Source organism: Zingiber officinale, chromosome 9B, assembly GCF_018446385.1.
Source record: "Zingiber officinale cultivar Zhangliang chromosome 9B, Zo_v1.1, whole genome shotgun sequence".
Taxonomy (NCBI): Eukaryota; Viridiplantae; Streptophyta; class Magnoliopsida; order Zingiberales; family Zingiberaceae; genus Zingiber; species Zingiber officinale.
The window spans coordinates 54,748,347-54,820,435 of record NC_056003.1 but is presented as its reverse complement, the minus strand read 5'-3'; the positions used below and the strand labels follow the sequence as shown (position 1 = coordinate 54,820,435).

At 36.7% G+C, this 72,089-nt stretch overlaps 2 protein-coding genes across 4 annotated transcripts; one reads left to right on the top strand and one right to left on the bottom strand.

Annotated features, from left to right (window-relative positions):
* Positions 1–15,594: 15,594 nt before the first annotated feature.
* Positions 15,595–17,527, top strand: LOC122025666 (ammonium transporter 1 member 1-like). 2 transcript variants are annotated; one of them, XM_042584505.1, is made up of 3 exons: positions 15,595–16,130; positions 16,351–17,286; positions 17,328–17,527. In XM_042584505.1, the coding sequence occupies exons 1-3, from the start codon at positions 15,628–15,630 to the stop codon at positions 17,476–17,478; spliced, it is 1,590 nt and encodes a 529-aa protein (XP_042440439.1). In that variant the 5' UTR covers positions 15,595–15,627; the 3' UTR covers positions 17,479–17,527. The 2 variants fall into 2 exon arrangements, with proteins under 2 accessions (XP_042440439.1, XP_042440438.1); XM_042584504.1 differs by having other exon boundaries at positions 16,351–17,527.
* A 292-nt stretch (positions 17,528–17,819) lies between these two features.
* Positions 17,820–32,875, bottom strand: LOC122025338. Of its 2 annotated transcripts, XR_006123670.1 has the most exons (4): positions 32,359–32,638; positions 24,894–25,243; positions 19,154–19,240; positions 17,844–19,046 (listed from the first exon to the last, which is right to left on the bottom strand). XR_006123670.1 is itself a non-coding variant. In XM_042584135.1 (3 exons), the coding sequence occupies exons 1-3, from the start codon at positions 32,716–32,718 to the stop codon at positions 18,294–18,296; spliced, it is 1,200 nt and encodes a 399-aa protein (XP_042440069.1). In that variant the 5' UTR covers positions 32,719–32,875; the 3' UTR covers positions 17,820–18,293. The 2 variants fall into 2 exon arrangements, 1 of the variants encoding a protein (XP_042440069.1); XM_042584135.1 differs by lacking the exon at positions 24,894–25,243 and having other exon boundaries at positions 17,820–19,046; positions 32,359–32,875.
* Positions 32,876–72,089: the final 39,214 nt, after the last annotated feature.

Sequence of the window (72,089 nt, the reverse complement as noted above, 5' to 3'; positions counted from 1 at the left end):
GGTCAAAAATATTGAAAACCCTGAAATCACGCTTAAAGGACTTAGAAAAAATAATATCTACACCATTGACCTACCCACACCCTCGATAAAGTGTCTCTTGGCACAACAAGAGGAAACCAAATTGTGGCACAGAAGACTGGGTCACACTCATGTTAGACTCATCTCTAAAATGAGTCAAAATGGCTTAGTTAGAGGATTGCCCAAATTAAGAAACCTAGAAAATACAATTTGCCATCCTTGTCAACATGGAAAACAAACCAAGACAACCCACAAGTCAACCAATCTAGATAGAACCAACTCTTTACTTGAGCTCCTTCACCTAGACCTATTTGATTCACATGGAGCCAAGTCACTAAGCAAGAACCAGTATTGCTTAGTTATAATTGATGACTACTCCATGTTCACTTGGGTAAAATTTCTAAAAACAAAAGATGAAACCTTTGAAGTCTTTTGTAATTTTTGTAAATTAACAGAAAATGAAAAAGATACTAAAATTAAAAAGATAAGAAGTGATCATGGATTTGAAAATCATAGGTTTATCCAATTTTGTGAAATCAACGGATACAAACACGAATTTTCATGCCCTAGAACCCCTCAACAGAATGGTCTAGTGGAACGGAAAAATAGAACCTTACAAGAAGCCACTAGAACCATGCTAAACAAATATAATCTAAATCATCGATTTTGGGTTGAAGCAATAAATACGACAAACTATATTCAAAATCAAATTCTAATTAACAAACTTCATAATAAAACCCCATATTAAATATATTATAATAAAATTCCCAACTTAAACTATTTAAAAGTATTTGGATGTAAAGTTCACATTTTAAACACGAAAGACTACTTAGGAAAATTTATACCCAAATCAAACCAAGGAATCTTTTTAAGGTACTCTACAACCAGTAAGGCCTATAGAGTCTATAATCAAAATACCCTAAAAGTTGAAGAAACAACTAATGTAATATTTGATGAAGAAAATAATCTACCAAATATAGATCAAAATGTTGGCATTAACCCAAGAAACAGAGAAGATGACGAAATTGAACCTGAACCTATCGAATCTCAAGAACAAATCACTAACTCAAATGGTATACGACCAACAAGAACAAGCACAAATCACCCATCTGACCAAATTTTGGGTGACCCAACTTTAGGAGTTAGAACTAGGACATCTTATAGAAACCAGAGCCAAATAGCCCTGATTTCAAAAATTGAACCCAGAACCATAGAAGAAGCCCTACCAGACCCAGATTGGACTCTAGCAATGCAAGAAGAATTGGCCCAATTTGAAAGAAATTGGGTCTGGGAATTAGTGCCTAAACCAGTTAATAAGTCCATAATTGACACTAAATGGATTTTTAGAAACAAATTAAATGATCAAGGTGAAATAGTTAGAAACAAAGCTAGGTTAGTAGCTAAAGGGTTCAGTCAAGTAGAAGGATTAGACTATGATGAGACCTATGCCCCTGTAGCAAGACTTGAATCCATTAAGATGTTGTTGGCCTATGCAGCACACAAGGGATTCAAGCTATTTCAAATGGACGTAAAATCCGCATTTTTAAACGGATTTATTAAAGAAGAAATATATGTAGGTCAACCCCCAGGATTTGAGGACATAGAACAACCAAATTATGTTTTCAGACTAAAAAAAGCCCTATATGGACTAAAACAAGCACCTAGGGCTTGGTATGAACGTCTGTCCAATTATCTAACATCAAAAGGGTTTAACCAAGGTCAAATAGATCCAACCCTTTTCGTAAAAACCTTAGAAAATGACATTTTCATAGCCCAAATTTACGTCGACGATATTATTTTCGGTTCAACAAACTCTAAATTTCTAAAAGAATTCACCAAACTAATGGAAAATGAATTTGAAATGAGTCTGGTAGGTGAACTTAATTTCTTCTTAGGTTTACAAATTAAGCAAACTAAAGATGGAATTTATATTTATCAAACTAAATATGCTAAGGAATTAATTAGAAAATTTGGCATGGAGAACTCAAAAATAATTAATACACCAATGGCTACAAATGCTAAAATTAACTCAGACTTAGAAGGTAAACCAGTAGATTTGAAATACTATCGAAGTGCGATAGGAAGTCTACTGTACCTAACTGCAAGTCGACCAGACATTATTTTCGCAGTAGGTATGTGTGCACGATACCAATCTTGTGCAAAAGAGTCTCACTTAACCCTTGTCAAAAGAATCCTTAGGTATGTTAAGGGAACCCTAAATATAGGACTATGGTGTTGGGATCTCTTCGTACTCGGCTAGAGAGGGGGGGTGTGAATAGCCGCCCCAAATCGCTCGTTTCTTCCTACAATTCGTTAGCGCAGCGGAAAAATAAACTAGAAACGAAAGGAAGAATACAAACCTCAAACAAACCGATGTAACGAGGTTCGGAGATTAGGGCTCCTACTCCTCGGCGTGTCCGTAAGGTGGACGAGTCCAGTCAATCCGTCGGTGGATGAGTCCCCGGAGAACCGGCTAATACAAACTCCTTATGGGTGGAGAAACCTCGCCACAATATTCTTGCAACAGCAAGAAAGGAATACAACAAGAGATACAAGAAGACAAGAACAATGAATGTAAAAACACAGGTTTTCTTGCCTCCTTGCCGACTGGATTCGTTGAAGCAGCAGCTCCTCAGAACACCTACAACAGCAGGATATCCCAGTCGAGAAGCTCACGCGAAGCTTGCGAAGAAGAGCTCAACAAAGCTCAAGCACCAGAACAGCCGCGCAAGAAGAGAAGGAGTGGGACGCCCGGTGGCCCCCTCCAGCGCCCGCAGCAGCCCGACATCGCCCACCGGCAGGGCGTCCGGCAGCTTGAGCGCCCGCATGGCGATGTACTGCGCCGTCCAGGGACCGATCCCGCGGATCGCCGTGAAGCGCAGCACCGCGGCCTCGAGCGACTCCGCCGGGGCGAACAGGTCCGGATCGGCCAGCGCCGCCGCGGCCAGCGCCCGGATCGCCGCGCCGCGGGCCCGCGGCATGTTGAGCGCCAGGGCGACGTCCGCCTCGACCAGATCGGTCGAGAGTTTCTGTTCGGTATCTGATCGGTCACCAGACCGATCAGAGCAAACAAGGTATCACTGGATCGGTCTGGTGACCGATCCAGAGCTTGGTTTTTGCCCAAACCAAGTTCCAAGACTTCCAAACCAATATCCGGTCAACCTTGACCTATTGGTACTTCATCCCAAGCATCTGGTCACTCCCTTGACCTGCTAGAACTCCCTGCCAAGTGTCCGGTCAATCCCTTTGACCTACTTGGACTTTCCAACACCAGAAGTCCGATCATCCCTGATCCATCTGGATTTTCCCTTGCCTGGCTTCACTCACCAGGACTTTCACCTGGCTTCACTCACCAGGATTTCCACACTGCCTATCATCCCAGTTAGGACTTTCTCACTGCCTAACATCCCAGTTAGGACTTTTCCACTGCCTGGCTTCACTCACCAGGACTTTCCAACTGCCTAACATCCCAGTTAGGACTTTCCCACTGCCTGGCTTTACTCACCAGGACTTTCCAACTGCCTAACATCCCAGTTAGGACTTTCTCACTGCCCGGCTTCACTCATCAGGACTTTTCCCGTGCCAAGTCTCCATACTTGGACTTTTCGCGTGCCAAGCTCCCTGCTTGGACTTTTCCAGTGCCAAGTCTCCATACTTGGACTTTTCCAATGCCAAGCTCCCTGCTTGGACTTTTCGCGTGCCAAGCTCCCTGCTTGGACTTTTCCAGTGCCAAGTCTCCATACTTGGACTTTTCCAATGCCAAGCTTCCTGCTCGGACTTTTCGCGTGCCAAGCTCCCTGCTTGGACTTTTCCCGAATCAGGTCAACCAGGTCAACCTTGACCTAAGGTTGCACCTACAATCTCCCGAACACCTATTCTTGTCAAACATCAAGAATACAACTCTCTTCTCGTCAAACATCGTCAAACATCAAAACACAACTCGAGTCAGGTCAACTCGAGTCAGGTCAACTAAGTCAACCTTGACCTAAGGTTGCACCAACAATCTCCCCCTTTTTGATGTTTGACAAAATCCAAAATCAAGTTAGGTTAAACCGATAACCTTAACTCAGGTTTTCCAATGTTCTTCCTTGAACATTCTTTCCAAACTCCAATATTCTCCCTTGAACGTTTCTCCCCCAAACTTAGGTTAACCCGATAACCTAACTTGAGTTCCCCAATAATTCTCCCCCTTTTTGACACACATCAAAAAGAAAAAGGAGGGTATCAAGGTCAAGAGTCCCATACCTTTCATTTGAAACTCTTAATTTCCCCCTTGATACTAAACTCAACAATCAACTTAGTGATAATCCCATATCACTAATCCTTAAAAGTCTTTTGGAGTAAAAATTCTCCCTAAAAGTCAACTCCCCCTTGACAATTAGGTAAAACTTCCCCTAAAGGTCAACTCCCCCTTGACCATTGCACCAACAATGTCTTGGCGAGTTTCAAACCTTTAGAAATCCACAAAACCCAACTTCCAGCTGAAATTTCAGACCAACAGCTGAAAATCAGAAACTGGCACGCACTGATCGGTCCCCAGACCAATAATCGCACTGGATCGTCACTGATCGGTCACCAAACCGATCAGGCCTTCCCTGGATCGGTCCGGTGACCGATCCACACTCTGAAATCAGAGATTTCTGATTTCCCTTCCCGGAAATTCAGAAACTCCTAATAAATTCCAGAAAATTCCAAAAATCGTAAAATTTTGAGGATACACTCCTCATACCATATACTATCAAGGAAAAATAATTTTCTATGAAAATAGTTTCCATTTTTTAATCTTGATACAAAGTTCAAAAACTTTGAAATAGTTCAAGTTTAAGTCATCTTTGTATCATCTTGCTCAATGAAGAATGCTATCACTAGGAAAGCTTCATCAAGGTTTTTCAAATCAATTTTAAAATGTTTTTAAAACCATTTGAATTTAGGACCATAATCTTAGGGCTAGATGTACATGACTTGTACACAAGCTTTCCCTATGATCCTTAATTTCTTGAATTAGGGTCATCTAGGTACAATGACTATGCACCTTGATCCTAACTCATGATCCTAATATCTCACACACATCTAAGGTGTATCAAACCACATTCAAGTCAATTTGATGTGAGATATGGGTTAAGGTCAACTTAGGCTAAGGTCTCATGCATTTTCTAAACACAAATTTGATCTCAATATCAAGATGTGTTCTTCATCCTTAAATCAATTCAATTGATTATTAATGCAAGAGATGATGACATGGCATAAATGATATCATAAATGGAAAACATGTGCCAATGTCATGATGTCATGGCATAAAGTATGAAAACTTAAATAGAGCATGACATATAAACTAGCCTAAGCACTATCATGACATTTCAAATGATGATAAAACTAAACATGATGTCATGACATGTCATATGGCAAACAACCATGGTAAGTTAACACAAATAAAATACCTAGATTACCTATCTAAGTATCCTTAATCACTTAGTTAACTTAAATTCTAATCCTAGATTGCCCAAAGTGCTCCAAGAAAATGTCAAAACCCAAATTGGCATTTCTTGATCTCTTGTTTGATTTATACCATTTTAAAAATTTTACAAGAGTAGCACTTCTAAATTAAGGCCCGGATTGCCTTGATTACCTAAGAGAATATCAAAATCCCAATTTGATATTTCTCTAGGTTTTTCCACATTGTGTCAATTTAAAGTAAGATTAATATATTCTCACTTTGGCACACTTTACTCTTCCAAGGAGTGAATGATAAAGATTATTCCTTTTCATTTTCAAAGGTTCCCAAAAACCTTGAAAATGCTCCTTGAGTGTCAATTTCCTCAAAGTTGGGTTAACTACCCTTCTTATTGGAGTTGACACTCTCTAACCCATCTATGGGGTAGAGAAAATGCTCCTAGGAACCCAATACCTACTTGAGCTCATTGGGTTCACTAAAAATTCACTAGGGATGACTTCCCTAGCAACCCTCCTAATGACCCTCTTAGGCTTTAAAGCCTTGGTCATTTGGGTCTCATCAAGGTCAACTATAGGGGTGACTCCCCTTGTGACCTTGGTAATGGTCTTCCTAGCCTTAGGTTTTGTTCCATAATCGAATGGAACATTATGATAGGTGGGCTTGACCATTTGGGACTTAGGTTTGTGACCCAAACCCTTTTTGTCCTTGGACATTGGTTTTTGACCCTTAAACCCTAGAGATGACTTCTCCAAGTTTTTAAGAGCCTTTTCCAAAGTATCAAGTCTTGACCTCAAGACTTGATTCTCCTTCTCTAATACCTCAATTTTTGATTTGTCATTCTTCTTTGAGGCATTCCTAGGCATGTGTCTAGTTGATTTGGGGTTTCTACCTAGGTTTTCCTTAACCTTAGAAGTGTTAATCCTAGGGTTAGCATTCCTAGTAGTATCCCTATCTAGGTTGACATGTTTAGCACCTAAGCACATGTATTGATTTCTAGTGTTAACATGCTTATCATTATTGACTAATGCAATAAAATTACTAGCATGTATCCTACTAGACTTGCACGAATGAGCCTTAAAAGATACCTTAGGGTTTGCCTTAGCTCCCCCTATCGATGTGCCCGGTCTCTTGCCCTTGTGAGGTTGCCTCCCCCTCGGACAATGGCTCCTATAGTGTCCCCGTTGCTTGCATTGAAAGCACACCACGTGCTTCTTGCCTTTGCGTGTTGGGACTCCGGCTACCTTGACCTTTGGCGCCGGTGGAGTCTTCCTAACTCTCTTTGGACATTTGCTCTTGTAATGTCCATACTCCCTACACTCAAAGCATAATATATGTAATTTATTTGAAACTAAAATGCTTGAGTTACCTAGGGTTTGGGATGGATGACTCTCTCCTTCATCCCTTCCGGAGGTAGAATCTTCTTCTTGATCCGATCTTGAACAAGAGGAACTCTCCTCCTCTTCTTCCTTGGATGTTGAGTAGCCCTCAACTCCCAATTCGCTCCCTCCATGATGTGAGCTACTTGGCCCACTAGGCTCCTCTTCATGGCTTGAAGTGGAGCTCTCCTCATGGTACTTGGCCAAGTTATCCCATAATTCCTTGGCATTATTGTAACCTATCTTACACAAGATGTTAGTAGGCAATGAAAATTCAATTATTCTCGTTACCTCTTCGTTGATTTCGGATTTGTGAATTTGTTCTCTTGTCCACTCCTCCTTCTCAAGTGGTTTTCCTTCCTTATCCACCGGAGGAGTAAAACCTTCTTGTACACAAAACCAATTCATTATGTTAGTCATAAGAAAGTACTTCATCCTTACCTTCCAATACGCGAAGTCGCCGCATTCGTAGAAGGGTGGAATGGTGATGTCTTCTCCATAGAGATCCATCTCTAGCCCGTGCTCCCCCGGGTGTTGATCCGTCGAAGAGCGGCCTCGCTCTGATACCACTTGTTGGGATCTCTTCGTACTCGGCTAGAGAGGGGGGGTGTGAATAGCCGCCCCAAATCGCTCGTTTCTTCCTACAATTCGTTAGCGCAGCGGAAAAATAAACTAGAAACGAAAGGAAGAATACAAACCTCAAACAAACCGATGTAACGAGGTTCGGAGATTAGGGCTCCTACTCCTCGGCGTGTCCGTAAGGTGGACGAGTCCAGTCAATCCGTCGGTGGATGAGTCCCCGGAGAACCGGCTAATACAAACTCCTTATGGGTGGAGAAACCTCGCCACAATATTCTTGCAACAGCAAGAAAGGAATACAACAAGAGATACAAGAAGACAAGAACAATGAATGTAAAAACACAGGTTTTCTTGCCTCCTTGCCGACTGGATTCGTTGAAGCAGCAGCTCCTCAGAACACCTACAACAGCAGGATATCCCAGTCGAGAAGCTCACGCGAAGCTTGCGAAGAAGAGCTCAACAAAGCTCAAGCACCAGAACAGCAGCTCTTTAGCAGAAGAGAAGAGGAAGAAGTTGTCGCGCAGCAGCAGCCCTCGACCCCTTTATACCTGCGAAGAAGACAGCGAAGAAACTAGCCGTTGCGTCGCAACGGCTAGAACCCTGATCGGTCTACGGACCGATCAGGCCTATCGGTCCCGGACCGATCGGTTAGTGCACGTAACCTTCATGCGTACTCGATCGATCCGTGGATCGATCAGGCTGGATCGGTCCACGCACCGATCCGCTCATCGTCTCTGATCGGTCCCGACCGATCGGGACATGATCGATGCGTGGACCGATCACCGCCTTCTTTCGCCTGTTAACTGCCGATCGGTCACCGATCGATCGATCGAGAGTTTCGATATCGATCGGTCACCGGACCGATCAGAGCAACAGGTATCACTGGATCGGTCTGGTGACCGATCCAGAGCTTGGTTTTTGCCCAAACCAAGTTCCAAGACTTCCAAACCAATATCCGGTCAACCTTGACCTATTGGTACTTCATCCCAAGCATCTGGTCACTCCCTTGACCTGCTAGAACTCCCTGCCAAGTGTCCGGTCAATCCCTTTGACCTACTTGGACTTTCCAACACCAGAAGTCCGATCATCCCTGATCCATCTGGATTTTCCCTTGCCTGGCTTCACTCACCAGGACTTTCACCTGGCTTCACTCACCAGGATTTCCACACTGCCTAACATCCCAGTTAGGACTTTCTCACTGCCTGGCTTCACTCACCAGGACTTTCCAACTGCCTAACATCCCAGTTAGGACTTTCCCACTGCCTGGCTTTACTCACCAGGACTTTCCAACTGCCTAACATCCCAGTTAGGACTTTCTCACTGCCCGGCTTCACTCATCAGGACTTTTCCCGTGCCAAGTCTCCATACTTGGACTTTTCGCGTGCCAAGCTCCCTGCTTGGACTTTTCCAGTGCCAAGTCTCCATACTTGGACTTTTCCAATGCCAAGCTCCCTGCTTGGACTTTTCGCGTGCCAAGCTCCCTGCTTGGACTTTTCCAGTGCCAAGTCTCCATACTTGGACTTTTCCAATGCCAAGCTTCCTGCTCGGACTTTTCGCGTGCCAAGCTCCCTGCTTGGACTGTTCCCGAATCAGGTCAACCAGGTCAACCTTGACCTAAGGTTGCACCTACAATCTCCCGAACACCTATTCTTGTCAAACATCAAGAATACAACTCTCTTCTCGTCAAACATCGTCAAACATCAAAACACAACTCGAGTCAGGTCAACTCGAGTCAGGTCAACCAAGTCAACCTTGACCTAAGGTTGCACCAACATATGGTACCCTAGATCTGGCACCCTTGACCTAACCGGCTACTCTGACTCAAACTATGTTGGATGCAAGCTAGATAGAAAAAGCAGCTGTCAATTTCTAAGACAATGCCTAGTAAGTTGGTCAAGTAGAAAGCAACACTGTGTTGCTTTATCTACCACTGAAGCTGAATATATAGCCTTAGGTGAATGTGCATCTCAGTTGCTATGGATGATGCATACCCTTAAAGACTATCAACTGGAATATCATAAAACAAAAATCTCAATTGATAATATAAGTTCAATAAATCTAACGAAAACCCCAATTCATCACTCAAGGACTAAACATATAGAAGTGAAGCACCATTTTGTAAGGGATCACGTAGCTAAGGGTGATATTGTACTCAACTATGTTGAGTCAAAATCAAACCTAGCTGACATCTTCATAAAGCCCTTACCTGAACTTGAGTTCAGCTCACTTAGAAGACAAATAGGAATGTGCTTAGTAGAATAGGACTTATCTTTTCTTGAAAATTCTGTCTTTAAATTAGTGTGGCTTTAAAATCTTAGGAAAAATGATTTTCAAAGCTCCAAATTTTGTTAGTTTTTTCAAAATATGGTTTAGCATAGGATTCCCCCCTAGAAATCATGCTCCCCTAGAATTCAGCCAGAGGATCTCACAAACACCTAGGCTTACCTTGCTTGTGGTTGAAAAACATAGAACTGCGTGAGATGCATAAGGTACAGCCTGGACTCAAGAATGTTTATATCTGTGCATCAATATGAGTCTGGGCGTTAAACACTTTATTTACAGTAATCAAGTCAAGTCTTCCAGTCTTAGTCAAATCTAACTGGACCAAATGACTTAACTTGACTAACCAAGTGAAAGTTGCTACCCTCCAGGCAATCAACCAGTAGCTAAATGTTAGACAGTTGGTAAACAATGTTAAGATTTTAAGGCTAAGCATGCTTGACCTGTAGAGCTCTGATACCTCTCTAAAGTAAATTGGATAATTTGAAATAGATTTAACATGACTCATGCTTGGACTTAAGGACCAACTGAATTTGAATGAATAACCTTACTTAAATTTTTATAAGTCCAGCTACTCCCTCCTTGCAACTAAAAGATAACTAAGTTTTTGTTAAAACTAAATATCTTTCAAAATTAAAAATGTTGTTATCAAGCTAAGTACTTTTCAACTTTAGATATATTTTTAAATTTGTGCTAAAACATCTTGTCAAATGTATAATATCCTTTTAGGATCATTCAAAATTCAATATTTTCAACTAAAGTATTTGCAAAATGCTTAGCAACGTGATCTCTATAGCGGTCTACAAATATTTTAGCAAATACTTTCAAACTTAGTCAATTTTTGAGAAAATTTTATTTCAAAAATAATAAACTCTATAAAATTTTATCAAATCCATTTGAAAAGTTGGTATTTTCTCAAACATGCTTTTGATAAATAGCAAAGGGGGAGAGTAGGAAAATTCAAGAGAATAGGAAAATTCAAAAGAGAGCCTTCATTAAGGGGGAGTCTCACAAAATTTAAGTTTTAGCTTAATTATGCTTACATTTACAATTTATTTAAAGCGTATTTACTTAAACTTTATGCATCTATATTACTTAACTTTGAATTTCAGTTGCCATAATCAGAAAGGGGGAGATTGTTGGTGCGGAAAGCATCCGACGATCAAACCGTTGTTTTGATAATGGCAAAGGAATTCAGAGTTAAGCTTATTTGTGATCTAACAGTTTGATTGAGTGTTTCAGGAAAGACCTAGCTACGGTCAGGCAAGTTGAAAATCCTAGGGGGTGGAAACCCTAGGTCATAGGGGGCGGTAACCCTATGCGGAAAGTCTTGGCTGGTTGAGTGCTTCAGGCAAAAATCCTAGGGGGTGGTAACCCTAGGTGGAAAGTCCTGGTGTCGCGAACTAGGTGGAAGACTGCACGGGTCGGGAAGCGGGCGTCCAACAGAAAGTCCGGAGGCATCGAGCACCGAGCAAAAGTCCAGTCGATCTGGAGGATCGCACTGGCAACAGGTAAATCTCCTGAGTGGAGTAGGTGAGGGCGCGTTCCCCGTAGAGGGAACAGTAGGCATCGGGTCGACCTAGGGTTTCCGGTCGAAAATCCAAAGTCAGACCCGGACAGCCCGAAGGCTGTCAATTTATTTGTTTATATATTATCTATTGTGTTCTAACTCTGTTTTAAAGGAGACTAACATTTTTGTGCAGAGTTAGAAGAGACCGGGATCGGTCGACCGAACCCTCAAGCTAGCAGATCAGATCTTCAGAGGTTGGACCAGGCTCGACAAGGGGATCAGTCGACCGAACCTTGGGATCGGTCGACCGAACCTATTTATCGGTCGACCGAACCTCGAATGAAGTTTGACCAGAATAAAGCGGAGCGAGAGGATCGGGCGGATCAGATAGGAAGAGATCGCCTGATCGGTCGACCGGACAGGGGATCGGTCGACTGATCCACCTCGGGTCAAACTTGATCCCGAAGCTTGGGGATCTGGATCAGACTTTGCAGAGCTATAAAAGGTGGCCTAGAGGTGCAGCTTCGAAAAACAACAACTTGATCAGAAGAATCTGTGCTTTCAAACGCTGCTCCGAACGCTTTCAACAACACTCTACAACTCCGACAACCAGCGTCTACATCTTCATTTCTGATAGTGTCGGTATAGTTTCATTATTGCTATTGAACTGTAATACATCTTGTAAACTTTGCGATATTATAGTTGTTGCCCACCGAAAGCGGTCAACGACCGCGGGCCTTGAAGTAGGAGTCGTCACAGGCTCAAAACCAAGTAAACGGCTGTGTCCTTCTATGTTTGTTTGTGTTACTTCCTTTCTTTTCCGCTGCGTTTACATGAACGATTTCCGAAAACAAAATAGTGAAAGTCATGAGCGCTATTCACCCCCCCCCCCCCCCTCCTCTAGCGCTTTCGATCCAACAGGATATTGATTAGAAATTGATATGGTTTGAGCTTTCTATTCATTAGAACTTAGAGAACACGTTTAGGTGCTTGGAGGATGTAGGATATTAGATTTGTTTTGGAGAGGAAGATTTGCTTCTTAAAGAATTTACTCTTGGTGTTGGGGATACTTTAAGGTAAAAGGTTAAAGATGAAGGGTTTAATCTAAGGTGTGGACATCAGTATATCTAACATTTATTATATATTTCTTTTGTAATATTAAATTTTGATTCATTTAGTGAAGTAGGATGTAATATTAAATTTTGTATATATTTTATGATAGATGATGTAAAAGTTTTTTTTTTTTTTTTTTTTTTTTTGAAAGAAATGGTACTCGGAAGAAGAAAATGGGATATAATTTATAGTTTCACCTAGGGTCTTTAAACAATAAGGACCGGCTCTGAGTCAAAGGGCACTGAAGATGTTTGACAAAGTCCCTTGGATGCCTAAAGCACTAATTCAAAACACTAAGAGTACTTTTGGAAGAGAATGTTTAAAGAACGATAAAAGAAAATGATCTCAGAAAGGTTCGTGTACCTCCTTATTTAATTACTCAGGGGCGGAGCCACCCTTGGGTTAGGGTGGGCTCCAGCCCCATCTCCTTTCTAAAAAATATCATTAATAATTTTAATTTTCTATGTATCAGTCTCATATAAATTCATTAATTGGTCATTCCATGCGCTACAAATTTTAAAATATCAAATTCAAAAATAATGTTTTAAAATATCAAATTAGAATGATAAATTTTACAATATTCATTATAAATATATTTATAAGTTAATAAACATATTAATTCTAACTTCTTTTTTTTAATGTTTTTATCGTAAACTTACCCGCAGTACGATCTTCTTTAATCTCCGTAGTAAACGAGGAATTCATTATTCAAAGTTAATCTAAATTTTTTATTTCTTATTCAACAAAATAAAATTTCATCAATAAGAGCCAACGAGCATCAGCCACTCGAGTGGTGGTCGACGAGGCAACGAGCGATGATCGCTCGTGAATCGGACGCTACCTCGCCAAGTGACCAGCAACCAATTAGCTTGTGATCACCCGCAAAGCAACCGCACACGAGGCACTGCCTCACTAGGTGATGAGCAACCGCTTCGCTAGCGACTGCACGTGAAGAGGCCACAGCCTTGCCAGACAATGAGCGACATAAGTCTAAGTCAGCAAATAGAGGTTATGTCTTATCGATAGTTAGCCCCACCTAAATTGGAATTCTGGCTATGCCCCTGTATTTACTTATTGGGATCACGTTGTTTATCGCCATGGAATCTAAACCTAATTGTTAGTTATGGATGCCCACGACGGTTTAGCGTCCTTCCATTATGATGTCACTTATTCGATCGTTATATAGGTCATGAATTAACATGTGGATATTTGGGACAGGTTGACGGGGACACTAGGAGCGAGCATATTCATCTTTTGTCATAATAAATTAACATATGGATAGGTCTCACTCTGGAACATGACCACCCCGATATGAGTTGGGGTGGTCACAGCCAGAGTAGACAAACTTTATCTTTACCTTTACTCATTTTTATTTGATCTAGATGAAAATTTTGAGGAAAAAAAAGTATATTACTATAATATATTTATGTAAAAGGTTTACTCTTGAGTATTCTACCTGATTAATTTCATAATCATTTATAAAAAAAAAAATCCGAAAATCGAACGGTCACTGAAACATATTAAGACGTACCTATTCTAAGACGTGCGCTCTCAGTTATGTCTAAGACGTGTATAACTAAAATATAAATCATTCACTCGGACTATTTATTATTCATTAATAAAAAAAAATCTTTGGCATTGAATTATAATATTAATAATGATAATAAACATAGAAATAGTAAAATATTTCCTTTACAAAAATAATGAAAATAATAATAGTTAAGTATTTTATCATGTGCACCTACGAGTCAAAGGCAACCGTGAGTCAAGCCAACTGTCAGTCAAACCTATTTTTTTAAAAAAAAATTCAACTTAAGATATATATATTTATTTTGACGGTGATAGCTATTTCTAAAAAAAATATCGAGAATTTGTTAATAATAATAAAGACCTCAACTACAACAATCTATCGCGAGATAGATCTTTTGTTTCTTTTATTTTATTTTAAATAATATATCAAATGGGTGTCTTCTTCTTATTATTATAAAAATAAATATATTTTAAAATACCATATTTTTATTTAGAAATATCCTTATTCTATACTATATACCATTAAATTATCCACTTAACTAACATTATAATAAAAAGATAATTGTATTCATTCTATACATTTTTTATAATTCATTATTTATGTAAAAAGAGTTAAAGCATAAAATCAGTTTATAGCCAATAACTATATAGCTAGAGGATGAAAAAAGCTTTTTTTCCCGAGACATGTGTTTGTTAAAATTTAATCTCTACCCTTCACTTAGTTAAAATTACTATACATAAAATATTATTATATTAAAATTTACTAAAATCATGATTAAAATTGATCTGTTATAACCGTTTTAAAATTAATAAATAATTTTTAATATAATAATGCTTTATGTGTTGATTAAATTGAATTAATTTATTTTTAACACGTTTTAGGTGTTGTATGTGTATAATAGTATTCTAATAAAATATTTTTAAAATAAAAAATATAATAAAGTAATATTTTAATATCTTATATAAAAAATTACTTTTCATTAAAAATCGATAATAAGGAGAGCCCTAAAACGTTTTATTAAAATTGGAAATATTTTGATATTTCCAACTTTTATATATATATATAGTCATACCATTTCTAAAAATAATATCTAGAATTTGTTATTAATAATAATGACCACACCTACAAATATCTATCGCGAGATAGATCTTTAACAAAAAAAATAATCAAATGGGTATTTATTATTATTATTATTATTATTATTATTTATCAAAAGAATATCTTTTAATATTATATTTTTTTAATTAGAAATATTCTTATTTATAAATTATTTCAATTAGTTAAAATTATTATATCAAAATATTTTTTTATCAACTTAACTAAAATATTATTTTAATTTATTAAAATTGATCTATTATAACAATTTTAAAGTGATTTTCAAATTGAATTTATTTTTAAAAATTTTGATAATTTCACTTAATTTAATAGTGTAGGTAGATAACCTTCTCGAGTAAATTTAAAATACAATTTATACCTACTTTAGAGATCTATTTCTGGAATATTCATCTATCATGCACGTCTATAATAGTTTTCTAATAAAAATATAATTAAGTAATAATTTTTAATATTATTAAAAATAGTTTTTAATAAATAATAATAATAATAATAATAATAGCTGTTAGATATTTTGAGCCGTTAACAAAAAAAAAATAAGGGTAACATAGTAAAATACAAGATTAAAGGGACCAGGCCTAGATTTTTCCTATAAAAGGAACGGCAATGCACAAGAAGCGCGGCCGCCGGCGGGGGAGAGAAAGGGCGGACGGCGATGTCGTGCTCGTCGTTGGATCTGGCGCCGCTCCTTGGAGGCGGCATGAACGGCTCAGCCGCAGCCGACTACATCTGCAACCAGCTCTCCGACGCCGGCCACGCCATCGACACCACCTACCTCCTATTCTCCACCTACCTCGTTTTCGCCATGCAACTCGGCTTCGCCATGCTCTGCGCCGGCTCCGTGCGCGCCAAGAACACCATGAACATCATGCTCACCAACGTGCTCGACGCGGCCGCCGGCGGACTTTTCTACTACCTCTTCGGCTTCGCCTTCGCCTTCGGCAAACCCTCCAACGGTTTCATCGGCACCCGATTTTTCGCCCTTAAGGGCGTGCCTGACCCGAGCTTCGACTACTCCAACTTCCTCTTCCAGTGGTCCTTCGCCATTGCCGTCGCCGGCATCACCTCCGGGTCCATCGCCGAGCGCACACAGTTTGCCGCCTACCTCATCTACTCCTCCTTCCTCACCGGATTCGTCTACCCAATCGTATCTCACTGGTAAGCCATAACTCTGTTCTTTTTTCTTTATTAATCCTGGTATCACTCTACAAACCGATTAATCTGGAAGTCACCAGCACCGGCCGACGGAAGTTGCACCGTAGCCCGTACGTGTAGCCCTGGGCATACTCTGTTCTAATGATTTGGTTGTTGAGTGCTATAATTTTCCGATGATGTCGATTTCGGGGATGATTGTGGTCGTCGATGTGAAATTGATCAGGTTTTGGTCGGCCGACGGGTGGGCGGCGGCTGGGAGGAACGCCGGGGAATCGCTGCTGTTTGATTCCGGAGTGATCGACTTCGCAGGGTCGGGAGTGGTCCACTTGGTGGGGGGCGTCGGAGGGCTGTGGGGGGCCCTCATCGAGGGCCCCCGCATCGGACGCTTCGACCACGCCGGCCGCTCGGTGGCCCTCCGCGGCCACTCCGCCACCCTGGTGGTGCTCGGCACTTTCCTCCTCTGGTTCGGTTGGTACGGTTTCAACCCCGGATCATTCGCCGTCATCTTTAAGACCTACGGCCCCAGTGGCTCCAGTCACGGTCAGTGGTCCGCCGTCGGACGCACCGCCGTCACCACCACCCTCGCTGGCTGCACCGCCGCGCTCACGACCCTCTTCGGTAAGCGCCTGCAGACGGGCCACTGGAAGGTGGCCGACGTCTGCAACGGGCTCCTCGGCGGCTTCGCGGCCATCACCGCCGGATGCTCGGTGGTCGAGCCTTGGGCCGCCATCATCTGCGGCTTCGTCTCCGCCTGGGTGCTCATCGGCCTCAACCACCTCGCGGCGGCGCTCCAGTTCGACGACCCCCTTGAGGCCGCGCAGCTCCACGGCGGCTGCGGCGCTTGGGGAATCATCTTCACGGCGCTGTTCGCGACGGAGAGGTACGTGAACGAGGTGTACCCGGGGCGAGCCGTGCGGCCCTACGGACTCCTCATGGGAGGCGGCGGCCGCCTCCTGGCCGCCAATCTCGTGGAGATCCTCGTCATCGCCGGGTGGGTCAGCGCCACCATGGGGCCTCTCTTCTACGCCATGCACAAGCTCGGCCTCCTCCGCATCTCCGCCGATGAAGAGATGGCCGGCATGGACCTCACTCGCCACGGCGGCTTCGCCTACGTCTACCACGACGAAGAACCAAAGCCTGCCACCGCACTAGCGCTCAAGTACTCGACTACGCGGATTGAACCGCTCCTACAAAAACCAGTGGACGTAGAATTCTCCTGACTAAATCGAACCGAACGAGTCCAAATCCTAATGCCGAACCGAGTTCAAGATTATTCATTTTCTTATCCAGCTATGGAGCTTGTTCAACAGCTTACACGCAAGTATCTCTCACTCATGCCCCTCTGGCATAGTAGGGGTGTGAACGAGCTAAACTAAATTAAGTCAAGCTTAAACTCTAAACTCGAACCAAGTTCAAGATTACTCATTTACTTATCGAGCAATTGTTCAACGGCTTGCACATTTACTCATTCTCTATAGCTGTAAGCACCTACCTAAGCGATGATGCAATATCGTCTCAAAAAAAAGATCCAACACTTCAACTTACCTCATTAAAAATAAGTTGACCTAAAGAGAAGTCTCAATAATCGGAAAGAATATATCAGCAAAGTTTAAAAGATATGATCGATACCATCATGCCGATGATCCCACCACACCAAGTCACCGATGAGATGACGAAAAAGCTTCCTTTCCCTTCTAGAAGACGAGCATCAACAAATTTTTAAAATGATAATATCGTTATCCCATCTATTAAACGAAGTATTTCTGAAGAAGAATCAATTGCTACCGGAAATATACATTAAATACGAAAGCAAACTAGGACAGAACAACCTTACTTTATCGTAGAGATTGGTATTACATTCAAGAGTTGCTGCAGCAACTGACTCATCTAGAGGCTCTTTTATGGCATTCTATGGCATACGGAAGATAAAATTCCATCCATACCTAAACTGAGTTTCTTCGATATGGCCAAATTAGACGTCCTGGAAGTTGAATGTTGAGAGATCTTCCTTGCCATCATGTGATCTGATCATGTGCAGGTATAATCTTATTGATGAAGGTTATTTCCTGAAGGAAAACGGGAACCTCATACCGCCATTTGTTTCAGAAAATGACATAAGGTGCTCATTGAGATGGTATCTGTCGAGGTTGTTGAGCATCTGTCATTCTATATCTGGCTCAAGTGGAATTCTGGAATCCCCGATTCAGATGTTGCATGAGCCACTATGTCTTGCCAAGTTTTCAAGTTAACATCAGCAGCTGTGATCAGGGATGGTACAAATTGCGATGCTACAGCTGCTTGCATTATCGATGTTGAGTCACCTGATGATGTTATCGACGGAGTTTGAGATGCCCACTGTCCCACTTCAGACCACCGAGGGCTCTGTAATGTTATTGGCACAGTGTTGGGATTATGATTATTAGCAGAAGCAGTGATGCTAGCGCTGTATGGACTATCCAAGGTAGTAAAATGAGCTTCCAGTGCCCCGTCCCTTCTAGATCTTTTACGAGCATACGTCAATCCTGTCTCTCTCCGTAAAGGTTGTCCTTTAGGTGTGTAGTGGTTGTATCTCTGGTTATGACAGGACAGAGTTGCGGGAAGATAGCGTCTACAATCAATCAAGTTTGTTTTTGTAATTGGAGTCGTGGAGCATGGTTGCAGCAAATTTGATTGAGAGATGGAAGCCAAAATAGGATTTGAATTGGAGTGGTGTATCGGTGGTGCTCGCCCTCTGAAAGTTGGGAATCCAGAAGAAGAATTATCTTTGTACATCTGTGAATGTGTAGCCACCAGTTTGAAAGACTGCCTCAATGCCCTCCAGCTTGGTTCTTTATCAGTAGAATTGCAATGATCCGTAGTTAAGTCACCATTGGCCCAGTAATTGCAAGGGGCCGGAGAGTCACACACGTAACAATGGCACTGAATTGCAACAGAGGTATTGTCAGCATCGTCTATATAGGAGAAAGCTCAAGTAACAAAAAAGAAAAAGAAACAAAGAACCAAACTTCAGCAGAAAAAGTACTTACCAATTTGCAGTACTTCTCATGTAATGATGAGATAAAAGGAAAATTGGCACAAAGATGGCGCGGATGTGGATAGTCTCGGCAAGCCAACTGCAAATATGTAAACGGACTAAAAAAAAAAACCAAAAAAAAAAAAAAGGATCCACGATAATGAAACATGCGATCATCAAAATGTATGCCACTTTAATGGAAAATTGTGACAATTATAAAATACATGGATTAATGGTAATGAAATATGAAAATTACCAAACTGCATGCCACTTTTTTGAGGTTAACAATTGATAGTGAACGGTGAGAGCTGCACCTTCCAATACAACAACAAGAACCAAGCCTAGCAATATGCATCTTACTACGGCATTGGACTTAATCCTCTATTATATTATCTATATTTAAATAAATTTTATTTTATTTTATCATTACCAATCAAGTCTCATGTAGTCTTCCTCATTTAATATACATATTTATCATAATTTCACATCTCTTAATTAGAGCATTTATATCTAAAACGTATCTCCCAGAATTTTTCCTTAATAAATGCAATCTCAACTTTTCCTCTAATGTTCACATTTCTTATCCTATCCATTCTCGTATATTCGCACATCCATCTTAACATCCTCATCTCTATGACTTTTATTTTATATTCGTGTGTTCGATTCATAGCTCAATCTTCCAATATATAAAAAAATAATGAAAACTTGAACATGTATAACTTCAACCTAGAAAATTTAACCATGAAAAATCAGCTTACATTTATATTATGATCCTGAGATTCACTATGCTAATATCATGATTGACTTAGATTCCAAATGCAATTGATTAAAGATATTTTTAATTGTTAAGACCAAAAGAAATATAGATATCTCTACAATAGTATGATATGGTCCACTTTGAGCCTAAGCCCTCATGGTTTTGCTTTTGACCTCTACCCAAAAAGCCTCATGCCAATGGAGATTTTTTTTCTTATAAACTCATAATCTTTCCCATGTGTTTTCAATGTAGGACTATGTTTGCAACCTTACAACCCCAACAATCCCCCCAAACAAAGGACCACAGAGTCCCCCTCAAGCATCAGGTCACTATTGACTTGCTCAGGGTCTCCCCTCGAACATCCGGTCACTCTTGACCTGCTCAGGGACTCCCCTCAAGCATCGGGGCACTGACCTACAAAGGACCTCACCTAATTCGCTCAAGGTTTCACCCACATGGTTCGATTTTGGATCATAACTCTGGCTCGTGCTTCTTTCGGCGGTTAGCGACCTTGGTCAGATATCAATTGTTAGGACCAAAAGAAATATAGATATCTCCACAATAGTATGATATTGTCCACTTTGGACCTAAACCCTTATGGATTTGCTCTTGGACTCTACCCAAAAAATCTCATACCAATGAAGATATCTTTTTTTATAAACCCATGATCTTTCCCATGTGTTTTCAATGTGGGACTATATTTGTAATCTTGCAACCTAACATTAATGACTGTCTTAAATTATTTTATGAGAATACATTTCAAAACCATCTTTGGTGCACTATAATCTATTTGTTGATTAACCCTTTCGTGGTGATCTTGGTGAGGTTTGCGTGGGGCAACTTCCAGACTTTATTACTCAGAAGTAGAGTAACCAACTGTGCAGGTTCAAATAATCATTATACTCGCTGAAACAATCTTTGAGACATGATTTGAAAAGCTTAGAACTACTCTTCTTCATTATGGTATGATTAAGGAGCATAATAATCTCTCAATATTTGAATGCATTTTTCAGTCAAGACATATCCTTCTTATTGTTTATATGGACCTCACCATCATTAATGATGATCATAGTTTATAGTATCGAACTGTGTCGGGCAACATGGTCGATACTTATTGTTCCGCTCTCACACCGCGACATGGAACGATAACAGCACGAATAGTTTGTCTAGATAATTTGATTAAGAAATCAAGGTGAGGGGAAGCTAAGAGGAAAAAGACAGATGGAGCTATGAACAAGTAAACATTCCTGATCGAGGGAGGTAGAGTCGCAAAGGAAGGTGAGCAAAGATGAGAAGGTGAGTAAAGGACGATAGCAAGGTTCTAAAATTTACTAGGCATTAGTCGGGCGACAGCCGCCTAGGCGGGGACTAGGCGCCGCTAGATGGATTCCTCAGTATCCCTTGATTTATGTGGACATATGCAAATCTGAATGTTGTCAAGGTTATTACCAGCAATATAGATCTAACTATGTCTTAATCTATCTCCTGAGATGAGATTACAAAAGCAAGTGGTAAATTAGTGAATAACATAAATTAAATAAACAGTAAGGGCTAAAACAACTTTTGCCAAGATCAACTAGAATGGAATTTAAATAAATCATTCATTTAAATTTACAAGTAATTCTCAATTCACATTCATTTAAATTCACAAACAGTTCTCAAGCAATTCACATTCATTTAAATTCACAAGCAGTTTACAAACAGCTCATATTCATTTAAATTCCTCGGTATCCCTTGAATGGCAGTGGGTTTATGAATGGCATGAGAATATGAGATTAAATAAACAAATGCAGTTCACAAGCAGAATACATTTCAGTAAGTGCTAAATTCAGTGAAGGGCATGGATCAACTAGAATGCATTTCATTATTGTCATATTAAGTGAAAGAAAAAATAAACCATAAGTGTTAAATTCACAAATGCAGTTCATAAGCAAACATCTTTGTGAAATAGTAAGTGCAAAAATTCATAAATGCATTTCACAAGATTACATCATCGTGAACCACTAAGCAAAATATAATTCTTGAATAACATAAGTCATGTCTTAACAAAATGAGTTCAAAATTACACAACTAATAATATATTAATATCTCATAGACTCATATTTATTCTACTTATTCTCCATACCATAATTTTCAATAACTTGTTCTTCATCGGACACAAACTCAATATCATCATAGTGATCCTCCTCTTCTTTTTCGGATGCAAAATCATCTTCATGAAGTTCTCACTCTATAACTTCTTCAGAGTTGTAGATTTTCATCTGCTCCACTTGCTTCACAACCATTTGCCAAGTGAGCCCGGAACCTAGTTCAATTTTATCATCTTCACCACCATCTACAATCCAACCTTGTGCATTAAAAGCATCTTTTGCAAGAAGGACATCGACATTCCATTCTTTTTCTCTTTTTTTATTTTTTCAACAATCTAGCATTAAATTGGACAAATACTATATTGTTCAACCTGTTGACATCCAACCTATTTCTTTTCTTTGTATGAATCTAAAAAAAAGAGTAAATATTATAGTTAGTAACATGAATATAAACTTTATAAATTAATATTTTACATTTTTACTTTAATTAAAGACTTAAAGTTAAAAGCTTACCCCTTCAAATGCACTCCAATTTCTTTCACACTCAGATGAACTTGTAGTTAATGAAAGTATCCTCAATGCCACTCTTAGCAAGTTAGGAGTGTGAACACCATATGCACTCCACCATACACATGGATCAAATGTATCATCCTTTTTTTTCACATGCTTTTGCTGCCAATGCTTTTCCAAATAACTCAACCTTCTCTCTATATTTTGCAAGCTCCTTGTCAATAATTGTATCTTGTAGATCAAACTCATTTGCATGCAAAACTTTCATGCATTCAAAAATCCTCGTCGCAACCTCCTCATAAAGAGCAATAAAACTATCTTTATAGTAAAAATAGGAATTCAATAAAAAAGCAGTGGTATGCAATGATGTATCAAGTCTATCCTTCATTTTGACTCAATAATCACTATGATAGGCTGATAATTTGATTCCACGTTGTTCAAGGTCACCTTGATATCTTCTTTAGTTTGAAGAAGCTCCCCATGTAGAAACCCCATAGATGGTTTTCTATCTCCATCTACCAATCGAAGAACTCCCACTAAAGGAGCAAATATTTTCAAATAAAGTGTCACACCATTCCAAAAACTCACACTCATCGCAGTAGAGTAAGTCAATGTTCTTTTGTTTGTTTTTGACCATTTACACGTCTCCTACAAATCACTTGTAAACATAGCCCTTAAATTATATTTTTTTTAAATCAAACTTTGCAATGTGAAGAAATTTGATGCAAACTTGGTAACTCCTAGCCGAACTATGTCTCTCTTCTTCGTGAAACTTCTCATCAAGGACAAAGTCTTATGATGAGCATAAATGAAAATGGTAAAATACTTGAGTTGCTCAATAACCGTTTATATCATGGAAGCTTGTCCATACTTTCAAGCATGAAATTAACAGTATGAGTTGAACATAAACTCCAAAAGATCCCAGATCGTTTTTCTCTCATCAATTTAGTTGCAGTCATATTGTTGGTAGCATTGTCTGTTACACGAACAATATTTGGAGTTCCTACTTGTTCAACACACTTTTCAACATACTCAAAAAATATATTCAGTTGTATATGCCTCGTCTAAAGACTCCTTAGACTCTAAAAATGTAGTACCATCTTGCAATTAACACATAAATTTAAAATGCTTCTTCTTTTTCTATTACTCCATACATCGATCATGATTGAGCACCCATTCTTCTTCATGTTTCTTCAACAGTTGCTTTGTTCTTTCAACTTCGGCTTTCAATAGTGGCTCCCTAAGTTGATATTGAGTTGGAGACTTGAATCCTAGTCCAAATTGACCCACTGCCTCCATTAGTTTCTTGAAGCTATTATTATCAACAGCATTGAATGGGATTGCATTTTCATAAACCCATCTCCCAATGTTGTTGAACTTGTTGAGTTCTCTCTTTGAAAAGAGCCTCATTTATATTTTTTTTGCGAAGCACTTTACTCACACTTGAACCTACATTTTCTGGAGTAATTACTGATGCATATCTATCCATGGGGCCAAGTGCATGGAGTTTTTTAATTCCATCTATCCCTTCAATTTCAAAAACTTCTTTGTTTGGAGAAATAGTTACCTCTGCTTTATAATTTTGTTCTTCCATTATTTTATTCTTTTTTCTATTCCTCTCTTCTAAATACCTGTTTGCACTCATTTTTATTTTCTTGAAATGCTTTTTGGTAGCCAGATACATTTCAAGGAATATTTCCTATGTGCTCCTTAATCCTATATGCTCCCTCGACATCATTTTTTCACACAACTTGCATTTAATTTTATCGAGGTTCTTAGAATCAACCAACATCCCAAACTCCCATCCGATATCATTTGACTTTCTCCTAAGACTCCTAGATTCGGGTTGAGTGACGGATGTTGCTAAAGATGGATTGCTTGTCATCCCAAACAGAAATGACTTAGACAAGATAAATTGGACCTGCCATCCCAAATAGAAATGATTTAGACAAGAAAAATCATATCGTAGACTGGTTCAGGGGACTAAAAACAGCATTATGATTGTAAAAGAAAAAACAACATTATGACAGTTCACCCACAATCTGAACTGTTGAGGTTAGCTTATCCTAATGGGATCATGGATTCATGATCCTTTGTTCCAAGCAAATAGAAGATAAATACTAACAGTAAGAATTTTACACGGTTACATGAATACAAACATAGACCCAATAGTTCATTACTCAACTATAAGAAACAAGAAAATTATCACTAACAATAACAGTTTAGTAAGATTTAGACCATCAAACGATTTACTAATTGAAAGATGCTTCACATTGTCCAAAATCATATAAAATACTAAATGGCAGTGAATAAATACTACGAAAGAAAAAGGTGGAGAAAGGGAAACAACGAAAAAGATTTCAAAAAAGAAAAAAAAAACAATGAAATGCACTCACCGACAATCTCTTCGACGAAGGTGGAGAAAGAGATGCAAAAATGGGAGGAACAATCACTGCCGGAGCTCGATCGCTCTTTCCTCTTTGGCTTGCAGCGGAAGTGATGAGAAGGAGACGCTATGAGTGTTGTCGTTGTCATCATTGCTACGGAGAGGAGAAACAGCATCGCTGCGGAGAGGAGAAACAACGTTTCTTTGTCCACGTTTTTTTTTTCACTTAAGCGACATCTAAACCCTAGTAGCGCCTGGGCACCGAACCCTACCAGCGCAGATCAAGCGCCTGGGCGGCTTAGGCGGCCACCTGGGTAGTTTTCGAGACGCAATCACCTAACGCCTAAGCGGCCGCCTAGGCTGAATTTTGGAACACAGGACGATAGTATGGAATCGCAATTACAATGCATTAAGCGTAAAATCATCTAGTTGTATTAATTAACACATATATAGTTAGTTGATAATATATTTATCCACATAAATTTATATTTAGAATTAAGTCTTGAAATCATTCTAACAATAGTAAAATACCAAAACCGGTCATTCCAGTCAAATCATAAAACTATGACATGCTCAAGATTTTAAACATAGGTGATTATTCCATTGGAATAACACAACTAAAGGAGAAACTCCATTAACATTTTCATACTTAAGTGACCTCAAGTACTTAATATAAAGGTTTCTTGCTAAGTAATAGAAGTATGCCTAAGGAGGCTATGTTAAGGACCAAACCGATTAATCCTAATGTCATCAGGAAAATCCAGCATACTAGTGATCACCTAACTTGAATCTGTATCGGCAATGGCCAAAATTAATTTTTTTCCCCTATAAATTGGCATCTTATAAGTGAGGAAAAAAACTAAATAGTCAAAGAAATCAGCAAACAATTAATTTAACTAAATTGAAATTTGAAAAAACAGAAATTTGGTGAAAATAATTGAAATCAAGTTAAAATTTGGTCTAAGTGAAATGACTTTAAAAAACTTGTTTTTTATTTACTTTTAATTTGATTCTTAGAATACTTACACAGAAAGAGATAAAGTCTTCATCACCTCTTAAATAGCTTAGCATTATGACAGCTCAAGATTCATCATGGGATCAAGGATCTTATTTAACCTTGCTATCAGTCATTCCACTCGATGACTCACTATATTTCTCTTGCTCACGATAGCTGGAGCATGGTTATTGTGGATCAAGAGTAAAGGCAATAATCTCTCTCAATCAACCACTATCGTAAAATTGTCTTGCTTCATCTAAACACCAATGCAAATGTAATTCAGGATAAACTAAACCCTAAACCATCAAAATGTTAAATAATAATAATAATAATTTTATTTAAAAACTATATTAACAATCTAGTATTACTAAGTAATGGCATATATTAATAGGCATTTTTATTAAAATTTTAGAACATCTATTGTATTCTCAAATTTAAACTAATTTTATTATATCTTTCTCACTTTTTAATTTTTCCTATCAATTCTGATTTCAACAACTCTGTAGATCTGATGAAAATGGTACTTAAATTCTTTAACTATCTAATCTTAGTCCAACTATTGATTTTGTTAACTATAATGCTAAATTAGTCCCAAGACAAAGGAGGCAACTATGTGTTCTCAGTAGTATAAAAGATTGATAATGAAACTAAAGCACCTTACGATTACAAGACCTAATGTCTCCTTTGCAATTAAACGTGATTAGTTAAGGGGTTTTCTTATACATGATAAGTTAGTTTTTCTATATCATCGTTAGAAATGAATTATTCTATAGTATATCAAGAATGTTCCGAGCAATAATTAATTGTTTTACGAGTGAGGTCATCTTTAGATGATGAGGTACAATGATGCTAATTAGGTAGGCTCCTACAGATAAATGATCCACATAAGACTGCAGACTTCTTTAGAAAGTAACATGATTTCCCAAAAGCACAAAAAGCAGACTATTAAAGCTAAATCAAGTACGAAGGCAAAGTATAGGGTCAACCCAAGCAAAATGTGAGCTTATGTTTATAAAATCGATAATGGCCAAAGTTGGGGCATGCTTCCATAAAGTATGAAGCTTTATTGTGACTAATTAAGTTATATGCACATGTCTCTAATCGAGGTTTTATAAGAAAACATAGGAAATAAAAGTCTGTTTTTCAGAAAGTGCAATCAATAAAATTTCACCTTGTTTGTCAGCTCCAATGAACAACGAGCTAACTTGTCAACCTCAAGGGGGTCATAGAATTGAATATGTTTGAAATAAGTTGGATTTCCATGATATATTTAAATCAGCTTAAAGAGAAGTGTCATGGGATCTAAGTATAAATATTGTTAATGACATGACATAATTCTAGCATTTATATTGATTAATAATATAGTAGAGGAGATTAGCTAGGCTAATTAATAAGATTTTTTCCCTAGACAATAGCAACTGATAAAGTGTCAAAAAGCATACAAAAAGCAAGATAGTAATTTTCATTGTTGAAAACTTCACTTCAAGAGGAATAAAGTGCTTCTAAATCAAATGTGAGGATGTTAGAAAAAATTAACACCATAGAAGTTTCTATGTTATCAAATCATGAGGTAACAACACAAAGCTTAGTTAGGTTTGGCTCGTTATCCTGCGCATTCAGTATTTATTTGCGCAATGGTGCTACATCATTATTATCACCAGTGAGACTTTAGCCTATCTCTCAATGACATCATTTACACTTTGAGGATATGTCTCTAATGATTCACTTCTTAATGCATTTATTAGTGAAGATTAAAAAGGTGATATTAAAAGTATATTAATCTATGATAAAAGATGGTCAAAAGAAGATTGGGAATATTAATTGCTGATGAATAAACAAAAAAAAAAGTTCCTTGAATTTTTAATTAAAATTAAATTCATATACATTTTTTGCCCATTTAGCAATTTGTGCTTCCATTTTTTTTTCATTAGCCTAGCCTTAAGTTTTGCTAACAATGGCTGATTTCAAGGATTGAGTTGGTCTCAACTAGTATATAGAGTTGCTTGGAGATCCTCGACGTGTTGATATGTACTTATTGTACTCTTCTAACTAAAGAAAACATCTGCTTACCTTGAGTTATTTATTGTTGTTATAGTTCTTTTTATCACCATTTATTAAACTAACACCAAATGGGGTACCTCATGCTAGGTGGAATGACACCCCCATGTCATGACAAGTAGTCAGCACTTTTGCAACCTGAATTTCATGACAAGCTCAATACAAGTGTGATCTTTTTGCCTAAAGCATCAAATAGTTCCATTTACACTTAACATGTATTTTGTAAACAAATGATCACTTTTAATCCTTAATGATTTTAATATTTGAATTAAAAAACATAACAACATATTCTTCAGACCAAGTTAATTTATGCAACTTACAATTACTGTTGGATCAAAAGCAATTAACTAGATTCTTCTAAGTTAATTGAATACCAAAGAATGTTTAATCGCATATGTGCCATGCCATGCACTCAATCTTTAATTAGTCGAATTCAATAATTTTTTTACCACAACCATCCATGTGGCATCTAACATTAGCAATGCTGTGAAGCACTAGATAAGCATATGGAATGCATATGCAGTCACATGCACCACTTTAACACAATTCTTATATCCATTTACTTCCTATTTTTCCTACGACTGCAACAATAAACTCATGCCATTAAATAGGTGGCAGAATAGGGAGCATGCCTGAACTCCAACCTTTTTGCTATCTCATCATAAGCTATCGTAACCAAACAACTAGACTCTTCTTGCTGACTTTTCTTAGTGGCAAACATGTCAAACCTTACTAGTAAAAGTTCCAAATGATGTTTTGCATTCAAATCAGTTTGTATCAGTACAGAAAATAGTTTTCACCAGTATTAAACAGGTGCAGAAGGTTTACAAGAACCTAAATGCTGGGGATGATGATATGAGAATAGTGCTATGTACTGTAGGAAACCTTGATAGAAAAAGATTTTCTTTTCTACCACATATTCTAGAATGTAAACTGTGAAGTCACAAAAATCAATATAAGTATAGGTAGGACAGATTACCATGGGTATCAAACCCTGAAATTTTCCCATTAACCCTAATATGTTATTCGTAGTTAGCTAGATCAATCAACTTCTTGAAACCCATGTCACAAATATTGGGAGACAGCCCTTATATGGAACCTAAAGAATACTATGTAGAAAAGCCTCTTGTTTCAAGATCTAGATAATACTCACAATCATTAAAATCTCAAGTCGTGTCTATTGGCATAGGTGAAATTTTTCATGTTGCTCACCAACTGGCATGCAAGAAGCTCCAAAACCTCTAGTACATGAGCAAACTCGAAAATGAATGATTACAGTAGTCACAAGAAGCATTGAGACTTCTACATGCTCATCCTTTGTCAGTGTCGTCCACGAGAAGCTCTGAATTGTTCATCACGAGAAGCTCCAAATCAAGAGCTCCTCTACATCAAAACGTTTCCATGACTCATCAAGGCAACACGATTTGATGAAGCTTCTGTGGACCATGTCGAAGACATTGAGGCAAAGTAATGTGGTCAGCGATCCATGATCAAAGCAATGCAAGTTGCGAAACAAAGCTTCTGTAACTCACATCAAAGATGATTGGGGTGAGTCAAAGCCAAAAGAAACCATGGTGCATTTGCAATGCGAGTCGGTGAAGCTTTCGCAACTCACATCGAAGACGATTGAGGCAAGGCAAGATGAGGTGAGTCAAAAGAAAGCAAGGAAAGTAGGAATGAAACCTAAGCACGTCTACAAAATTTCTGTAATATACTCGTCCACTTTTCCATCTCTTTCCTCATTCTCTTCCTCTTCTACCATCCCAAACACCCGTAGACAAGCACCTAACATGCTCGGTACAGCTCATTCGAGCATTAGTTTCTATGATATCTTTAAACTAGCTTAAGAGGCAATATTAGCTAAGGGGTGATATTGCATACCAAATTTTAAATACCACAAATTTTTGGGTGTAAATTTCAAAATTATAAAAACGAAAATAAGTAGAGGTGACTATCTTGGCATATCAAACACTACTATTTTTCCATTAACTTTTTCAGCCATCAGTACTATGATTACGATTCTATGAACTATGGGGTGTCCCATGCTATCCCACTTATATATCTAGAGTGGTAATGGATTCAAGAAAAGATCTTTACCTAATATCAATGTTACAAAGAGAAGAAACACTTGCAAAATGGCATGATATGTCACTAATTCTTGTATATTGTGTTTACTTGGAGAAGAGAAAGTAGGGGCAAAATGAAGTAATAAGTCAAGGGATAAGAAGAGAAAAGAATTATCCAAATAAACACAACGCACAAAGTCAAGGAAGAGAAGTAAATGTAAAACATTTGAAGAAGACCCAAAAGGAAGCATCTCTTCCTAGCTTTCTTAGTAAAACAAGACTCTTCAAATCAGAGAAAGGAAATGTTTGAAGGCAATGGTTACTAATGGAAAGGATGAAGCACAAGAAGAGATTGTTTGAAAAATAAGATGTCACACAAGTATAGAGATTGATGGTTAAAAGGTTTGTGGAGTAGGAATCTGAAATTAGTGGTAGAGAGGTGTAGAAAGGTTATAAAGACTTTGGCATTGCATCTAAAGAATCCTAGACATCACAGTACCTTAGGGAGATTGTATCACCACAATCTAGAACAATTCCTAAAACTCACTTTCTATATCATATTATAGCAATATGACAACACATATTAATACTAATAGATGGACTCTTTAACATAGAAAGCATAAAGAACTCAAAAAGAGTCTTTAAAACACTTGAAATTGAAAAACATTGAGGGGGCGTTTGGTTTAGGGTAATAAGAGTGGGGAATGGGAATGGGAATCATTAATTCCCATTGTTAATGTTTGTATTATAGGAATAGGAATACAAATAAGGGAATGAATCCTTAAAATTGGGTAATAACTCATTCCCATGTACCTCCCCTTCAATGAGTCATTACCCTATTTTCATCAATCAAAATATTCCCTTATTCCAAAAATACCCTTGACTTAAAACTAAAATTTTCTTCATTAATATCAAATATCAAAATATATTTATTTATTTTTTCTTTCATATCACTTATCTCTCCTTATTCTCTCTCATTATATTTTCTCTCTCATCATAGTTTCTCTCTCATCATTTTTATCACATACTTTCTCTCTCCTTAATCTCTCCTATCACACTCTCTTTCCTCTTTTTTTCTCATTTCACTTTCTCTCTCATCATACTTTCTCTCTCCTCAATCTCTTCCATCGCACTCTCTTTCTTCTTTTTTTCCTCATCACAATTTCTCTCTCATCACATTTTCTCTCTCCTCAATCTCTCCCATCACACTCTCTTTTCTCTTTTTTCTCATCACACTTTCTCTCTCATCATACTTTCTCTCTCCTCAATCTCTCTTATCACACTTCCTCCTTTTTTCCTCAACACACTTTCTCTTTCATCATACTTTCTCTCTCATCATATTTTCTCTCTCCTCAATCTCTCTTGCCACACTTACTCCTTTTTTCCTCAACACACTTTCTCTCTCATCATACTTTCTCTCTCCTCAATCTCTCTCATCATATTCACTGTTCTCTTTTTCTCTCACCATACTTTCTCTCTCATGACTCTCTCTCTCCTCATTTTTTCTCGCTATATTTTCTCTCTCTTCATCCTCTCCTATCATGCTTTCTCTCACATCATATTTTCTCTCATCATGCTCTCTCCAATCACACTCTCTTTTTTCATTTTCTCTCATCACACTTTCTCTCTCTTCATTCTTTCTTATCACACTTTCTCTCTCATAATACTTTCTCTCTCATCATTCTCTTTCATCATATTTTTCTCTCACATTCATCTTTCTCTCACATCCAATTTTTTCTCTTATTTTCCTTTAAGGGTAAAAAAGGAAACTTTGATTTATTCCGATAGAAGATATACAACTAACCAAACATTGTTTTTAAGAGTGATATCCATGCTCATACCCATTCTCATTCCACAATACAATGATTCCCATTCCGATTCCTATTCCTAGGAAAGAACCAAACGCCCCCTGAAATAATTGGACTTGATAGCCAATTATGGCACTTCCAAACTTTGATTTTCAAACCTTAAAATTGCTATACTCACATCATTTCCCAAATAGACTCTTCATTTTCCAAAGTATGCCAAATTAAAAATTAGGCTTTGGAATCTTTATTTCTGCATTTATAAACTTTTAGAAGAGACTACCACTTGTCTCCATCAGAAAGAGAGTTGTAGTGGAAGTAAAAAGTATTTCTTTTTGCTTCACTCCGCTTCCTCCACTACACAGAACAGCTAACACGAAGGAAGCAAAGGTTCTGATCCTAATCGAAGGTTGCAGATACTAAAAAAATGACAACTTTTTCATAACAAAATGCTGATATCAAAGGATGAAGACTAAAATAAGTATAACTAGGATTAAGCAAACAGACGAGATTTTTACATAGCAGTAGCATGATCAACCAAATACTAACCTGCCCCTTCTCGGCGACAATGAGCAGGTCATCTCCACCCCTTCCTTGATCGCTCTCCACCAACACCGGCTTGTCCGGGTCCGACTCCAACACCAAGCAATCATCGTCGTCGTCGACCAGGCCACCACCCACGAATTCCCCACTCTGCTTCAGCCGTTTCACGAAAGGCGCCGGCAGCGCATCCAGGACCACCACCTCATCTGTTTCTTCATCCCGCCGCCCGCCAAGCCCAAGATCCTGCTCCTCCTCCTCATCGTCGGAACTTATATCGATGACGACGGCGCCATGATCGGTGCTCATGAATCGAGACGAGTCCTTCCCGGACTGAGCCGATTCCGCCACCAAGGGTTCGGTGCGCATTAGCACCGAGAACAAAAACCCGATCCTTGCGCCACCAATCCGTCGACAATCGAAGAGACCAAAAAGGAAATAATCTGATTGCTCTCGCGATTGAAGGGATAAAGAAGGATTGAAACGACTAGGGCTAGCTCACGGCAATTTACCAAAACGGCTTACTTGGATTTCTAAATTTATCTAAAGGTACACCCTACTTTAATATTTATTAAAAGGATCAAGAGTATTTTCAGTTTTATTCTCCTCCAAATTTGACTTTTTTTTTTTTTATTTTCTCTTTTCTTTTATTTCCTCTCTTCCATGTGCATAGGTAAAAATATAATAAAAATATAATAGGGATAAATCGATAAAAATCCTCATACGTTAATTTAATATGATCAGTATAGAGATTTTTTTTAATCTTTTTTCTTATTATATTTTAATATCTTTGAAAAATTAAAATAAGTAATGAATAATACATTTGAACTCTTATAATTTTAAAAATTCATAAAAATTGAAATAGATGTAATTAGAATTATTTATCTCTATCAGTAATTTCAGTAAAAAAAAATATCCACATTGGATCTAATATAATATGGGTCCAATATAATTCATATAAGTCTACTATTTAGGATATTATAGTATTAAGGGGATTAATAGAATTCTGGTATTAAGGGATTAATTTAATCTAATTAATATAATAAAATAATCTAACTGATCTAATTAATCCCATTAACAAAACTAACCTAATTAATGTAACTATTTTAATTAATTCAATTTAATTAATCTAAATAATCTAACTAATGTAATTTAATTCATTAATTTAATATAATTAATCTAATTATTCAAATTAAGTTAATTAATTTAATTAATTCAATTTATTTAATCTAATTAATCAAATTAAACTAACTAATATAATCCATCTAATTACCTTAACTGACCTAATTAATCTAATTAATGTAATATAACTAATTTAATTAACAAACTTAACATAACTAATCTAATTAACCAAATTAACCTAATTAAACTAACTATTCTAATTAATCTAATTCAATTATTCTAATTAACCAAATTAAACATATTATTTTAACCAATCTAATTAACCGAATTAACCTAACTAATCAATTAACTAAATTAAACTAACAAATCTAATTAATTCTACTTAATTAATGTAATTATTATATTAGTTGAATTAAATTATTTATTAGTTGACTTAGATTAGTTAAATTGAATTAATTAGATTAGTTAAATTGAACAATAAAGCTATACTCTATACCTTATACACTCTATTACATATCATGTCTATGTTGGGCTGATATAATTTATATCATGTTTAATGTAGAGGTTTTTGTCGATTCTTTCTTATTACATTTTAACACATTTAGGAAGTTGAATGAATAATGAATAATGAATAACATATTTGAACTCCTTGCAACATCAGAAATATACAGAAACTGAAATGGATACAATTAGAGCTCTCTAGGTATATCAGTAAATTTCAGTCAAAATCCACTGATAAATTTAGAGAGCTCTGATTGCATCTATTTCAATTCTTATGGGTTTCTAAGATTATAAAGAGTTCAAATATACTATCAATTGTTTATTTTGACTTCTAAAATGTGTTAAAATGTAATAAGAAAGAATCGATAAAAATTCACATACGTTGGGCTTCACGCATAGCAGTTTAGGATATTATGGTGTTAAGGGGATTAATGAAATTATGGTATTAAGAGGTTAATCTAATCTAATTAATCTAATTAACTAAACTAACCTAGTTAATCTAACTATTTTAATTAATCTAAATAATCTAACTAGTCTAACTAATCTAATTTAACTCATATGTAATTAATCTAATTAATTTAATTATCCAAATTAAGCTAACTAATCTAATTAATTCAATTTATTTAATCTAATTAATCGAATTAAACTTACTAATCTGATCCATGTAAGAGAGTTGATCCCCCCATTTGACACCGCCCCTCCCACTCCCCTCTCTCTCGCCGTTCCAAATGGCGTTTCTACCCTTTCTTTTTATTTTTTTTTATTTTATTATTTTTCATTTAGTTTAATTTTTTTAATTAGTTTTATTTAAAAATAGCTCAAGTATATTTTTAATTTTATTTAGTTTTAATTTAATTATATTTTTTAATTAATTCCATTTATTATTTTTTTATCAATACGATATTTTTTTAATTTTTATTTAATTTTATTTTGTAATCAATTTTGTTTATTATTTTTTATCAATATTTTATTTTTTAAATTTTATATAAATTTTATTTAGTTTTAGTTTATAATTAATTTTATTTATTATTTTTTTCATAATACTTGTATTTTTTTCAATTTATTATTTTTTTTAATTTTGGTTTTTTATTGATTTTATTTTTTTATCAATTTTATTTTTTTTAATAATTTTTTTATATGTTTATAATCTTTTGTTTATTTTTAGTTATAAATTTTAGGAGTTATTATTTATAAAAATTTAAAAAAGTATAAAAATATGGATCAAAATAAAAATTATATATTTAAACTAATAAAAATACTAACAATTAATAGTGAACACATTCATAACTTAGGAACAAATATTTTTTTTTTTCAAATGAAGGGTACATGCAATAATAGAAAAAAACACAGAAATATATAAAAAATAGAAATTTTAATCAATATTGTCTCTAAATTCTGCTCCCGGCGCATTTGGTGATGGTGTACCTTACTTCGTACCACAAATGAATGTTTGTCCTATAACAAGTGGTGTCAAGGGTTGGAAGGGGGTAATTTAAAGGGATGAGAGATTTTGACATATGTCAAGGGTTGGAAGGGGGTAATTTAAAGGGATGAGAGGTTCTGATATATGTCAAGCGTTGAAGAGGTTTAATTTAAAGGGAGAGGGTGTTTTGACAGGTGTCAATGGTTGGAGGATGGTAATTTAAAGAGGATGAGAAATTCTGACATATGTTATGTGTAAGGGTTGGAGGGAGAGATGATTTAAAAAGAGAGAAAGTTCACATATGTCAAGAGTTGAATGAGAGTAACTTAAGTGTCGAATTAGGAAGATAGTTTAAAGGAAGGGAGAGATTCTAGCATATGTTAAAAATTATATAAAATAAAAAAAATTGATAAAAAAATAATAAACAAAATTTATTAAAGAAATAAAACTAAATAAAAATTTAAAAAAATCATAAACAAAATTAATTAAAAAATAAAACTAAATAAAACTTAGAAAATTAAAAAATAATAAACAAAATTAATTAAAAAATAAAATTAAATAAAAATTAAATAAAATTAAATAGATATATATATATGTATTAATAAAAAAAATAATAAATCAAATTAATTTAAAAATAAAACTAAATAAAAATTAAATAAAATTTAAGAATATATATAAGTATTAATGAAAAAATAATAAACAAAATTAATTAAAAAAATAAAACTAAATAAAAATTTAATAAAAAAAATATATAAGTATTAATGAAAAATAATAAACAAAATTAATTAAAAAACTAAAACTAAATAATAATTAAATAAAAGAAAAAAAAAGAAGGTAGAAACGGGATTTGAATGGGAGAGAGGGGGGAAAGGGGTGTGTGGTGTCAGAAAAGGGGTAAAGAAATTTGCTCCATGTAATTACCTTAACTAATCTAATTAATTCAATTTAATTAATCTAATTAACTAACTTAACATAACTAATCTAATTAACCAAATTAACCTAATTAATCTAACTATTCTAATTAATCTAATTCAATTATTCTAATTAATCAAATTAAACATATTATTTTAACCTATCTAATTAACCGAATTAACCTAATTAATCTAATTAACTAAATTAAACTAACAAATCTAATAATCTAATTAATTCCATTTAATTAATCTAATTATTATACTAGTTGAATTAAATTAATTATTAGTTAACTTAGATTAGTTAAATTGAATTAATTAGATTAGTTAAATTGAACACTAAATCTATACTCTATACCCTATAAACTCTATTACATATCATGCCTATATTAGGCTGATATAATTCATATCATGCTTAATGTAGAGGTTTTTTCGATTCTTCCTTATTACATTTTAATACTTTTGAGAAATTGAAATAAATAATGAATAACATATTTGAACTCCTTGCAATATCAGAAATTCACAAGAACTAAAATGTATGCAATTAGAGTTCTCTACGTCCATTAGTGGATTTCAGTTAAAATCCACTGATAGACCTAAAGAGCTTCGATTACATTTATTTCAGTTCTTATGGATTTTTGAGGTTGCAAAGAGTTTAAATATACTATCCATTATTTATTTCGGCTTCTCAGATGTGTTAAAATGTAATAAGGAAAAATCGATAAAAAAAAAACCTCCATTGATTATTTCGTAGAAGTTGAGGAATTTTACGGATACATCCTTATTACATTTTTACACCTCCATTGGGTCTGATATAATTCATATCAGGCCCGCACATGAGGAATTTTACTGATTCATCCTTATTATATTTTTACACCTCCATAGAAGTTGAAATAAATAATAAATCAATTTCTATCGATTTCTGATATTACATAGAGTTCAAATATACTATCTATTGATTATTTTGACTTTTTCAAATGTATTAAAATGTTATAAAAAAATTAACTAAACTCTAAACATCGTGGGCTTGATATGATTTGCATATTAGGTCTACGTTATATATGCATGCAAAAAAGAGAGGAAAGATAAAAGAGGAAAAATAAAATTAGTTGCATGCATAGGAGAGAGGAAATAGAAGAGAGAGAGAAAAATAATAGAGGGAATAAAAAAGTCAGATTTGCTAAGAAGATAAAATGGGAAATGCACTTAAAAAGGTGTTTCATTTGATAAATACAAAAGTAGCGTACACCTTTTGATAAATTTAGAAATCCACATGCCCCTTTGGTAAATTGCCAAAAAGCTAACCAAGTATATAGAATTGTTAGTCTATGGACCTCTTACTATGAAAGGCTACGAACTACTCATGTGGCAAAATCCGCATCATTATTTTTTTCTAAAAAAATCTATGTCATTTTTCCCCTTTTATTTTCAAAAAAATCTACTTTTCCTCCGTCGAACCCCTCCTCGCCGCCCCACATGTGATTCTCCTCGCCGCCGCCCCACACGCGATTCCTCACCTACGGAGGCCTGCCCTCTCCGAGCCCTTCCTTCCCTCACTGCGACGATGACCCTCACTACGACGACGACCCTCACTGCAACGTCGTGCCACGACAATCCCTAGCCACACCCTATCTTCTCTCGCCGCACCCTCCTGTAATTCTAGGTTTTTTAGCCCTTTCCATGCCCTGCCCTCCCTCACCTCGACTTCGACCGTCGTCGGGTTGAGCCTCCCTCCCTCGCCTAAAAGAAGCTAGGTTTTCCCTATACTGCGATAAAGCTAATTTTTCCCACACGTCCCTCACATGCCGCGACGAAGCTAGGTTTTCCCTCACTCATCGATCGGTCTCCTGCCGATAAGATGGTAATAATGAACTCTCCCCTGAATGTCTTGATGGAGCACAGAGGTTCTTGAAACCTGACGGCATTTCTATTCCATCATCGTGAGTTCTTATTTACTCATAGCCAATGAGAATTACTTGGTTCTAGTAGTTTTGGTATTGCATTTGATATGAAGAATATCTTGGTTCTAGTAGTTCTATTATTTATGGTGCATAACTTGGTATTGAATCATATGTTCCTCTTGCTTTTATTTAACTTCTTCTCTGAGAGTTATACTTAATCAGGTATTTACATTTACTCACCCGGAATACTCATAGCCACAGATTTGTCATATTATGCCTAACAATATTTATAGTTGTTATTATTTTATTCTATCATGATATATTGTATAAAATCTCTTAACCATACTTACATAATTTTTGTTGTATTATATATATATAGTCTATTGTAGATTTAGACACATAGTATGTTTGTTGATTTATAAATATATTTAAATTATGGATTAACAATAGTATGACTGAAGAAGTATTTGATTGAATAATTATATATCATATTCTTTTTTCTTGTTCAGTCTCTTCCAATTTTATTTGTAAAACATTTTCTTCTATATTAATTAATCAAAGCTTAATATATTTAAAACATTTCCTTCTATGTTAATTAATCAAAATTTAAGTTAAATATAATTAAAACTTAAAGATGAAGTAAATTAAAATAAAAAAAAATGAATACTCTTATTAATTAATTAACTCAACCAATTAATCTGAAATTTAAGTTGATTAATCAAATAACTTTTAAATGATTGAATTGAGTTAAATAAAAGTTAATCAATAAGTTATTAATAATGATTAATTATTATTGAGTTAGTAACAAATTATTTCATTTAATCTGAAACTTAATTTTAACTTAATTAACATAATCCCAGGTTATTTTTTTAAGAATAAATGATTAATGATTAATTTAAATAATTAATGGTTAATCAAACTTAATGAGTGAATAGAAAATATGAGTTTTCAAAATAACATATTTTTAAATCAATATTCCCAACACTAATTCCCCTAAATACCTAGGTAGAACTTCTTACCGCTAATAAAGATAACCAAAAGGTGTTAGCTCAAGGGAGAGGAAGTTCCATGAAAATATGTTGCACAGATTAATTAACATGCCCCAATCTTAGTACAAATTAAGGGGGAGTATAAACTTACAAGGGAAAAAGAATTACAAAAAAATCATTTTGTTCTAAAAATATTTTAAATGGTCCCAAAATGATTTTGCTGAATTTCTTTAAAAAAGTTTTGCAAAAGTTTCAAAAAATTATTTTGACAAGTATATGTTTGAAAAATTGATTTGAAAATATTTTAAAAATAACTTGAGAAATGACTTTTAAAACTTTACTTTTCTACTTTTCAAATATCTATTTTGAAAACTAGTTAAAATTACTTTTTCAAAAATATTTTTGAAAATGACTTTGATAATATTTGAATTTTTTTCATTATTTTAAAATTACTTATTTAGAAAAATGCTTTAAAAATACTTACTTTTCCAAAATCATGTTGAAAAATGTGTTTTTTTACTTGAAAATATTACTTAGAAAAATTCGTTTGTTTTCAAAATTTTATTTGTTTTCAAATTTAAAAAATATATTACCAAAAGTGTTTTAAAAAATGTGTTATTTTCAAAACCTTGTTTCAAAACATTATTTTGAAACCATACTTAAAAATTTATTTCAAACTATAATTGAAAATTTTATTTGAAAACTTTGATTTGCAAATATATTTATCTTGCTAAATCTTTATTTTAGTTGTTCCAAAATTTCTAAAATTTGTCAAAATTTGATTGCAACTTTTATTACATTTTTTAATATTTTGAAAATAAAGTTGCCAACTTTTATTGGAATTTTTTTAATAGTTTTTTCAAAAACTAACTTCAAATTAGTTAATAGAACAACTATTTGAGTGGTGTGCTTTATTTAAAACATCTAAATTGTTCTAGTATGCCCTTGGTTGCATGTACTTATGCTTAATACATTACATTTTTTTTTATGTATATCAAAGAGGGAGGATAGTGGGTTAGGTTAGAAAAATCAATTCGCTTTACTCAAATTTAAACTTAATTTGCACTAAATGCTGAATTATTATTTGCATTTATTTTTTCTAACTTTAAGGTTATCATTACATCAAAAAAGGGGAGATTATTGGTGCAGATTGTATTAATAATCAGGTTTTATTGTATGACCAATAGGTTAAAGTTAGATGTGTTGTTTATCTAACATTTTACCAAGTGTGTTGGACTTGATGGGTCTAGAGGACCGAAACATCAGGCTGAAGTCTAGCTAGGTTGATAGCTAGCACGAAGTTCAGATTGGTTCAGATCTAGTAGAAGGAAGTCCAGTTGGGTTGACAACTAGCTGAAGTCCAAATTGGTTGAGATCTGCAGAAGGAAGTCCAGTTGGGTTGACAACTGTCCAAAGTCTAGATTGGTTGTGATCTGGCAAGAAGTCCTTGTAGGAATGTAAAGTCACTGGGGGGGGGGGGGGGTGAATAGCTATCATCGAAAATTCCGATTGAAAATGAGTTATGCAGTGGAATAAAGAAAATAGAAAACAACGCTAACACATATAGTTTTACTTGGTTTGGAGCCTGTGATGACTCCTACTAAAAGATCCATGATCGTCGATCACTTTCGTTGACCAATCACTATTAGTTCATAAAAGGATTACAATAATTGAGTATAAGAACTAAAAATAAAATTAGTTACTGACAAACAAAAAGGAAAATGAAGTCTCTTGTTCCTCGAACTTTGGAGCAGTCTTTCGATGTCGTTGGAGCCTTTTCAGAGCAGAACTTGAATATGAAAATTGTAGTCAATATTATCCTAAAGTTGTTGGTCGAAGACCCTTATATAGGCTCATTCTGGGCGCCTAGAATCCCTCTGGGCACTTGGACCGTTGCTGACATAGCTCGGCCAGTCAATGCACTCCATTTCAGCTCCTGGATAAGTTTTCTAGTCCGAGAGCCTAGACCAACTCCGAGCGCTCAGACCACCCCGAGTGCCTATGGCACCCACCCAGGTGAGCTGGTCCGGGCACCCAGACTCCCTTTTTAGCAACTTCTTTCATGCAAAAAGGGTTAGTCCAAGCAACAGAAAATATATTTATCCTGTAAAACAAAGTTAGCACAATATTAATAAAGTAAGAATAGTAGTTAGATCCTGTCTCCCCAAGACTAGGATTTAATCAAGGTCTCAGATTAGGTTTTCTAAATGAACCTAAGTTGGACCGACGCTTACAGTTCCCTCAACTGGGAATGCGTCCTCACTGGATCTCTCCTCCATTTGCTTACCTTCATTTACCACTTGTAGTTACTTGCCTTTGACCCACCAAGTCTTCCCATCAGTTGTCAGGTCCCGTAGACCCAACTGGACTTTGACCGATTGTCAGGTCCCGCGGACCTAACCAATCTTTCCACTAGATATTGGACCTCGCGGACCTATCTAGACTTTCCACCTACTATCGTGTCCCATGGACCTAGCTAGATTTCAGCCTGGTGTCAAGTCCTTCAGACCAGTCAACTCCTGCACACTCGGTAAAAAGGTTAGACAAACAACATGTCTAACTTTAACTTATTTATCATACATCAAAACCTGATTATCAGTGTGACCTACACTAATAGTCCTAGTGGGTCATGGGACCTGACATCAAGGAAGTCTGTGATTGGTAAGTAAGGTAAGCACTAGAGGAGAGTGATCTAGTGAGGATGAGTCTCATTTAGAGACATTAGGCGCATGCCCAATTTAGATCAATTTCGAAAACCTAAATTGAGACTGTGACTAGATACTAGTCTCAGGGAGATAGTATCCAATTAATATTGCTACCTTATTGCGCTAACTTTGTTTTACAAGTTAATCATATTATGTTTTCTTGGACTAACTATTTTTTGTAGGAAAGAAAAAGTAGGAAAAGGGTGGTCCGGGCATCCAGAAGAGATTCGGACACCCAAAGCTGCTCCGGGCGCCTGGTTCAGTTTCACAAAGGCAACGCTCGAGCAAGTGCCTAGCTAGGCACCCAGGCGGTCCGAGCGCTCGGAGTTGCTTCAGGAGTCTGGACATGGGGAAAACTCATCTTCACGCTTAACTGGAGCATAGTGACTGACCGACCCATAACAGCAGTCTAGGCGCCCGGAGGGGGTCCGAGCGCCCAGAGGTGGGATGAAGTTTCAAAGAGAGCTCACCACATCAGCACAATCCAGACATCAGGGAGGGGCTCCAGGTGCCTGGATGGGGCTATAAAAAGAGGCTTCGACCAACAGCTTGAGAGCATCAATCTCTACAACTTTCGTATTTCCGTGTTGCTCCGAAAAGATCTTCATGATACCTAAAAGCTGTACCGACAACCAACGCTCAAGTTTTCAAAGTTATATTGTCAGTATAATTTAATTCCTACTATTTTACTTAAGTTTGGTAATTACTTCGTGATTATAGTGATTATTCAACGAAAACACTCAGCGAGTGTGGACCTTGGAATAGGAGTTATCGAAGACTTTGAATCAAGTAAAACCACCTGTGTTAGCATTACTTTTCTTCTCTATTTTTTTCCACTGCGCTTATCTTAATTAGTGATTTTCAAAAAGGTGAAGAATGCTATTCACCCCCTCTAGCGTTTTTATGATCCAATGGTATTTGCAGGATTTAAGTGTAAAAATCAGCATCGGATGAACAGTGCTCGAGGTACCTCGGAGTTGTTGAGAGATACCTTAGAGCTTGGAGGCACCCTAAATAGGGCAGAGGTGCCCTCGCATGGATAGAATTTGAGGATAAAAATTTACTGTGGGGAGCTACCTTAGAGCGCATTAGAGGCACCTCAGAGCCTAATGGAGGTGCTCTCGCACGGATAAAGACCGAAGTCTTCGGATCGGATAAGTATCATTGGAGGAGCCTTGGGTTTTTGGGGGAGCCTCCAACACTGTTTAAAAGAAGGTCTTCGGCCAGCCTCCATACAACAACTTCTACATGAGCTCTTATGACCATTCTGCTGCTACGTTATCATGTCGCTGCCGTACTACTAGTCAACTATGTCCAAACGCTGCTGGTAGATCGACATCGACTTTGAGTCATGATCCTCAACCACAAAAGTATGTATAAATTAAAGTTGTACTTTCGTATTCATTAATTACATAAGAAAGTGTAGAGTGTTATATTTTCCTTAAATCTTGTATTGGATTTTGCAAATATTAGTGAATTACCCGTCGAAAAGGTCCAAAGGATCTGGGTTTTGGAGTAGGAGTCGTCGAAAGCTCTAAACTAAGTAAAATTGACATTGTCTTTGTTTTTGATTTTCCGTTTCGATTCTTTCTTACTTTGTTTAATCTAATTTCGCTGCGCTGTAACTTTCAAAGGAAAAAAAGAAATATTTTTCTTAAAACACGTGATTAACACCCCTACCTCTCTCTCTCTCACATGTATCGATCCTACACTATCAACTTTCCCCACTCTAGTACTAGGTTGGGCAAATATCAAGTAAGCCTACTATTCTAACCATTCTAAGTTAAATAATAAAAAACAAGCATGAATGACTTGAAATATATCAATGTAAAAATTAATTAAACATATGCATGTTCATGGGAATTATGCATGGGTTAATCAAGTCAAAATAATTTTCAATGTGATAAAGAGTACTTTATTATAATTAATTTTAAGATTTAGATTTATCTTAATTAGTTATTAACTTATTATTAATTAAGTTAACATTAAATTAATTAATTTCAAATTATTAACTTTGAATTAAGTGAACTTAATTAAGTTTGGATTTATAACTAAGTTACAATTATTTTTGGACTAATAATTAAGTTAAAATTAATTTTTAATTAAAATAATTATTAGATTAATTATTATTTACTTAAGTAATTAATTAATTAATTTTCAGATTAATTTTCAATTATTAATTTAATGTATTAACTTTGATTTTATTTAAATTTTATTTTAAATTTAGCTTTTTTTTTGGATTTAAACTTATCTTATCAGAATTTTTTAAATTTGTAATATTTAATCTATAGTTTTTAATTTTAATTTTTGGATTTAAGTTATTATTTATTGAATTTATTCTTTCTGATGTTTCGAAATTTGTTCAAAATTTTCTAGATTTAGTTTTGAATTATGATTTGATCTTATCATATTTTTAATATTTATGTTTGTATTTTTAATATTAACTTACGAAATTATCTTGTTCATAATTAAGTTTTTCTGATTTTATATCTTGATATTTATTTTAAAGTTTTTTAATTTTGATTTTATCTTAATTTTTTTTATCCATATATTTATATTTTCTTTATCTTTTATAGTATTAGTTGGTTTAGTTGAATTTATTAGATTAGTTTTATTGTAGAATTATCTTTAAGATTTAAATTTTTTTTATTTAGTTTAAATTTTTAATTAAGTAGATTGGTTAACTTATTTTTATCTACCGATTATTCAAAAGATTCAATTGTTTATAAATTTATAATTTTGAATTAATTAAATTTTCTTTGTTATGGATAAAAAAATTTATATTGATATTATCTAGATTATTAAATATTTTATTAAATTATTAATTTTATCGTGATAGTATTAACTTTATCATTTTTAAATTTAAATTCAAATTTATATTAATATTTGAATTAAATAAATTATTATTTATTTATGAATTTTTAAGATATTAATTAATTAATTTTTTTAAATTTAAATTCAGATTTGGTGACTTATTAATTTATTTATTTAATTTTGATTTTTCTGAATTAATTAAACCTGGATTTTCATTAATTAATTTATTTAATTTCAGATTTTCTGGATTAATTAAATCTAAAATTTTCAGAATTTTTGAATTTTTATTAATTAATTTGTTTAATTTTAAAATTTCTAAATTAATTGAATCTGAATTTTAATTAATTAATTTTTTTAATTTCAAAAATTTTGAATTAATTAAATCTAAATTTTTATATTTTGAATTAATTAAATCTAAATTTGATTAATTAATTTGTTTAATTTTGATTTTTCTGAATTAATTAAATCTGAATTTTTCAGATTTTCTGAATTAATTAAATCTAAATTTTTATTAATTAATTATTTTAATTTCAAAATTTCTTAATTAATTAAATTTAATTGTCACACCCAGAGGAGTCCCTACCGACAAAATTTCGATAGCATCTCCCCTGTACTGATGACAATATGAAGCATAAATACATATAACCACAGACATACTCATCAGCAGTATACAACAGCCCACACGGCTGGATAAATAACACAACCACGCAGTTTTAATAGCAGCTCATACGGCTGAAACAGAAATACAGCGAAAATCACGAAATAAGGAACATAAAACAATAGAACAACTAACTGCTAGCCGACTCGGCTTGACACAATCTTAACAAACCAAATACAAGATACCACAAATACTCCAAATAACAGAATACACAAATACAAGAACAAGTACAAAACCAAAATACAAATAGCGTAAGAAATACCAAAATCATAAGATCGTCCTCGAATGTGACGTGAGACTGGCGAACATGTTCTCCAGATGACTCCATAAATCCTTTACCTACTACCTGGCGAAATAACCAGTTTACGGGGTGGTGAGTATAAAGACTCAATGGGTAATAGACAGATAGTGCATGAACATAATACAAAATTAGAGATATAAAGGTATAAAGTCTTGTAGGGAATATAGCAGATACTAAACTGATATCATAGTAAATGCTCATACCTGAAATCATATCCTAGGCTAGTAATAGAAGGTAAGGTGTAACAAAGACCTGCTACAATACTGCTCATATCTACATGGGTAACATGTGAGTTATATATATAATAATCATAGGTAAGCCAGTGTCTAAACACATATCACAGGTATATAACTCAACCTATGTCAGCATAACAACATAAGTAAGTAACAACAACATAAATAAACAACAGTAACAGCAGGTATAATAATAACAGCGTATGCACGGATGGTCACCCCACCCATCTCTCTGCACCATGACCCTGTATGGTCGAGAGGTCGGTACAATGACAGACTGTACACCACTCCAGCTACCACTACTCTCGAGTGGCCAAGGGGCAGTTGCATAGTAGCTAAATAGCTACGTCTGCGACGGGGGGTCCCTACTGCCCGCGACTCCAACTATCACTACCCATGAGTGTGCGAGTGGGGGGCACGACAGGACAAGCGGCACGCTCCAGCTACCATTACCCATGAGTGGCCGAGCGTGCGACCCAGGCCAATGACCGTCTCAACCACAAGGGAGCCAAAGTCGCTGGCAATGCATGCAATGACATGATGCGTAAATGCAGCAGTCATTATATATATATATATAAACAGGAAACATGTATGCTACATGAAGCCAATATGCTCAATAAGAAACAGGTATAAATAGCAGTCAAAGCAAGTAAGCATGGTATCTGGTATCTATATATCCAGTATCTAGTATCTGCTAAATATCATAGATAGCAACAAGAGACTGTATAGATACCGAAACGAGTAGCTCAAAGATTGAGTGGAAGTATCAAACGCAGGAAAAATAAGAATGGAGTCAAGGTAAAAACAGTTTCTATCCAAAGATAGCTCATGCGCTAAGATCAACATATACTGTAGATCACGTTGAAACTATCCTTACGTCGAAATACTAGTCTTGAACTAAAGTCCTACATCACATGATATACAGATTCAGCTAGTTACATAGGAATTAAATAGCTAATCAAATCCCCAAACCTATTTAGGATAATCTTAATCGAAATCCTATCATTGATTAACCACTTAATCTAGAGTTAAACTAGTTTAACCCTAGTTAATGATTAATTCCAACTAATATCAATTCCTTGATTAATCCATGTAGCAATAGATTTACCAACAAGCTAACTCAACATGAATCCAACGTACCTAATTAAATTAGGGTTTACAACTATGGCTTACCTAAAAAATCTCATCCAAGTCCAAGGTGACCACTGGTGAAACATGACTAGAGGAATTCACTACCGAAACAGGATCGCCGGAATTTGTGGATCACCAGCGAATAATCCTTGAGTGCTACAAAATTCAGACAAGCATCATATCTCCACATCCCAAACAAAATATGCAATCAAACCATACCAATCCAACACCGAGCAAGACTTACACTAAACTAGATCCAAGATCCCTCAGAAAGAAATTTGGATGCTGCGATGGCAGTGAGCCAGGGCAAGGTTAGGGCAACGATTGCTTGATCTATTGGCATAGCACAGGCAGAGGAACAAAGCAGTGATTCGTGAGTTGGTTGCTGGACTCGACGCCAAGCAAGATCATCCGAGAGAGATCGATGAAGAACAACACAACACTGGAGGTGGTGCACCGAGCTTAGGTAGCTGCGACGCTAATAGCTGGTCTACTCTGGCGAAGAGATGACTCGGCACTGGTGCTCACGGTGACGATGATGATGGGAAATGGAACAACAAGAGCTCGACAGACCTGTGTCGGCGATGAAATAGGTTACAACGTACCGTGGCAAAGAGGGGATGGAGCCGATGACCTCTAATGGTAGCGACTCCGCCCAAATCCGCAAGTGATCACTCCTCCCTTCCGGCATCTTCGACATAGGGCTGTGGATGGCGTCTGATTGGAATCGGCGATGATAGTCAGAAGTCGAGAAGAAAGGGATTGGATCTAGGGCACGACCTCGGCAACGGAGGGAGCTCTACAACTCTTGCGATAGCCGGCAATGTCGCCGACTGGTCCCGCGAGGTTGTGCCGCACGAGAGAGGATGATACCTCCCTGCTCTTGGTTGAAGGCAGCCCGTGCAAGGGAGGACAACTCTGAGAGCTCGATGGCAGATCCATCTTCAGCGATCGAAGGTGAGGAGGAGATGGCATTTGCGGTGGTTCGAGCCAGAGGGGAAGAAAGAAGAATCGGATGGGGAAATTAGGGAACTTAGATTTTTTTCAATAACACTTAAATACTTAGGTTTAAGTTAATTAAATCTAAGTAAATTCTTCAATCAACTCCTAACTAAAATAGGTATTCCAAATATGTTTTCTCACGGTCCATTTATTGATCCTCTTAAACTCGTCATACGAGTTCTGAAAAAATTCCTAGAAAATTTCTAAAAATTTCAAAAAAATCCAATAAGATTATTTTCCAATTAACCTTATTATTTAATTATTATTTGAGAACCATATTTTACACCAAAATTTTCAAAATGTTTGAATTAATTAAATCTAAATTTTTATTAATTAATTTGTTTAATTTCTATTTTTTTAATTAATTAAATGTTAATTTTACAAATTTTCTAAATTAATTAAATCACAATTTTTATTAATTAATTTGTTTAATTTCATATTTTCTTAATTAATTAAATCTGAATTTTTAGATTTTCTGAAATAATTAAATCTTAATTTTTATTTATTAATTAATTTATTTTTTTAATTTTATGAATTAATTAAATCAATTTTTAAAGATTTTATGAATTAATTAAATCTTAATTTTTATTAATTAATTTAATTTCAAATTTTTTGAATTAATTAAATCTAAATTTTTAAAGTTTTATTAATTAATTAAATATGAGTTTTTATTAATTTATTTGTTTAATTTGTAATTTTTTATATTAATTAAATCTAAATTTTTATTGATTAATTTGTCTAAGAGATATTTTTTATAAATATCTGAATTATCATGCAGATTCATAAGACAAATTTCTGAAATATCATACATTTTATTTAAATAGCTACTGATAGGTGTATTTTGGTAAATTGTACTAACCTTAAGTGTAATCCCTAATTCTATAGACTTTTTTATTGATTCAAATTCGAGTCTAGATTCGTCTTTGACTTGATCCTCCATCTTTGATAGATCCTCATGAAGCTCATTTAGGTGAGTCTAGAACTTGTAGGCATCTTGATTTTCTCTAATTATGTAGATAATTTTGTTAGGCAATAAACTAAAAATTAAATTTATTATCTTTGTGTTCTCTTCTGTGTCTTGAGTGGATCGTCTTAGTGCTATGCCCAATCGAAGTTATCCATCATTACGAAGAATTCCATCTAATGCTTCAATACTCTATAGTAGTCCATTTTGTATGGTGGAGGTTCGTGGATGCTTCATCCCAACATGTCTTGGTGCATCATTGACATACACTTTAAGAAATATAGACTAAAATATTCCAAAACTTGATCTTGAGGTAAATAATGCAATATAAAGATAAGAAATATGAAAAGCGATGTGAGTGGTGTTACATCAACTTCGAGCAATTAAAAATGACAAGATTTGATAGAAGAAGTGATTGCACCAAAAGCTAAAAATGAAAAACAAAAAAAAAGGATTAAGGAAAATTTCAGCTCGAATGGTGGTTACACCAATTCAAAGCGACCCCGCTCTCATACCAATTGTAAGATCGCAAACGAACGTGAGAAAAGGGGGGTGAATCACATTTTAAAAACTCTTCCTCTTAGATTTTTAAAAACAAGCGCGTAGCGGAAAAAAGCAAATAAGAGAAGGCAAAAAGAACACACATGTATTTACTTGATTCAGAGCCTTCAACGATTCCTACTCCAAGACCCAGGCCCTTTAGACCTTTCACGATGGGTAATCTACTAACAATAAAAAATCCAGTACAGATAGAGAAAGTGTAACAACCTACACTTTTGATTCAATAATAAGTAAAAGCAGTATTTAAATTACACCGACTCTTGTAGTGGTTGAAGGTTATAGCTCGAGGTTGGTGTCGCTCTTGTCTATAATAGTTGGGCATAGCAGGGGGTGCAACAGAGTGGTTATAGGGAAACAACGTAGTCAAATTAGCTTGGAAGCTCGTAAAATAGTTGTTTCTTTGCTCTTGATTGAAACTACCTTATATATGCCATCGGAGGCACCTCCAATGACACAGGGCGCCTCCAATAGGCCTTATCCGATGTAGAAGAGATAAAACTTCTGATATGAGGTACCTCCAATCCATCTGAAGCACCTCCAATCACTGGTTCGACATAACAATCTTCCAAAGGCCATATCTTTTAACTCCAGACTCAAAATCGAGCTCTGTTAGTGACCACACGTGCAGAATTAGAAGATATACATATGTATCTACAATATAGAGTTAGAAAAATATATGCATGAATATTTTATATATATTTATAAGTTAGATCCTATCTTACCAAGACCAGGATCTAGTCTTGGTCTCAACCTAGATTTTCAAAATAGATCTATATTGGACCAGCGCCTATAGTCCCCCTGGAACTCATTTTCACTGGATCATTCTCCTCCAATTCTTACCTACACTTATCATTTGCAGACTGCACTTGACTTTGATCTCTTGACCCACTATGTCTTCCTACCAGATGCATCATCTAAACTTTAGCCAGTCATATGGTCCTTTCTGACCCGAATAGACTTCCTGCCAGCTATTTGTGTTAGAGTGTATACTAAAAGCCTAGCTTTTGTAAACATTTATTTTTAAAATAAAAGAATCACATTGGTCAAATGTCCACATTTATTTGTTAAGTATAGTTGTTCAATTAATTTATATTGTAGATAACATGGTGTGTGGTGTCACACACAGAAGATCATGTTATCAGTTCTTTATAAATTATAAACAGTTGCTCACGACTAAGATGGAAAGGAACAAACATTGGAATAGTCGTAGTGTAATTAGGTATCAGTTTATCTTGACTAATAAATTACACTAGTACACTCTAAGTGTATTGAGTAGGACCATTTAAGGTAAGTTCTTTTTATACTGACTTAATAAAAGAACTAGACCTTAGTTATTATGGAAGTGTGTGCACTTAATCCTAATATAATAACAAGCACATATATTTAGTATTTATTTCTTTGGCTTATCAAAGAGTGAGATTTAGCTCGATAAATCAATATGCTCGATAAGTTGGGAAATGATATTACTTATAGTGTGTGTTGTTGATTATAGAAGGAAACTATATCATAGTCATCTAGGTTGAGAATGTCCCTAAGAGGAACTCATAAGGATTGTCATGTTAAACCTTGCAGGTTGACTTAGTCCAACATGACAATGAGGTTGAGTGGTACTACTCTTGGACTAAGACATTAATTAAAATAAGTTGTCAGTAACTCAATTAATTAGTGGACATTCGATATCTTAAACACATGGAGACTACGACACTCATAGTAAGAAGGAGCCCATAATGTAATTTGAGATTGGTGCGGTAGTGTAATAATAACTCTCTAGTGGAATGAGTTATTATTGATGAACTTGAGTTGTGTGTTCGGGGTGAACACGGGATACTCAAGCTCGTCGGAAGGCCAAAACTAATTTCTCCTCTAGGTCCCTGTCGTAGCCTCATTAATGCCTTAAATCCACTTATGGAAAAGCTCATCTTGGTGTCCAAGAGAGGGCCGACCCATGGCTTGGTGACCAAGCCATGTGGTCGGCCACTTCCTCCTCAATGGGGTTGGCCTCTTGCTTGGTGCCCAAGCAAGAAGGGGCCGACCACAATAATTCAAAATAGGAGGGGTGTTTTGAATTTTTTAAAATCTTCTCTTTGTAGATAACTACAAGTTTAAAAGAGAGATTTTAAAATTTAAAACTTTCCTTATTTGAATTAGGCCACATGGTTTAAAAGAGAGTTTTAAAATTTTAAAACTTTCCTTATTTAACCATCCTCATGGTTTTTTAAAAAAGAGAGTTTTAAATTTAAAACTTTCCTTTTTTGTAACCATGTTAAAAAAAAGAAATTTTAGAAGAGAAGTTTTAAATTTTAAAACTTGGTTTTAATTTTTTAAAACTTTCTTTTTTTAACATCCACATAAGGAAAGAGAGCTTGTAAAATTTTATAAGAGGATTTCTTCTTTTATAAAATTTTATAAAAAATTATTTCTCTTGATGATGATGTGGCCGACCACCCTTGCTTGGTGTCCAAGCAAGGGGCCGACCATTAAAAGCATCCAATCATCCATGATTCAATCAATTGAATCAATGATTGATGATTGAATCAATCAAGAGGAAAGAAAAGGAAAAATAAAAGGGGAAAAGGAAAACAAGAGGAAGATTTTCATTTTTGTAAAAAGTTTTTCCTTATTTTCCTTGGGCAAGTAATATAAAAGAAGGGGAGAGGAGGCCTCATGCATTATCAATTCTTATTCTCAAGTTGGTGCTCCCTCTTGTGGCCGACCCTCTCCCTCTTCTTTTCCCCTTGCTCTCTTTTGTTCTCTTGTGGTGGTGGCTGGATTTTAGAGAAGGAGAAATAAGTCTTTTGGGTGGTGTTCATCTTGGAGGATCGTCCCCCACACGACGTCCAAGGCGAGGTGAGGAATACGACAGAAGATCTCGAGGTTATTAGCATACAAAGAAAAGGTATAACTAGTAATTATTTTCCGCATCATGCTAGTTATTTTTTTTGTATGAATTCCAAACACAAGAGGCATTAGATTCTAGTTTTTCGAATTTGTAATTCGAGTTGTGTTTTCTTTATTTTTCGAATTTGTGATTCGATTGTTCTTTTCGATTAAACCTAATATTATTTTAGGAAATTAAATATTGAATTTCTATTAAAGGCTTTGTCGAGGCAGTGGTAGATGATCTCATACCCAAGAAGGTCTAGTGCCTCGCCATGTTTGACCCGGGAGCCGATTTTAGAAATAAATATTTAATTAACTTTATAACATAGGTTGATTTGGATCAATAGTGTTAAGTTTCGCTTGCGATCCAAATCTAAACAATTAAGAACAGATAAGTTAAATTTGGAATCAATAATGTTAAGTTCCATTTGCGATTCCTAATTTAACTTCTAAAGAACACAATAGGTTGTTTAGGAAATGTTTGACACTTGTACAAATTTTTTGTACAGTGGAACCGGTACGATCTTCCTAGGACCAACCAACAATTTGGTCCTCTCTAACCTAGCTAAACTTCTTGCTAGTCGTCTAGTCCTCCTAACCCATCTAGACTTCACTTGGTTTCTGATCCTATAGATCCATTAAGTCTTTTAGTCCTGCATACTTAGTAAATAGATTAGATCACACATAATCTAACTTTAACCATTTTGCCATGTATCAAAATCTAAGTTTGATTATTAGTATTAGATATACCAGTAATTACGAGGTACTTTATGGTGATGACCCCGATATTTTTGTCATTCGCAAGAGATTGTTGATTTCTAAGAATGAATTAGGAGATACATCTCACCCAACTTGTATAGATTCTGGATAGTTAGAGTTTATGGATGGTGGTTGGTGTATTCATGATGATTAAGAAGACAAAGTGCATTACTTTAATATGATTAATAAAACAACTCTTGGTCATCAGATGATCAAGAAATAGTATACTAAGGTTCTTTATGTTGGCTGGCAAATAAATCCTTTTGGTCATTCTATTGTACATGTTAACCTACTGGAATCCGAGCTTGGATTTGATTTTTTACACTCCGTGAGAATTGATTACCTAGATAGGCAAAAGATGCAAGATGATTTTATTATATTTTATTACTATATTAAAGAACTTAGTAAATCTGATGTCACGCCTCGAGAGTAAGGTTGTCTAACGAAAATCGGATAGCACCTCCCCTGTAATAGTGACAAATGAAACCAATATACAATACTACTCACAAGCTATCAACAGCCACACAGCTGGAACATACACAACCATGTAGTTGTATACACAACCAACATGGCTGGAACAATAAGAACATAACCACACAGTTGTTTAATAAGCATCCCACATGACTGTAACAAAACATAGCGGAAGTCACAAAATAACGTTCACCAAATCATAAAACAACTAACTGCGAGCCGGCTCGGCTTGACACGTCTACAACCTCAAATCAAATATAAGAAACTACAAAGCTAAACTTCATACAAAAGATACCTATACATGAACAAGTCGAAAGCCAATAATGTGAATGGAAGCAATAACAAAAGAAGTCACTCGATGTGACATGAGATTGGCAGACAGGATCTCCAGGCGACTCTATAAATCTTTTACCTGCTACCTGGCGAAAGAAAATCAGTTTATGGGGTGGTGAGTGTTGGGACTGAGCGAGTAATAGATAGATAGCGCATGAACATAATAAATAACTAGAGATACAAAGGTATACAATCTCATAGGAAAAATAGCAGATACTACAGTGATATCATAATAAATATTCATACCCGAAACCATATACTAAGCAAGTAATAGTAAGTCAGGTGTAATGAGGATCTGATAATACTGCTCATAACTACAAGGGTAACATGTGAGGTATCTACATACTACCGATAAGCAAGCCAATGTCGAAGCATATGCATCAGGTATATAACTCAACATATGTAAACATATCACATGGATACAATAAGAGAAGTGCATAAGTAAATAACCAACAACATAAGTAAGCAAAATAATAACAGCGTATGCACGAATGGTCACCCTGCCCACCTCTCTACACTATGACCCCTGTATGGTCGAGAGGCTAGATCAATGATAAATGTACAACACTCCAGCTGCCACTACTCTCAAGTGATCAAGTGGATAGGTGTATAGTAGCTAACTAGCTACGTAGCAACGAGGGTCCTTCCTGCTCACATCTCCAGCCGCCACTACCCATGAGTGACTGAGTGGGAGCACTATAGGACAAGTGGTACACTCACCTACCACTACCCATGAGTGGTTGAGTGTGCAGCCCTGATCAACGACTCTCTTGACCACAAGGGAGAATTTGCCGTTGACATGCATGCAATGATATGACACGCAAGATGTAACAGTCATCACACATATATATAAATAGAAATCAGGTATGCTATAGTAAGCCAGCATGCTCAATAAGGTATGTGAATAAACAGCAGTCAAAGCAAGTAAGCATGGTATCTAGTATTTGCTAAATATCATGAATAGTAACGTGAGAATGTATACATATAGAAACAAGTATCTCAAAGATTGAGTGGATAAGCATGAAGCACAGGAAAAATATGAGTGGAGTCAAGGTAAATACAACAACTATCCAAATATATAGCTCATGCATTAAGGTCAAAGTACTAAAGAGACAAAGTAGGAAGTACCCAACTTTATATGTCGATCATGCTAAACAATCCCATGTTGAGACACTTATCTCGAATCCAAGTCCTGCGATCACATAATGTATTTAACTAATTACATATGAAGTAAATAACTAAATAACTCCCCCACCTAATTAGAGTAACTCTAATAGAACATGATTATGGATTAATCCTCCAATCAACCTTAACCATACTACAACCTAATTAGATTAGATTTATACATGATTTATCTCCAAAACTCACCCAAATCAGCACATCATTTAATCCATGTCTTAAATCAACTAGGCATTATGAATCAATTAATCTCTTATTGATCAACTTAGGATTAGTCATCTTATCATCTATAATTAATCCAATGATTAAATCAAACCCCTCATGAATCAACCATACTAAATTCATTTTAATAAGAATTAATTAACCTCATTCATAATCCATCACAACAACATTAGAATAGATATCCATAATTCTTCCAAAATCAAATTGCATTAGATCTATGCATAAACCATCACCCAAACTTACAAAAATCTAAAGACTTTGATATTGACTCTGTAGGGATTTTTGGGCCACAAAAACAACTTTTTGTGTTGCGGAAACCCCGAAATCCCATGCCACTGGATCCGTGCGAAGATAAAATTTTACATGTACAAGTTTTTCTACCCTAGATCTACATTAGATCTACATGGTTAAGAGATTACCCTTGTAGCGAAGCCCTTCGCGAATCCCGCTCGTCCAAAAGTTGCCGGATCTCGAGTGTGTTCAAGTGGACACACCTCTATACGTATCCACACGAACAATAGAGATGGAGAAAAACACTTAGAGTGTGCTAGCACTCTAATGGTGTTCGGCCAAGGAGGAGGAGAGGGAGAGCAAGAAGAGAGGAGGAAGAAGATGAAGTTACACAAAACAAATGTAACTCACAAAATGAAATTAAAGTGGCCGACCACTTCAAAGAGGGGTTTATAAACTCCATGGAATACCAAGAGTGACAACTCTTGGTCTCCCTCATGAGGTGACACACACTCATGTAACCTTTGATGATGTGACACATCATCATTGGCCGAACCTATGCCAAGTCACAATGACATGACATTTAGTCAAGTCAAAATCAAGTCAAACTTGACTCTTCATCTTCCTTCTCAAGTCAAGTCAAACTTAACCACTTCTCTCCCATGGTTGATCAAATCTAACCATTTGATTCAAATCAATTTAATATAATGAATCTCTATTCATTGATTAAATTGATTCAATGAAATATAATCTAAATTAGATTCATTGAACACATGAATCAAATCGAGTCCAACTCAATTAGTTTAATTTGGATTACTCTTAATCCAATTTGGTTCATCACATGAACCTAATCCTCTAGGTACATCAAATGAACCTAATCTCTATCTAATTGCCCTTTGTGTGTGACCCTATAGGTTCTTGTAACGTTGGCAATGCTCCTAAACCCATTTAGAATCATAAGTAATGAGCGGTATCTAGTAATACATCATTACTACCCAAGTTACAAGAATGTTGAGATCCAACATCACCTTGTGACTACTAATTGTAACTCTTCACAATATATGACAAGTGTCCTTCTATCCTTGACATCTAGATTGATCAATTTGAGGCATAGACGGTGTCATCCTCTGATCAATCTAAATCTTAAACTCCAAGTAGACTCACTCTAATCAAATGAGCTCAATATCTCATATTGACTCACTTGGGCATGACCATGCACTTAGTGGTCTTACTCTATCAAGAATAACGATGTCACTCCCGTTATATAGGAGGGATATATCCCATCTACATCACTCACATCCCTCCGCATAATTTGTTACATACCCAATAATCGCCTTTATAGTCCACCCAGTTACGGGTGACGTTTGACGAAGCCAAAGTATGTAACTCCTTATGTAGGGAAGCATGATGACTTCAGGTCCAAGGACTAATAGTCATACTAATAGCCACATGAAAAAGTATATGACACTCATATAATGATCCATGATACTTTCTCATGGCAAGTCATTCAGTATACATTCTCCAATGCATACCCATGTGTCAACTTGATATCTCTATATCCATGACTTGTGAGATCAAGTCATCGAGTTGACCTACATGCTAGTCTCGTCACATTAACATTGTCCCTGAATGTTAATAGTTGACTAGGAATGATTAAGAGTAGTGTTCTCTATATCATCTCACTATCGATTCAACCAATCGATTGATATAGATAAGAAACTTCTACTCAAGAATATTATTATACTTAGTTATTTGGCACCAATACAAGTAAGTATAATAACCAAAAGAAATGCCTTTATATACACAGGAATATGATACAATAAGTCCATACAACAATCATCATATGATTTGCTCTAGGGCTCTAACTAACAGACTCAACCAGAGAAGCTTGTTGCTGGGGATTAATGGCCGAAGCTACAGTACAGCCACGAATCTCCAAACAAATCCTAAAACACAATCAACACATCCACAGCTAAGCATTAAACTCTAATTCTTAATCTACAACATTTAAACTAACAACTTACTACAAATCAGAATTCAAAATTCCTCTAGGATGAAATCCAACTGATGTTATAGTGAAATTAAAGCTCTCCTCTTCAGATCTGAAGAGGAGATGGTGTCTTTGTCAACCATCCTCCTCCTCGAATCTGGACAGAGCACAGATGGGGCTCTAGGGCACAGTAGCGAGAGAAGATGGTAGTGATGAATCATAAAGAAGAAGGCTCGTTGGTGGCTGCTGTGGTGTCGAGTCGGGGCAGAGGAGAGGGATGGTGACCAGTGGCTAGATTAGGTTGAAGAAGAGTGATGCCACTCTCTCTTCTAGCCAGGGGTCACAATGTTGCCAAGGTGGGCAGTGGCAATGATGGATCGACACAGGCAACACAATTGGGAAGAAGGGCGTGACTATGAATCGCCGACTCCCTGCTCATGGATGGAGAGACCAGCAGATGGCTCGTAGAAGGTGCATGATCTGTGCCGACAACAATGGATCGACGATCTGACGATCTAGGGCAGAGGTGCGTGAGGAAGAGGGCGACGACGTTGCTCGGCCATCGACAATGGTGGATCTGGAGGAGACCATGAGGTTAGGGCTCGGTGACGTCGATCAGTGCTAGGGAACCACTCGAGGCCGAAGATGAAGAATACATGCCGGCATTAGAGCATGTTGCCAGTTGATGTTTGGCGTCGGTGACAAATCGGGGAAGAGGAAAGTGCTCACAAGGTAGCTGCGACATTGGGACTTCACCGGTGATGGCAACAGGTGGCATCGGGTGATAAAGAGGAGTGTAGGGAGATCAGGCGGAGTGAGGAGGAAATAACAGGAATGAACTTAGGTTTCAATAATTTATACTTAGGTTAATTATGTAACCTAGGTTAATTAAGGTTTAATCAACTCAATCAACTCTCAACTTAAATGGGTATTCCAAACATGCTTTCTCTAAATCTAATAAATCTACTCCTTAAAATGTCTCCTCTAAACTTGGATTAAATCTAGACTTTTTTTAAAAGCCATAAAAATTCCTACAAGATTATTTCTTAAATAACCTTATGATTTAATTATTATTTGGGTGTCGTATTTTACATCTGAACTCATGAGACTTACTAGAGTTTTCACTCAAGAGATACATGATCTAATTGGCATTCGCACAAATGTTCCAACACCTAATATGGGGACTAATTCACAAATAACAACTTGGATACTCAATGAGTACTCAAAGTTTCATGGTTATCCACTAGCAATTGTAACTAAAAAAACTTATTGTTCTTAGATGAAAACTTGTTGATCTCGGAGGAGCTCTTGGTATAAACACTACTCTCAACTCAAGGATGAGTTTTTTTCAACCCTGTGCGACTAATGCAGGAGGTTCTGAATATAATTTACACTATTTTTAGTAAGTTTTGAGTTTTTTTTTGGTATTTAAGGTATTTTTAGTATTTATGGTAATTTTTGTCTTTTGTATTTTTAGATTTTGAATCAATTTAGGGATTTTAAGATTGTGAGTCTATTAAGATTTTTCTTTTCTATTAGGATATATTTCCTTTTTTACAATTTAAAATTTGGGTCTATATAAACATCTTATTAATTGATGTTTAGAATGAAAGTTTTTTTAGATTAATAATATTTTTGACGGTGCTTTTTATTTTTTTATTTTTGGTAGAATGAACTAACATAATACCCCGATTGATCGATCCCTCGACCCATTGTGCCTCCTCGGAGGTCATCTTCTATAATATCCACCAAGTAACGGCTAGATCTTATAAATATTAAGCAACTAGCTCTACACTTTTTCACATTAGTGGGGTCATCTATCTAAATGCACCTTCTAGATTATCCAACCAGATACATGTAGTCCATGGTCAAAATTCTGATGAAATAGGATAGATTGATCCTCTATAGATTGGGATGGTATGTAGCTAATTCAACCTTTTTTGTGTCAATGCAAGTTATGTACTTAAATGTGTCTTCCATGTTATCTAACCAAGCACGAGACCATGAAATAGAGTAAATTAGTGTTGGTGCGGGAAGCATCCGACAATTGAACGTATGTTTTGATTATGTCAAAGGGATCAAAGGTGTTTTGTTTTCTGATGTGTTGAATGAGTTTTGCAGGAAAAGTCCTAAGTATACTTAGGCAAAAGTCCTAGCTGCGGTTAGGCAAGTGGAAAACCCTAGGGGGTAGTAACCCTAGGTCATAGGGGGTGGTAACCCTATGTGGAAAGCCTTGGCAGGTCGGAGCTTCGGGCAAAAATCCTGGGGCTGGAAACCCTAGGTTAAAATCCTGGTGTCGTGAAACGGGTAGAAGTCTGGACGGGTCGTGGACCGGACGCCCAGCATGAAGACCGGAAGCATCGGACGCTTAGCAAAAGTCCAGTCCGTCTGGAGGACCAACTGGCAAAAGGTAAACTCTCCTGAGTGGTGTAGGTGAGGACGTGTTCCCCGGAAGAGGGAACAGTAGGCGTCGGTTCGACCTAGGGTTTCCGGTAGGAAATCCGAAGTCAGAACTGGATAGCCCGAAGGCTGTCAAACATTTTATTTATTATGTTTATTCTGTTCTAACTTTGTCTTGCAGGGTATGTTGTTGTTTTGGGACTAACGTGTCTTGCAGGCATAAAAGGAATAAGTTAAGCCTCAGATGAACAGTGTTCGAGGCGTCTCCATGGAGCTTGGAGGCGTCTCGGGTGCAAAGGGAGCCGAAGTCTGTGCAACAAAGCTGGAGGCACCTCGGACTGCGCTGGAGGTGCCTTGGACAATAGCTTGGAGGCACCTTGGATTGGCATGGAGGCGCCTTCATGTGGATCAGAGGAGAAGATTTCAGTGATGATCCACGCGGCTGACTCAGCTCGTTGGAGGCGCCCTCGAGGAGCTTTGAGGCACCTCCAACAGGTTATTTAAGTAGTCTCGAGTAGCACCTTCAAGACAGACTTTTCTAAGCCATCTCTGTGCAACGAGCTGCTCAAGAAACGACCCAACGACGCTACAACTCGAAGCCGACAACCCGAAGTTCTGAATCTACTATTTCTTTTGTTGTTGGTAAATTTAACAGCCTTTATTGTACATAATTTGTAACACCTTTTCAAAATTATAACTGTTGCCCAGCGTAAACGCTCAACGAGCGTGGGCCTTGGAGTAGGAGTCGTCACAGGCTCCGAACCAAGTAAATAACTTGTGTTCGTGTGTTGTTTTCTTTCTATTTCCGCTGCATTTACTCGAACGATTTCCGAATTCAAAATGCGTGAAAGCCACGAGTACTATTCACCCCCCTCTAGCACAGTCTCGATCCAACAATTAGTGCTTTACTGACTAAGCTAACAATGGTATGTGGGCTCTATCCATTTCCCAGCTAATAGTAGCAGGAGTTTGTACGATTAATGGTATTCCCCGATACTATAACCCATGATTTCCAATAAGGGTTTGATAGGTCTAACCTCTGCTATCTGACTCAGCATCAATCAGACTTTTGCAACATATTTAGGTTTCATCGACTCAACAAGTTATTTGTGTTGTCGATCTGGACCACGAATATTGTTGGGTTTTTCGGGCCGCGAAAACCACTTTTTTGTGTCGCGGAAACCCCGAAACCCCCGCCACATAGATTCGTGCGAAGAAGAAATAAAACAAAAAAATACGAGTACGAGTTTCTAATCTAGATCTACACTAGATTTACAAAGAGGAAACCTTTTATACCTTCGATGCGTGCCCTTTTTTGTATCCCGCTCGTCCAAGGAGATGCCGAATCTCAAGTTGTCAAAGTAGACAACTCTCTAGAAGTATCCACACGAACTCACTAGGTGGAAAAGACCAAACAAAGGTGTGCTAGCACCTAGGTTGTTCGGCCAAGAGAGAAGGAGAGGGAAGCTTGAGGAGAGAGCTGGAGGAAGAAGAAGATGTAAATGACACTTGAATGAAAAATGAATTCATCCCTTCACAAAAGTGGCCGGCCACTTTCACAAAAGTGTAACCCCCATTTTGCATTAAGTGTGGCCATTAAAGATATTTGTAACCTCCATGAGGTGGCACACACATGTGCTAAACATGATGATATGGCACCTCATCATTGGCCACTTAATGCCAAGTCACAAATGATGTGGCATAAAGTCAAGTCAAACTTGACTCTTCTTCTTCCTCTCAAGTCAAGTCAAACTTGACTTAATCTCTCTCATGGTTGATCTAATCCAACCATTTAATTCAAGCCAATTTAATATAATGAATTTAATTCATTTAATTAAATTGATTCAATGAGTCATAATCTAAATTAGACTCATTGAATACATGAATCAACTTGAGTCCAACTCAATTAGCCCAATTAGGATTACACTTAATCCAATTTGATTCATCATATGAATCTAGTCCTCTTGGTTCATCATATGAACCTAATCTCCATCTAATTGTCCTTAGTGTGTGACCCTATAGGTTCTTGTAACGTTGGCAATGCCCCTAAACCCATTTAGGAGCATAAATAATGAGCGGTATCTAGCAACACATCATTACTACCCAAGTTACAAGAATGTTGAGATCCAACATCACCTTGTGACTACTAATTGTGACTCCTCACAATATATGACAAGTGTCCTTCTATCCTAGACATCTAGATTGATCAATGTGAGGCATAGACCATGTCATCCTCTAATCAATCTAAATCTTAAACTCCAAGTAGACTCACTCGATCAAATGAGCTCAATATCTCATATTGACTCATTTGGGCATGGCCATGCACTTCGTGGTCTCACTCTATCAAGAATATCGATGTCTCTCCCGTCATATAGGAGGGATAGATCCCATCTACATCACTCACATCCCTCTGTATAATTCGTTACATACCCAGTAATCGCCTTTATAGTCCACCCAGTTACGGGTGACGTTTGACGAAACCAAAGTACATAACTCCTTATGTAGGGAACCATGGTGACTTCAGGTCCAAGGACTAGTAGTCATACTAATAGCCACATGAGAAAGTATATGACACTCATATAATGATCCATGATACTTTCTCATGGCGGGTCATTCTGTATACATTCTCCAATGCATACCCATGTGTCAACTTGATATCTCTATATCCATGACTTGTGAGATCAAGTCATCGAGTTGACCTACATGCTAGTCTTATTGCATTAACATTGTCCCTGAATGTTAATACTCGACTAGGAATGATTAAGAGTAGTGTTCCCTATATCATCTCACTACCGGTTCAACTAACCGATTGATATAGGTGAGAACCTTCTACTCAAGGACGTTATTATACTTAGTTTATTTGGCACCAATACAAGTAAATATAATAACAAAAAACCAAATGCCTTTATTTATATAAGAATATGATACAATAAGTCCATAATACAATCATCAAATGATTGGCTCTAGGGCTCTAACTAACAAATATGAATAGTGGCTGACCCACCACGTGCCATTCCTATCACATACCACTATATAAGTACAAATACAAATATAAATTAATAGTTATACAAACTTACCTCCTATAGATTGGAGATGTCTTGCCATTGCTTGATCCCAAAACTCAAACAGTTACATTAAGAAAGCAAGCCACAAAAAACTAAAACACAAAAAAAAAGCTTCGCAATCTATGGCTATGATACCAAATAAATTGTTACGCCTCGGAGGTATACTTGTCCGATAGAATGGATGGTACCCCCTTGTGATAATATTTGATACAACATGATTTAGCTCACATGACTGGAATAATATAATATAATGCAACCCACATGGCTGGAAATAAACACAACATAATATAGCCCACACGGCTAGAAATGAATATAAGCCTTGTAAGATAATAGTACACAACCCACATGGTAGGTACAAACACAAACCACGTAAGCATAAACTAAATGGACTGTGAGTCAGCCAAACTTAACACAATAATAATACATAACCGAAAAAAGTAGTTACAAGGCTAAAATCCACGACCAAATCAAATTATTACATAACCAAGTCTGAAAACAAAATGCAAATAGAGCAGCAAGAAATAATATAGAAAACCATTCTCAAATGTGATGTGACACTGGCAATCAAGTTCTCTAAGCGACTTCATATCATCTACCTACTACTTGAGGAAAATAAAATACAATAGGGTAGTGAGTCCAAGTGACTCAGCATGTAAGATACGATAAATAAATAATAAGTGTTATTAGAGAAATAACCTTATTAGATTTTTCAAAGATTTTTAGAATTTTTTTAGAATTTAAACAAAGTCTATATTGTTGGGTTGTAAGGTTGTAAATAAAGTCCCACATTAAAAACACATGGAAAAGATTATGGGTTTATAAGGAAAAGATATCTCCATTGGTATGAGGTCTTTTGGATAGAGCTCAAAAATAAAATCATGAGGGCTTAGGCCCAAAATAGACAATATCATGTCATTATAAAGATATCTAAATTTTTTTTGGTCCGGGGCTCCTATGTCCGAATCAAGAGGGCCAAATAACAGACAGGAAATCCTAATTGTGGTTAGGCAAGGAAGTCCTAGTATATCGGGTGGACCGAGGGGTAGGAAGGCCTGGTGAGGATCAAACGTGGGAAGCTTGTGGTCCTTAGTTTAAGGGGGGATTGTTGGGTTGTAAGATTACAAAAAAAGTCCCACATTGAAAATACATGAGAAAGATCATGAGTTTATAAATGAAATATATCTCCATTAGTATGAGGTCTTTTGGATAGAGTCCAAAAATAAAATCATGAGAGCTTAGGCACAAAGTAGACAATATCATGTCATTGTAGAGATATCTAAATTCCATTTGGTCCTAACACGTATGATACATTTTAAGGGGTTAGATCTATTAGGATTAGAGAAAGCCTATTTAGAATAACAATTTAAGTGGGAGTTGAAGGAGGAATTAAATTAGGGTTTAATTATATTAAACCTAAGTTATATTTATAAAATTACTTATTCTTTTCTTTTCCACTCATCTCCGCTGACCAAACCTCCTCTCTTGTGATTTCTCTCCCAGCGACGCCTAGCATAACGCCATTTACACTCAACCGTCGGTGCAACCTCAACCAGTCCTCCCTCTAATCTTCCCTGGTTGTCGCCCCTTCTCTCTTGCAATCTTGCCGCACTACCAGATCGACGGTTGTTACAGCCTCGAGAGTCATTGTTGGCCACAGGTTGTGCCCTAGATCACCGCCATCAACCCCTGATGCTGCTATCCATGCTTTGCTGCTCGTTGATGATGTATCCCCCAGCAACTACTAGGGGTTGACCAACCATCCCTCACACGTCTTCTTCCCTAGCAGCATCCACCATCATGGTTTCCCAACGTCTATGCTGAATCCAAGTCCCTTCTCTCCTGATCTCTCTTCTCCCCTCCACTATCGACACAACACTATCGACAGCTAATAGCTAGCTCTGCCAGTAGCTAGTCTGATTTATGCCACCACCGTCCGCTAGAGAAGAAGAGGACTTTGATTTGAGATGAATGTCTCAACATGGGATTATTTAGCACGATCGAAACATAAAGGCAGGTACTTCTTGCCTTGTTCATTTAGTACTTTGACCTTAGTACATAATTTATGTTTAGATAGTTGCTATATTTACCTTAACTCTATTCATTCTTAGTTCTTGAGCTTGATCTTATATTTTATTTTGATATCCATGCAACCTCATTGTTATCAATGTTATTTATGATCATTTATGCTCGTACTATTATTCTAGCGATACTATAATATAGCATAGCTATAGAATATTGAACTAAGTTACCGGCTTGATATTTATTCATGCTTGTGTATTTATAAGATCATACTATAGTATAGAATATCGAGTACCTTACTTGACCTTATCTGTTATTTAGGCTCATGTCTAAACACTAGTGAGCTTAGACCCTTCTACGTATTGTTATATCGTTAACTCTGTTGACCATTATCTCACATTCATGGTTGAGAGAGTCATCAGCAATCATTGTTATATCTTATCGACTATTGTCTCCCACTCTTGGTTGAGAGAGTTATCAGTGACCATTAGTATATCCTGTTGACCCTTGTCTCCCACTCGTGGTTGAGAGAGTTGTCAGCGATCATTATATATACGACTGCCCATGAGACCATTCATGGTAGTGAGTTCTCCCATAGACAATGATTGTTTACTTATCTTGTCTGCTCATGAGATCATTCATGGTAGTGAGTTCGTCTACAGACAATGACTATTTATTTACCTTGACTATCCATGGGACTATTTGTGGTAGAGCATTCTCCTGTAGTCAGTGCTTATTATATACTTGTTATATGTTAGTCATGTATTTGTTCATGCTGGTTGGGATGTACCGTTTATATTCTCAATTTATTGGTCACACCTCATTGAGCAGGTTAACGGAGGATTATTATTGTTGGTTATGCTTTAGTTAGCAGACGATTATAGTAGCACACTTACTTTTGTAATAAGTATTTTCTTAAGATTGTATACCTTTACTCTCCTTATGTTATTATCATGCACTATCTTCGATTACATGCAGAGTCATTTGAACTCACTACTTGTTGTATTTTTCTTCCTTCAAGTAATAGGTAGATGATATATGTATAGAGTTACTTAAAGGATCTTGCTTGTCAGTCCCACGTCACATCGAGAGTTCCATTTCTGTTGTTGCTTTTACTCATATTTTGGTTTTCCAAACATGTTCATGTAATAATTAACTTAAGTGTGGATTTTTGTCTCGTGTTTACCTTTGGTTCCGTTTGATGGTTGTTGTGTCAAGCCAAGCCAACTCACAGTCTATGTTATTTTTACTTCTAGAGTGGATCAAGTAGATCCCTCTATTGTCCAGGTTGGACACTTTTGGGGCTTTTTTCCAATGTGTGGTTGATCCAACCATATGGGTTGTATATATTATTCTTGTATTGCCTTGTGGTGTATCCAGGTTTTAATTGTTATTATTACAAGGGAGGTGCTGTGTGATTTTTGTCGAACAATCTTATTCTCGAGGCATGACAATTTATTGGTATCAAAGCTTAGGTTGTGAAGCCTAAATTCATGTTTTTGATTTCATGATTTATTTTCTTGATGTGACTTTTTGAGTTTAAGGACCAGGCAGCGATAAGATATCTCTGAACTATAGGAAGTAAGATATATCTTTAGTATTGTTATACCCTTTGGATGCACTACTATGCTTAGTTTACTGTTAGATTAGTCGAATGTGTTGGGTTCGTTGGGCCGCGAAAACCGCTTTTTTCGCGTCGCGGAAACCCCGAGTCACCCAAAGCCATGGATCTCGTGCAAAGATTCGGAAACAAAACTTTTCGAAAAACCTTTTTCTTGTACGAGTTTGTAAAAACTTTAGATCTACACTAAAGTTAAGATCATTACCCTTGATGCGCGCCCCACGCGAATCCCGCTCATCCAAATGGTGCCGGATCTCAAGACCGTCAAGTGTACGGTCCTCTAGAAGTATCCACACGGACACACTAGATGGAGGTGACCAAAATCCAAGGTGTGCTAGCACCTATGTGGTTCGGCCAAGGAAGGAGGAGAGGGAGAGAGCAAGAAGAACTCTCTAGGAGGAAGAAGAAGGAATGAATGATAGAATAATCTTTCAAAATGAAAATCCTTCTCCACATTCAAGTGGCCGGCCACCTTCAAGGAGGTGTAACCTCCACATTAATTCCAATTAATGTGGAGACCATTAAGAGTTGTAACCCCCATGAGGTGACACTCTAGGATGATGTGGATCAACACTATTGGTCCACATCTTGCCACCTCACTAAATGACATGGCAACAAGTGTAACCTCCTCATTTAATGTGGGCCGGTCACATTAAATGCTATGGAGGCTTGTAACCTCCATAAGGTGACACACATTGATGATGTGGAGCAATCCTATTGGTCCACATCTTGCCAACTCACTAGTGATGTGGCAAAAAGTCAAGTCAAACATGACTTTTTCTCTTCCTCTAAAATCAAGTCAAACTTGATCAAATCTCTCTCATGGTTGATCTAATCCAACCTTATGATTCAAGCCAACTTAATATAATGAATCTAATTCATTAAATTAAGTTGATTTAATGAGTCATAATCTAAATTAGACTCACTGAATACATGAATCAACTTGAGTCCAACTCAATTAGCCCAATTTGGATTACTCTTAATCTAATATGATTCATCAAATGAATCTAATCCTCTTGGTTCATCATATGAACCAAATCTCCATCTAATTGTCCTTAGTGTGTGACCCTATAGGTTCTTGTAACGTTGACAATGCCCTAAACCTATTTAGGAGTATAAGTAATGAGCGGTATCTAGCAACATATCATTACTACCCAAGTTACAAGAATGTCGAGATCCGACATCACCTTGTGACTACTAATTGTGACTCCTCACAATATATGTGACATTGTCCTTCTATCCTAGACATCTAGATTGATCAATATGAGGCATAGACCGTGTCATCCTCTAATCAATCTAAATCTTGAACTCCAAGTAGACTCACTCGATCAAATGAGCTTAACATCTAATGTTGACTCATTTGGGCATGACCATGCACTTAGTGGTCTCACTCTATCAAGAATACCGATGTTGCTCCCGTCATATGGGAGGGATAGATCCCATCTACATCACTCATATCCCTCTACATAATTTGTTATATACCCAGTAATCGCCTTTATAGTCCACCCAGTTACGGGTGACGTTTGACGAAACCAAAGTACATAACTCCTTATGTAGGGATCCATGGTGACTTCAGGTCTAAGGACTAATAGTCATACTAATAGCCACATGTAAAAGTATATGACACTCATATAACGATCCATGATACTTTCTCATGGCGGGTCATTCAGTATACATTCTCTAATGCATACCCATGTGTCAGCTTGATATCTCTATATCCATGACTTGTGAGATCAAGTCATCGAGCTGACCTACATGCTAGTCTTATTGTATTAACACTGTCCCTGAATGTTAATACTCGACTAGGAATGATTTAGAGTAGTGTTCCCTATATCATCTCACTATCGATTCAACCAATCGATTGATATAGGTAAGAACCTTCTACTCAAGGACGTTACTATACTTATTTTATCTGACACTAATACAAATAAGCATAATAACCAAAAACCAAATGCCTTAATATATATTCAAGAATATGATATACATGAGTCCATACAATCATCAAATGATTGGCTCTAGGGCTCTAACTAACAATCTCCCACTAGCACTAGTGCCAATCAGTATAGGCTCTAAGGCCTAATGACCTAGTGTGACCATCATGCTTTCTCTGTGCCAAAGCCTTGGTCAAGGGATCTGCGATGTTAACCTCTGTAGGTACTCTGCAAATCTTCACATCTCCTCTATCGATAATCTCTCGAATGAGATGGAAGCGCCGTAGTATGTGCTTGGTCCGCTGGTGTGAGCGAGGTTCCTTCGCCTGTGCTATAGCTCCATTGTTGTCACAATAGAGCTCAACTGGGTCAGCGATGCTAGGAACCACCCCAAGTTCAATGATGAACTTGCGGATCCAAACTGCCTCCTTTGCTGCCTCTGATGCAGCAATATACTCGGCCTCTGTTGTAGAATCAGCTACTGTGTCCTGCTTCGAACTCTTCCAGCTCACAGCACCACCATTTAAGCAAAACACGAACCCTGACTGCGATCGGTAATCATCCTGATCGGTCTGGAAGCTGGCATCACTGTAACCCTTTACAGTTAGCTCATCATTGCCTCCATATATCAAGAAATATTCTTTAGTCCTTCGTAAGTACTTAAGAATATTCTTGACCGCTATCCAGTGACTTTCACCTGGATCTGACTGGTATCTGCTCGTCATGCTCAAAGCATACGAGACATCAGGTCGAGTACATAGCATGGCATACATGATCGATCCTATGGCTGAGGCATAAGGGATCTGATCCATGCGATCTCTCTCCTCTCTAGAAGAGGGACCTTGAGTCTTCGAAAGACTCACGCCATGTGCCATCGGCAGAAATCCCTTCTTGGAATTCTGCATGGCAAACCGAAGGATTACCTTGTCAATGTATGTACTCTGACTTAGGCCAAGCAATCTCTTAGATCTATCTCTATATATCTGAATCCCTAGAATGTGGGATGCCTCACCTAAGTCCTTCATTGAGAAGCAACTCCCTAGCTAGGTCTTGACAGACTGAAGCATAGGGATGCCCTTCCCAATGAGCAGTATGTCATCCACATACAATATGAGGAAGACAACTATGTCCCCTACAACCTTCTTGTAGACACAAGGCTCATCTTCGTTCTTGATGAAACCAAACTGTTTGATCGCATCATCGAATCGAAGATTCCAGCTCCGAGAAGCTTGCTTTAGTCCATAAATGGACCTATGCAGCTTGCATACTCTGCTAGTATGCTGTGGATCTACAAAACCCTCAGGTTGCGTCATGTACACATCCTCGAGTAGGTTTCCATTCAGAAACGCGGTTTTGACTTCCATCTTCCATATCTCATAGTCATGGTAGGCTACAATAGCAAGCATGATCCGAATGGACTTAAACATCGCCACTGGAGAAAATGTTTCATCATAGTCAATACCATGAATCTGATTGAAACCTTTAGCTACCAAGCGACTCTTATAGATAAGTCCATCCATGTCAGTCTTTCTCTTAAAGACCCACTTACACCCAATGGGTTTTACCCCTTCAGGTGGATCAACCAAAGTCTATACTTGGTTGGTGTACATGGAATCCATCTCGGATCTCATGGCCTCTAGCCATTTCTCGGAATCTGGTCTCATCACAGCTTCCTGATAGGTGGTAGGCTCATCCTCTATGAGCATAACGTCATCATGGTCAGACAAGAGAAATGAGTATCTCTCAGGCTGACGACGTACCCTATCAGACCTGCGAAGAGGTATGTCTACTTGAACTGGTTGTTATTCCTCAACTCCTTGTGGAACATCATCCACAACACTTTGTGGCTCCAGTTCAACTTCCATCGAGGCTTCAGTGCTAGTATTCGCATCTTGAACTTCTTCAAGATCGAACGTGCTCCCACTAGTCTTTCTAGAAACAAAATCCCTTTCTAGAAAGACCCCAGTCTTTGCCACAACTACCTTGTGCTGACTGGAAATGTAGAAGTAATATCCCTTAGTTTCCTTGGGATATCCAATGAAAAAGCACTTGTCGGATTTGAGTCCTAATTTGTCTGAGACTTGACGTCTAACGTAAGCCTCACAACCCCAAATCCTCATGAAAGACACCTGGGCATCTCTCCCAGTCCATATCCTATATGGTGTCTTTATCACGACCTTTGATGGAACTCGGTTGAGTATGAAAGCTGCCGTGTCTAGAGCATATCCCCATAGATATGTCGGAAGATCTGTGTGACTCATCATAGATCGTACCATATCTAATAAGGTACGATTCCTCCTTTCGGACACACCATTCCACTGTGGTGTTCCAGGAGGAGTGAGTTGGGATAGAATCCCACACTCAGCTAGATAGTCACGGAACTCATGGCTAAGGTATTCTCCACCTCGATCGGATCGAAGTATCTTAATACTCTTGCCAAGCTGGTTCTGTACTTCATTCTTGAATTCTTTGAACTTTTCAAAGGATTCAGACTTATGTGTCATCAAGTACACATAACCATATCTACTGAAGTCATCAGTAAATGTGATGAAGTACCTATAACCGCCTCTAGCAGCGACATTGAAAGGGCCACATACATCACTATGTATGAGTCCTAACAAATCAGTCGCTCTCTCGCTGTGCCCACTAAAGGGAGTCTTGGTCATCTTGCCTCGTAGGCATGACTCGCATATCTCATATGATTCAAAATCAAATGAGTCCAGCAAACCATCCTTATGGAGCTGGGATAAGCGCTTGTCATTTATATGACCTAAGCGACAGTGCCAGAGATAGGTGTGGTTCATATCGTTCGATTTGAACCTCTTGGTACTAACGTTATAGATAGGGCTCTCTAGATCTAGAATATAGAGTCCGTTTATCAGAGGTGCACTACAATAGAACATATCGTTTAAATAGATAGAACAACATTTATTCTTTATTATAAACGAGAATCCTTTCTTGTCCAAACAAGAAACTGATATAATGTTCTTAGTCAAGGCAGGCACATAACAACAATCATCTAATTCTAGTATAAGCCCAGAGGGCAGAGATAGATGATAAGTTCCTACAGCAATGGCAGCAACCCGTGCTCCATTGCCTACTCGTAGGTCTATCTCGCCCTTTGTCAATGCTCTGCTATTTCTCAGTGCTTGTACATTAGTACAAATGTGCGAAGCACATCCGGTATCTAATACCCACGACGAAGAAATAGAGAGGTTGACTTCTATAACATTTATACCTGAAGTAGAAATCTTATTTCTCTTCTTGTTAAGATCTTTCAAGTATCCTGTGAAGTTCCTCTTCCAGTGCCTTGCTTGTCCTTGATATAGTTGACGAAGATGTTCAACCATATCGTAAGCACTCATCAACTCATGTTGCTTCTGAAGCTCAGAGTTCATGGTTGCGAGCATTAGACATGACACATCT

Bases quoted from the DNA above. Each gene is read 5' to 3' on its own strand.
- LOC122025338 (XM_042584135.1), bottom strand. From the start codon at position 32,718: ATGCGCACCGAACCCTTGGTGGCGGAATCGGCTCAGTCCGGGAAGGAC. The intron at 19,241-32,358 runs GTTAGTATTTGG...ACATATTTGCAG, and splicing joins TTGTCGCCGAGAAGGGGCAG to TTGGCTTGCCGAGACTATCC. The intron at 19,047-19,153 runs GTAAGTACTTTT...GTTGCAATTCAG, and splicing joins ATGAGAAGTACTGCAAATTG to TGCCATTGTTACGTGTGTGA.
- LOC122025666 (XM_042584505.1), top strand. From the start codon at position 15,628: ATGTCGTGCTCGTCGTTGGATCTGGCGCCGCTCCTTGGAGGCGGCATG. The intron at 16,131-16,350 runs GTAAGCCATAAC...GAAATTGATCAG, and splicing joins TACCCAATCGTATCTCACTG to GTTTTGGTCGGCCGACGGGT. The intron at 17,287-17,327 runs GTACTCGACTAC...TACAAAAACCAG, and splicing joins GCCACCGCACTAGCGCTCAA to TGGACGTAGAATTCTCCTGA.